The sequence below is a fragment of the Chaetodon auriga genome, chromosome 23 (genome assembly GCF_051107435.1).
Source record: "Chaetodon auriga isolate fChaAug3 chromosome 23, fChaAug3.hap1, whole genome shotgun sequence".
NCBI lineage: Eukaryota > Metazoa > Chordata > Actinopteri > Chaetodontiformes > Chaetodontidae > Chaetodon > Chaetodon auriga.
In genome coordinates, this window is record NC_135096.1 from 7,185,577 (window position 1) to 7,257,665 (window position 72,089).

A 72,089-nucleotide genomic window follows, 5' to 3' on the forward strand; every position below is an offset into this window, starting at 1 on the left:
TACTAAATAAACAGGCCAGAACAGAGAGCAAATGAGCTCCAGCTGTGACAACTCACTAGAAGATAGTGATGAATACCGATGAATAACAGTGTTAATATATGCAAGCAGTGATGATTTCTATGTCAACAACTGGAAATCCAGTGACGCTGGCCAAAATCAAACCAACCACAAACTCCAAGTTCCTACAACTGCTTTTCTTTGGATATGTCAAACCTTCATATCACTTCTTTTTTCTTTTTTTTTTTTTTGTGGAGGACAAAAATGCGATTTCAGTGATATTACCCACACTTGATGATTGCTAAAATATTACACTGACTATAATCATGACTGCTGGACAAGCTAATTGCAGAGCAGGCGCTGACATGGAGTTCTTAAATTAGGCTTTGAGTGGCACGGCAAAAAAAAGCAGAGGCGGTGAAACAGACAGAAGGTTTAAAGTAAATCAGAGAAATTAAATATATAAAGCGCATTTAGATCTTGCTAGTACTTCCTCCCACTACCTTCTACTCCTGATCCTCCTGTATTCTTAACTCATTTGGCAGCTCGTGTTGCCCCTCGACTGGCATCTAAAGGCTTTGATGTAGTCGGCAGACGCTGGGCGAGCACCGTAGTAACCTGTGTTTGAGAAGTCTGTGGGCTGCCCTCTCTACATCCCCTCTCTCTTTTCTTATCCTTTTGTGTCTGTCCGTCTCTCTCTCTGCCAGTTAATGAGCCATGCAGGGCTGCCATCATTCTGTGTAGTCATGTAGAGAGTCAGAGAGAGGCGAGAAAGGGGGGGGAAAGAGCTGGAAAGACAGAAAATGGGTGAGACAGTGAAAGAAGAGAGTGGGGACATGATGTTTTCCCTCACCTCCTCCCTAATCAGGCCCGTCTCCCTACCAAACACCACACGGCAATTAGACCTGACAGTACTCCGACTCCCACAATCCCGCCAGGACCGCACGTTCAAACACTCAAAAAGAAAAAAAAAAAAAAAAAACACACACACACACAAGGGGGAGAAATGCCTGAAAACCGGCACAACTTCAAGAAAACAGAGCTCCTGGTAGCAGAGAAGCAAACGCTGAGGTAGAAAAAAAAAAAAACCTCAAAACTATAAAGACAGACGGAGTAAAAAGCAATAAAATCTTGGTGTCCCATCGTGCGCGGCCAGATGTTTTGCGGGAAAGTGGTCATGACTGTGTGGGGTGTGCGCAAGCAGGCTGCAATCCCCGGAGGACGCCTTTGGAATAGTAGGATGATAACAAATACAGTTGAGCCTGCTTGCATGAACAGTGAGCTAATTGGGATAATTAGTTTGTTACCTCGCTCATTATTGCATTTTAATGTGGATTCCAAATAATCAGGAGGGGAGGAGTGGGATGCTGTATGTATGTTTATGTGTCTATCCACATGGGTTGCATACATTTAGACATTTAGAGTTTCGGCAATTAGCTGACACTCGCAGCGGCTTGCGCTGAGCGAGCAGATAAGGTTACAGGAACTTATTCAAACCACATATAGTAATTGTTATGGAAAAAAAGAAGCCGCTACACGGAACACTCACAGTATTAAATATCATTAATCTGTGGGTGTGTTGAATGCATTCCAAGAGTTATTTTGTAAAGCAATTTGCATTTTCTGTGCCGAATTTTCCCCGTCCTGGTGAAATATCTACTTCTATGTCAGTTAATGATTTTCTACATTTTTCCAGCGTGCCTTTCAACAACTTCCAGAGAAGGGACATAAACTTGTTGCATTCTGCTGGGGGGTTAAATGCGTAGGCGGGGGAAGCGCGAGCGATGGTAAAAGCAAGAGAGAACATTTTTCCAGCCCGTTGTACTTCTGTAAAAATGCAACGCGTCGGAGCTGAATTGAATCATGGACGGCCGACGGAGGAGACTGGTAACTCTTCCTCCACTCTGACGGATTAATGCCTTGGCGATTGTTAAACCATCAGTGGGAAATAGTGGGTATTGAAAGACGTCCTTGCTCTTTAATTCAAAGGGGAATCGGATCTAAACCTGATTTTGATATACTATAGATAGTTTTTCATAGCTCCGCTGGAGATGTCCGGGAAATATCTCAATGTGACACCCTGCATTATGCAATGCCATTGGCTACATTTGAGTAGTTCAGTACAGAAACATGAAAAGTATATCACCCAGCAGAGAAATGGACCCAGAAATGCACATAGTCACCACCGTTAACTATAGTAGATGCTTAATAGGATGAATATTACCAGAATATTGGCTCTATAAAGCACTTACTACGCCTTATTCTGCAAATTAGGGTTATTAAAGGCACAAGGAATTCCTTATCTTCCAAAAATAAGCAGTAATTGAGGTTACTGAGGGAAAACTCTTTGTTAATGGCTTCGTAGTTGTAGAACATGGTCACGCAGACAATATGCTACTAATCCATCCATTTTCTCGAACGTATGACGCTGCCTTGCCTCCCATATGTGTTGCACCACAAGCCGCACGTGTGCCACATGTATGAAACAGATGACGGGCTGAGTCAAACGAAGCGCAGAGAGAGAGAGGAGCATGTGTCCGGCTGATGATAGCGAAGCCTTGTGCCACCACTGAAGCTCCCCCTATCTCGCCTCTTGAAGAAGCCATTTCAACCTCGCACATCAATCGCCAACTCTCCAGAGCAAAGCACAGCAATAATTCCAGATAAATCATTCCCTCACGGAGCCACTTGCTGCGTTCAAACACACCCGTGACCTTCAGCTCTGCCTCTTTCTACATCATATAGCCTGGGAATATAAAAGCTTATTAGCTCAGAACATTGTTGATACGTTTGTTCGAAGGCAATGCACTAATGAGGCGTTGCAGGATGCGGGCAGCCGCCGACTATCCTTTTGGAGATATTTTTTCCCCGCCAGAGGAGCATAATACACTGCTAATGGCATCTCCTTCACAAATGGCCAAATAAAAAGAGAGATGAAGTACAATATTGCTTTACCATATCAAAGGGAGAGGCATCCACGGATTGTGCGACTGTCTGTCGGCACGTTGATGGGCGAGCAGGAGGGTGGACTTCTGTGTTCACGTGATGGACATCAAGACAGTTGGAGAGGCAGCCAGACGGAGAGACAAACAGTGATCTGGATGGTGAGTCCACACAGACAGGAAGACAAACAGAACAAAATATTAACCACAAACAGGCAAACTGACAGTGCATTGTTATGGATGTAAGCGCGTTAGTTAGGGAAAGAATCAAAAATGACTTGCGTGCATTATAGGAACAGTCTTTTAGTCATATTTGCTTTACTGTGTCATCGTGAAAGCATCAGACACCTACTCACACACACTGAATGTTGATGCGCTCAGCAGCAGCAGCAGCAGCTCCATCGTAGCAGGTCACGTTGAAGCACCTGGCTCATCAGCAGCTGGAGAAAAAAAAAAAAAAAAAAGTTTCCTTTTCTGGCCTCCGAAGCCGTTTTAGGTGCCACCTCTCTGATAGCTCCCCGACAATCCCACTTAAGGTTGCTGCAGATGTGAAAGAAATTTCAATAATCGCACCATTTTTTCTCATTTCAAAGTTCTCGTTTTCAACGCGGACACACAACTTCTGTCATGCTGACTTTAATTATCAGCAGCGATGAGTTTCCTGCTGCCTGGTCTCGTTTTGTTACCTGTATTCTGACACGGCCAGATAAAACTAGCCAGCACATTGGCTTCCCTGTGTGCTGCAGGTGCTGGTCCAAAATGACTATGATTTGGCCATGAGTGCGTATCTTGAAGGACGGATTCTTGACTCACGTAACCTTGTGTGATCTTGTGAATCCATCTACCTGCGAAAACTAAAACAGGAAGTCTCTTTTTTTTTTTTTTTTTTAAATCTTATTTCAACTCATCCCCAACAAGAAGTGTTACCGCAGGATCCAAGCTACCTGCTGCTGTTTGATTATCAGCTGACACAGATTCAACATCATACCCGCCACCTCATGTGCCCACACTGCCAAGCAGCCGTTTCCCCTTTAGTTTGTTTGTCAGTCAGCTCAGTGTGCTCGGCGTTCGCGCCTGTCACTCAGTCTGCTGCCGGCCGAAAAATGAACAGATTCTTTTCGACTGATGCTTTCGAGAGCGTACCTCGCTTCGCGCTGGAGCGTACTGCCTCCAGGAAATAGCCATGTGCTCGCAGTGTGAGAGAAAAACACTGACAAAGGCTGCCACCTTCTCCACTTTCCAGTTGCGTTGATAGACAAGTTTTTAGTGCATGTTAGTGTTGATAACTGTTTTGCATTTTCATTTATATACTTTCAATGTCTCCGGGTCAAAATGCAACATCTGAATTGAAGTATGGGCAGCTGATGGAGAGAGCGCAAGGTCTTCGTCCTCTATGATGGATTAATGCCTTTAAGATTAGTGGAAAATGGTGTTTTTTTTCCCAATATGTCCTTGCTTTTTGAAATTCTACGGGATCTAAAACTGAATAAAAAGCAGTTCTTCCTCTTGTGCCTCACTTGCGCGGTCCCTGAAAGATTTAAAATCACATGAAGTCTTCATCTCAAGGTTGTGCCTCAGATTCATGTTGGGTATTGAACAGATAACACCCTGCACACCGCCTGCACGCCCTCGATTTTCAAACAGGTTGCACCTAAACCGCAGAACAACCAGACTTAAACTGGTACAGAGTATAAATCCATCCCCTAAAAGTGTTATAGAGTATGATTTTTCTTTTTTTTTTAAGTGTAATCAATGCTTTACATACTTGTCCGCAAACAGGGGGGGGGAGGCTCACATTCTGGGACCGAAATGCCTGTGACACCAGAGGGAATTCACTCCCAGTGTTTCAGCCTCTTCTGATCAGCAGCCTCCATTTTTAATTTGACTCCCACATCATACGTGAAAAGACATGTGGAGTGAAGGTGCCCCCAGGAAAGGCAGGGGAAAAAAGCAAATCGCTCCACATCCATTCTGACTGTCCCTCTCTTTTTTTATGCTTTTTTTTTTGGAAATTCACTTCACATCAGAGCCTCCTGTTTGTGTGACTTATTTTTGCTGAAAGCCCCCCAGTTGACCGGAGTCTTCATTTCTCTGCTCGCAGAGACGTCGGGAGACTCTCACTCAAGGGTCGCCTCCGAGGGGGGGAAACGATTTCGACTTTGTTCAGGCAGCGAGCGCCCTGTGGGGAAAAGCGTCTCAAAAAGGCCCACATAATTAGAGGAGGGAGCGAGAGGTAAAGACAAACCCCGGTTTAGATGTGAACTCAAAATAGTAATTCAACACGGGCTCGGACGCAGCGTCGCTTTCTGGCGGCAGCAGCCTGGAAACATGCGACTCTTCCAATGCAGTTTATTTGGTGTGAGGTGAGGACACGGGTGGAGAAATGGTCTTGAAGAAAGGAAAATGCTCTTCTTAATTGTCTCCCAAATGGCTTGCAATTGAGCTTGCGCTCCCCCGCGATATTTGTCAAGGCGTGCAAAAACAGGCAGCATCCACAAACAAATTCTTTAAAAGAACTGCTGACATCCTGCTGGAGGTAAGGCATTATGGGAATATGGCCACTCCAGAGAGTTTACACATGATCAGCTCACTCATCCTCAGCAGGGAGCTCCTACTCAAAAAATATTCTGAGAAAACAACTACAATAATCTCAGAATAATTTCATCAAGTGCAACCATAAATCACTGGAATACACCTTAATGAAAGTGTAAAAACATGACTTAACATTAGATTTTCATCTGAAGTGAACTAGTCACGGTGCTGAGCCCTGCACCACTGTCCACCCCATAAAGCAAAATCAGCTGACTTAATTGTTTATGTTATAGCATTTGGCCTGTGTGTGTGTGTGTGTGTGTGTGTGTTATAGCATTATAGCAGCTGGAGGCGGACATTAAGTCGCATTGGTCAAAATGTTTATCAACAATGGTTCAAGTGACATAATACGCTTTGGCTAACACACGGATAATAAAAACACAGCTCCCGAGCCTCTTTTAGCTAACTGTTGTGGATTCACGGGATTGTTTTTGCTTTACACTCAACCTCGTTTGCTGACACAAAGGGGAGCTGTAGCTAAGCTAGCGCCGGACGGTTGTCACGGCCCGCAGGTGGAGCACTTCTCCGCCTGTCTGCACACATCCATGCTACATTCACATTTGTACTCCTATTAAACACCGCTGGGAAGCTAAAATGCTCAATAAACGCTAACAGCGCGCAAACAACCGGTTTTAAGCGGAGGCAACGCACCTCTAGTGTCTCTCAGTGATCCACAGGTTGAGCTCCGTGTGAGCCAATCATAACCAAGTTTGCTTATGACTGACGCTTTGAATGGCCAATGGAATTCTGAACAATGCGACGAGCCGCTTCAGTGGCTTATTTACATCTCCAGACACAAAAACATAGATATTTATGTTGGTAAGCATGTAGTAAAATGCCTCTTTTTAATTTTAATTTTTATTTTTGGACAATGCCTAAATATCCCATGAGAGGAAAAATGAAAATATTCAGTTTCTGTGTTATTGTTATCGGTTTTTATTGAACTTGGATGAGGGTGTGGCTTCATGCTGTGGTCCCATCTACAAGCACCTACTTGCAAATAAATAATCAGTCAGAAAACGTTCAGCGTGTTCAAACCTCTATTACTCAATGCCAGTGGCACTTGCAGTGATTCTGACTGCTGGGAATACCAGTTCAGAACAGCTATTAATTTACTTTATGTGTGCCGAGATGCTATAGCCTAATTTAAACTGGACAGGTAAGGGGCTAGCTGGAAAAACAGTGGTGTGTTTAGCAGCTAAAGAGCCAGGTATTTCCTTCAGCAGACCAAAAAAGAGCAAGAAAGAGTGAATGTTGGACTTTTCATGGGACCAACACATGCTTCCAAACTAATGCTGATGTTGCTCTGTAAACTGCACGGCAACTGCTCGCTAACACATTACCTGAATACATTTATCTGTGCAGGAATCAGGTGCAGGGGATTCTGATTTAAAAATCTTACCTTTACTCTGGCAGCAACACAATAACAGCAAAACCACCATGCATACTCGATCCCTCTGTGTTATGGACAAACTTCAGAGGCAAAACCTGCAGTTTAACCCAAACTGTGATGCAAGGCGTAAATTCTCCCAGTGACACCCTTCATCCAACCCTCAGCTGAACAAACCCACTTGCAAATACGCACACTCTCACAAGCACACACACCTTGTATTGTCTTCAGCTCTGCTCAATTATTAATGGATAAACAAAGAGCCGTGAACTGTGATGGACTGTCGGCAGATATTTTCCCCTCTCATATCTTGGCGGCCCAGGAAACGTACACGAGAGCTGGCACTGTAAAGAGGGAGGAGAAGCTTAAGGTCAAACACACTCACTGCACAGGATGCTCGCGCGCGCACACACACACACTTTCCTCTGCACACACGACCAGATGTGCATGGATGTATTCACAAACAGATACAAACAAACAGAAGATCTGCAAGGAGTACAGATAGTCTAAAAATGTCAGGGGGAGCTGCATGTGCGTGTGTGTGCAGAGGAAAGTGTGTGTGTCTCAGAGAGAAGTGGAGCAGATAGCTCATTTCCTCTACTGAGACGGTTAGCTGCCTCCTCTCTCAGGAGGTTGGCTAGCCATGTGAAGAGTGTGTGAATGTGTTTGTGCGTGCGTGTGCATCTAACAGGCAACGCACTCTCCTGGGTAAGCGAGGATGATGTAAGGGCAGCTCATCGACTTCACTCCGTGCAGCGGCAACACAGAACAATTCTTAAAAAGGCTGAGCAGCTCTTACAGACTTCCAGGTAAATAACACAGCAACCACAGCTGCAATGACTACATTTCATTTTTCAATGGGATACGTGCAAAATACAATCTTGCACCAGGAGATGTGATGAAGATAAACTCCTGCAGCGTCTCTCCATCCTGGTTTCCTGTTTATCGCTGTTTTGGTAATTTCAGACAAAATTCTGCTTTGTTGATATCTACATTAACTGGGAAGTGACTCAAATGAGCCATGATGTCATCCTAGCCTCTCTGTTAGCAATGCGCTCTCTGATTCAGCCGTCTGTCTCCCAGTGTGTTTGTCTGTCTGTCTTTCCTTCTGTTTCTTCTCCCTCAAATCCAATTTGCGATGGAAGACGGGGACGTTTTCAAGTGACCAGATCAGACCTGTGTGTTCAGACTGTCGCGTGATTTGTTGTAATTATGCGGTTGAGATGCATGAATCCATGAATGGAGGCTTCTATATTTTGTGTGGAGGCGGGTTTTCTGTTTCTGGGTTTCTTCTTTGGTTTTCTTTATTGCAGTATGTGACACTTAAGGTGTGTCTCACATGGTGTGTAACATTTCAGCCCACACAGATTTTAAACTTATCCATACAGAGTTAGTGGGACCTTAAGCTGCATCCACATACTGTACATGAGAAGGAAGAGGAATACTAGCATGGCCGACGGGTGTACACCTGTTCATTTCCAGGTAGGAGGTCCTAACCAGCAATGGCTGACTCTGGTTACCCAGATGCAGATTATATAATGATGACAACCAGGAATAAAGACAAACATTTAACAGATTTGGCGAAAAAACAAGAGGAATAAAAATAAAATCGACTTAAAGAATCCAGAAAGCGATGAAAATGCATTCATATTAAAGTAATATACAGTATTTCAGCAATAGCCAATTAACTTGCAAGGATGAAAAAGCTCCACCGCCTTGAAAATGGTCACTGTGGGAATAAGATCCTCTTTTAAAATCTCTGTTTTCTTTCATAAAATCTGGTGCTGCAGGAGACAATTATTTTCACTGGCGTAAATAAATAATTTTGCCAATTTATTGATGCATCTTCTCTGTAAAATAGAAGGAAATGCTGAAAAATGCTGATCACACTTTGCTAGAGACCACTGATATATAAAATTTACAGTGATATAAAACAGAAAAACAGCAAATTCTCACATATTAGAAGCTGGAACAGCATGTTTGGCATGTTTTCTTGATAAAATACTTGCGGATTTAGCAAATTATTGTTGAGTAATATTACATCCACTGAACTGACCAGCAGGTCCAGTTGATGTGATAAACCCTGATCAAACTGGATCGCATTTTAGCTGCAAACTGGATGCAGGACGTGTCTGAAGCTGCACTAACCAACACAAGCTGAAGCTGATCAGCATGTTTCCACCACTGCACGCGCACACACACACACGCAGAAAGAAAAACACTCCCCCTCAGCTGTACACACACAAATCCATCAAGCTGTGGCGTACATCTCCGACTTGTTAAGGTACCATTTGTCAGCTGCTCCTGGAGTGGCTGTGTGACTCCGCCACTAATTGCCACTGGTGCTAAATTTAGTAGGGGAGATATGAGTCCTTTTGATCAGAAGCACTGAATCTTTTAAAAAAAAAAAAAAAAAAAATGGTGCTCAGCCTCACAGGCAAGTTTACCCGCCTCTCCCTGCGCTCTCCCCCATCTCTCTGTCACTGGGGAATAGGTGAACTATTCCATATGTCAGCCTTGTCAATCAGCAGCAGAAATATGGGAAGTACTCCCTCTCTCTCTCGCTTTCTCTCCCCCTCTTCCTCCCTCTCGCCAAAGATCCTGGGCGGATGTTGTTCGTCTCTCTGAGAATTCTGCCAGTGCTCCGGTGTGTGTTTATTTATTTCCATGTCATCATGGGTGGTTTGGAACCTCAAGACAAGACGGGAATATTAATCAAAACAATCTCAGGCAGGAATTTTAATTGTAACGTTAATCAATCATTGTAAATGAGACTGGGGCTCCAAGTAAACTTGTTCGACTCGGAGGACGCCGCCTATGTGCTATACAGTGAAACGTGTGCTGATCCTGAAAAGGATTCATCCTTTTGTGTATCGGGATCCATACGTTGAAGGTGAAACTGTCTTAAGTTGCTAATCAAACAGAACGGGAAGTTGAAAGTTGGGCATGATGATGTTCCCACAGCAGTCTGAAGCTTCCAACAGCTTCTTTCTGCAGACGCTGAGCGCTGGCTGATGCAGGGTCAGTGCCGACAGCTCACCTCCATGCATCATCTCATCAACTGGCTGTTTTTCTCCGACAGCGAGTTAGCTGTCCAGCCGGTGTCAGAAAGCAGAGCCGTCTGTTTACTGATTGATGGCGCGAGTGCGATCAAGACTTCGACCATAACTCACAAACTTTGGCTGCTTGAGTTGTCGCCTGCGATCAAGGTTACGGCAGATCAACTTTATCTTCGGCGAAAAAGCTCCTCAGCGCGAGCGTCGTCAATAAATATTCTATTTTGATCCGTTTCAGTGACGTGATGCCACCCAGAAGGCTCTTATATTAATTAGTACATTTTTCATAATCCAGCCAAACGGTTAATAAAAGGGCTTTGTGGTGAGATTGATCTCCACGAGGAGAGCATCCATAAAGGACGCAAATCATACTAAAAGCACTGTCTAAACAGATACATAAAGGCCAAGGTTGCAAAGTGAATGTGCGGCAGCTTTTTGAAGCGCTCGTTGCATCGGGGCTGTTTATTTTCTCATCCACTTGTTGTTAATCCCATTTTTAATACTTTCAACCAGGCCTCGCTTTAGGAAAAACTTGGGTGAAAGTTTTCCTTCGCCCTCAACAAAGAGCCATGTTTAAGCGCCCTTCATAGGTGGTAGATCGTGTTTTCTGTTTGCCTGCAGGCCTCAAGTCTCTATTCTGAGGCGAAGTGTTGTTTTTTCTTTGCCGGCACGGAGCAAATAACATATGGGAGCATTAAAAACACGCGTAACACGAGACAACATGTTTGCAGCAAACAGGCTAAAAATAATTGCAGCTGTGCGACACACCGAAGACATGAATGTGCAGAACGATATCGGTGCAAAATCTGCATCCAGCACAGAAAAATAAGTTCCTGGCCGTGGTTTAGATATCATCATTAGGTGGAAGAGCTGACAGAGTGCTTGACCGGTGTCGTTCCGGAGAGCTGCTAACTGTCAGCAGCTGCCGTCTCCCCTCGGTGATTCTCGTTAGCGCCCCGTCTAATTCTCGAGCATGAACGCGGGCCAAGGCTATCAGGCTCGCATGTAGGGAGGCACGAAAATTCTGCTTGTCAACAGGAAGCGAGCTCAGGAGGATCATGTGTTCACAGCCGTCCTTAAGAAAGACTTGGAAGACGTTGCTGGAGCGTTACGAGCTGATGTTCGTCTGTCTGGTGTGATCCAGGAGCGTTTTTGGACGTGACGTATTTTAGATTTTCTACTTCCTTGAGCTGAGGTTGTCCCCTGTTTTTTCATGAAGGTTTTTTTTTAAAGATGCTCATTTAAAAATGCTCATTCTTGTCTTCATCCATTCACAACCTCGCATACAAACCTTTAGCCAATCACCTGTGAGCTCTCAATGTTTAAAAACACTGACTTCACACATTCTGATGCATTATGTCCATGTTTCCACCACCTTAAAGTTCCACAAGCTGGTTCTTGTCTTCATCCATTCACAACCTCACACTTTGACCTTTAGCCAATCACCTGTGAGCTCTCAAGTTGTAAAAATGCTCATTTCACACATTCTGATGCGTTTTGTGTATGTTTCCACTACTACTACTAAGTACCAACAGCTTCAACACCAAACCATGATATGGCATCAAATGCTGTATCTCTTTAGCCTCTTCCACACTAAACAAGAAATGCAACATCTGGCTTTGTCTTCAATTGGAAAGGGTTTAATCAGCATCAAGTCCAGGTATTTATTGGCTCCAGCTCCGATCATGGACAGGCTAATTTTGGCCCTGCTTCTGGTACGATTCTAAGACACTTTTGACCGTTCCAGCTGTGCTTGAACGCTGTTCAGTCGGCGCTGAGTTTGAAAGACAGACTGAGGTGAAACATATAAAACTGAAACTGTCACTGCTGCTTTCGCCTGTTCCTTGTTTTCTGGCATGCAGAAAAGAAAAAAAAAACACACATAAGCACTACTTTTAGTGTAAAAGTGGTATTTGTGGAGCGGTTTATACTCTGGCGGAGCAGCGCTGCTAAGAGAAGTGGATGTTGTATCACAGTGATGATAGCGTCCACCATTTTTTGCCTCAAAGGTCGGCAAGGTCAAGAGGCTTTGAGGTTGGGTCTGAGGTTTGAGGACTGAACTCTGCACATAAAGACCCCACCTCCCTGAGCAAATCCATTAACTGTCACACTGAAACCTGATAATCTACACGACATGACGGTACGCCGACAAACAACTAATTGCATCCAGACATGCGAGGCACCAACACAGCTCTCGGAGCCCAGACACACCCATGCAGCAGCAACACACACCTACAAACGGAGAGGGAAGAAAGAGAGGAAGAGCGCACAAATCACAGGGACAATCAAGGCTGTGTCATCTCCGAGCCGGCGTGCGGACTTCACCGCGATCAGGCTGTTAACGACAACAAGAAGGGATGATGTACGCCATTAGACAATCCCGCCGCACACTGGAAACATCTACCCCGCCTGTAACTTCACGGCCAACGTTGGATGTTGATGAGATGTTACAATACGTGTACTGTTGTTTTGTCACGTACTGGAGCTCGCGGTGCCATGAAACGCTTAAAGAAAGGCTGTTTTTTGATCAGCTTCTGCTGAGTCGCATGGTAATGCAAAACGAGATCAGGACATTGACAACAAGATATCATCCATTTATCAATTTGTCTCGCATGAAAGCGCTGCCATGTTGGGAGAGTCTTTTACTTTGCCAGTATGTGACAAAATGCACGCTATAGCCGATCAGTTAGCATGAAGTTTTGAAGTGACAGGGGCTGCATGCGACTGTGGAAACTGAATGTCCAGCTTAATGAAGTCTAGAATATGGCCTTCACTTCAAATACGAGATTCAGCTTTGAACCTATGGTGTGCGTGCGTGTGTCTGTATGTCTTTACATCTACCTCTTTGAGGCAGAAAGACAAAGAAAAAGCAGGGCGACTGTGTGTGAAAGGATCTCTGCATTAACCTTGCTGCTGGCTACGACCCCAGCCCACCCACCCACCCCCCCGTGCACACACACAACACACTCAAAAACACACTCATTTACTCAGGCGTCGGTTCATCCCAGGCACCAGGCCGCCACCGCTGCCCTCTTCGCTGTGTGTGTGTGTGTAAAAGCTACACTTAACCTCGTCCCCACCACCACCGCTGCCTCCCTACCCGGGACCCACTGACAGCTCACAGGCAGGCCGCCTTCAAAGGTGCAGCGCTTCAAACAGACAAGTGCGCACACATGCACACACAAGCACACACGTTGCAGCGCTTCTTCTTTTTAACCTTTATTTATCCAGGGAAAGTCAAACTGAACTTTTCCCAGCAAAGCCCGGCTTTGAGTTCACACCTGCAGGCCTCCCGGTCCGAGCGCAATCCTCTTCAGCTGGAGATGCCTCGCTCAGAGACATCTCCAAAGGTTTGAACCAGCAACCTCGTGTTCACAGCTCACAGCCCCCCCCCCCCCCGCCATGTGCCCATTTTACTGCACCGAAGCAGCAGCGTCTCACATAACAACACGAGGAAGGAAAACCAACGAGCTATGAAACATGCACAGCCAGGCACGCTCGCTGCAATGTATACAAACATGAGTCTGATTATTCTCTGCGGACGGAGCTCGGATGATTTCGCTCCTCGCTGAGAGAGACGAGGGGCAGCGGGAGAGCAAATAAACTTGTTCGAAAGGAAAATGCAGAAGTCAGTTTTTGGAGGCAAGCGGAACAAAGTACCACTGGGAGCGTTACCTATAGAGGAACTTATTTTAGAAGTAACTCGTTGCAGTTACAGTTCAGAAAGACCAGACTTGAATAAATGTTCAGGCACAGAGCAATTCATCTTTTTTTTTTTTTTTTTTTTTTGCTGTTTTTAGCAAACACAACAGGTAAAAAAAACAGCTTCCTCTTCAGCACTGGCTACCAAAACAGAGCAAAAATGAAAATGAACATTTTTAAAGAACGTTTTAAAGATTTCGAGTTTAAACCAACCAACCCGGTGTCCTGAAGCAGCACATGAACTGCACACTGAAATGGTACAGTGTTCATGTTTTCAGGGGTCACACCTCTACACAGGCGCACGATTCATTACTGTACACCGCTGCGGCGGGACTGATGTAACTCTTCGAGGGACCCAGAAATCCTCCACTGACGAAACCCTTCGAGAAGCCCAGAAATACTCCACTATCGCGCCCGTGGATCTACCTGGCTGTCTGCTCTCATCGGCTGAGGCCTCGGCAGACTCGGCTGCAGGGAGGGTTCAGCGTGAACACGTGTTGGCCTAACTCTGCCTGTCACCGTGAAATAACTGACACCGGCGAAGGCCGACGCCGGCTGCGGAGGGGCCGTTTGAGAAAATAGCCCGAGTTGCAGAGGCGGGGGGGGGGGGCAGAAATACCTCTCTGACTTGTCACAGAAGATGTTTAACTGTGAGTGAAGGAAACATTGTTTGCCAGCGGTGTGTGTATGTGCGTGTTATCTATGCATCTCACACTCATGACTACCGGTGGAGGCCTCTGCGGGCTCACATAGCAGAGGGATGGCGGTATGTTAACGCCACCCGGGGCCTGAAAAGCCTTGACTGGAATCGAACTGGGAGCAAGTGTACAATGGCCCCCCCATCCCCATCAACACAACATACGTCCGCCAGACAGAACAAATTACACTGCCACCACCCCCTACCCAAAAACAAGCTCACATTACCTCCAAACCAGACTGCAGCCTCTGCACTCACTCTCAGCGCAGTGCTACTTCTGTTGTGAGAGACGAATAGCGGGAAGCAAGGGCCTGATTACTCATTTGGCCCTATTTGTTTTCATCTGCCTGCCACACTTTATCATACAATCTGAGGCCCGGCTCTCGCCACCTCCTACCCCTGAAACCCTTGAACAGAATCAGGCCGATTCATCTGCTCCGCACTGATGGATGGATGTCCGCTGTTTATATTCCGCCTCTGGTTTCAGAGGAGGAAACTCCCATGCCCAACACAGAGCGGGCTTTGAGCGTCATTGCGCAGGGTTTTTTACAGTTTGCAGGGAAAGAAGAAAATTTCACCTGCAGCTGTAATGTAAAAATGAACAGTGCAGAAATGTTTCCTTAACTGGAGCAAGACAAGTGTCTGCAGCCATTCCTGTGGCTCGATAAGTTCAAGGCCAAAGTTTGCTTGACTTATTATTTTTGGAAATGCTTGAATTTTGACCTGAGGATGCCGCGAGATGAAAATTCAAGGGCCCCACCGAGGTTCTCATCCTTTTGAGAAGAGGTCAAGCTGCTGGTGGGACGACATGAAAAGTCAGGGATCACCGAGGTCAGGATTCATCATCCACGAATCACGACTGTCAAGACATCAAGACATCAGATTTATACGGAATTCAAGCTTTTGGTGCCGCTGGATGGACAGCGAGGGCATCAGCACAGGATTAGGATTCAAAATATTTCACTATGTGAAAACTGTAACGTGCTGGTGGTGCTTCATGAAAAGGTCTTTAGGATTAAATAACGATACATGCCACTAAAATTCAGGGGGTCGACATTGAGTTATATGGCAATCCATCCGATACTTGCTAGATATTTCGTTCTGGAACAAATTCATCCTCAATTGGGAAAAATGAGCCATAAAGTAGGACAACCGAGGTCTGTTTTGTTGTTGACATGTTTTTCTGGGGCTTCAATCAGATGTTGATATCAGTTAAAAATATGTGTATTGAAAGGAAAATGTTTTGTCTTTTTAAAGATGACTTGAATAAATAGTTTTTTAAATGGATAATCAGCGCAAAAGATGGCTATTTTTTGAAAGAGCAGATAACAAAGCACGAATTTCAAAGTGCTGCGTTGGTTGCATTTTGAAGTATCAGGCGCCAGTTCATTTGCAGTTAATTACATTTCCACCCAATGAATCTGATACAGTAACTGTTTTCTTCCAACCACTCCTCTTACATCTTCGGCTTTTTGATGGTCTGTTAGTGTTAAAAATATATCCTCCTCGAACAAAATAACACCTTTTTGAATCTTCGGTCCAAACAGAAGCTGCAGCGGCGCTGAAATAACGTACATCTGCACGGCAGATTGTCCCGGTGCCAGGTGTGAAGTAATGTTCATTAGAAGTGACAAATACCTGATTCGTAAAGCAGTCATTGAAAGCAACATGTGTTAGAAGGACACGTGTGATGTGGATGGTGAGAGAGAAACTTGTGAAAATTCGAAGGCTTTGTTTTGAAACCCAAGAAATCAAGCGAGAGATGGATACAACACAGATTTTTTTTCCCCCACATCTGTGTTCGGATGCACACGCGCTGCGAGAGAAATGAAGCCATCCTCCCCTCACAGCTAAACAAAATATAAGTCATTGCTTCGCTGTGTAGTCGCTTCTCTCTATCTTGGGCTCTTCATAGTCCTGCAGAGCTAATGACCCACTCTGGTGATGCATCCTAGAAGCCAAAAACATGCCGAGTTTGTCAAGTTTATGCAGGCGATAGTGAGGAGTGCAACTTTGAGCTAACTCTGGTGGGGCTGTTGTAATGTTGCACGTGCATTAGCTTGAGGATACATGTTGTGCACGAGCAGAAGATGCAGCTCATGGGCGCAAAAATGTCACGCCGGTGCTCCATAAGCCAACATTGTGACTTGCTTTTTGGTTAGCCGGTGGTTTTCTGAATTGAGGCTTACTCAGCCTGCAAACTAGCAAGTTCTTGCTATTAGGTGGCATCTTTGTCTAGTGAAATGAAGCGTTCAGCAGCACCTTTCTAATCAGTCAGTGGATCAGTCAAATTTCTCATAAAACTGCTCATGACTTTCGAGAATCATCCCCACAAACGGGCCTTCAGTAGCTGAAAATGGCTCCAGGTTGTTCCAAGCTAAAACCAGCCTGTTCGGGCTGACAGGTGAAATTAAGGATTTGATGCATTCTGCATTAATCTAATAAATTTGAATGCGAGTCCAGCGTCTTTTTTCAAAGTGTGCTCCACATCCAATTTGCATCACATGTGAGTATTCATTCATCTTTTAATTACATATCATTACAAAGTCATTCTGATACCAATGGATTACCCACTGCAGAGTGTAACTAATTGCGAGACACACTTTGGTACAAGTTAATCAAGAGTTTCCCTCTAAGGAATCCCTTTACTGTAATCTAATATACAGGAATGTTCTATTCTGGAGTTGGCCACTTCCTCCTGCCTCTTCTCCTCCGCATGTAATATTCATGACGGTGAGTTCTTCCCTAAAAAACCCCCTCCTTTCCAGGTGGGGAAGCAAGCGCGCGTCTCCCCACAAAACCCCAGCCACTGAGTGCTTTTTATAGACTCTCCCTCTCACTCTCTCTGAACGGTTAAGCTGTCCCTGGGTTCCTCTTAGCTATTGTAATCCATACACAATACCCACACATTTAATGGGAGAGACGCCTGCAATAAAGCAGAGGGTGCATTTCGCGGGGAGCAATTTAGCCTTCAAACAATACGCCGAGGTTTGCTTCCTTGGGACAATACTGCTGCTGTTTTTCGCCCCATGTTACAATGCAGAATCTGGGATATAGTCATTACGGTTTGGGCTCGATGATGGCAAAATGGAAAGAGTGGCGGGCTTGAGTCGCACGCTGTCACCCGGAGAAACTTTGCATTCAGTGAATGTAAGCATACGGGCCTTCAGCGGAATAAATGTCGTGGATTGCATGGCGGCGACATCCCAGCGGTGTGTCCTTTTAGGAGGCGCAGCGTCCGGCCGCTATCTCTCATCTCAGCTGGTTTTCAGGCTAAATGCGAAACCCACCTGGGCGAAAGGAGAGGCCCTCACCGCTGCATGCTTTGCCGCCCCCCCCCCTCCCTCCCTGGCATGAGGACACACAATACCTTCCTCACACTAACCTGTGGGGACAATGGACAATAAAAAGCAATCATTCTCACTTCACCAGCACAATTACTGAACAACTTAGCTCCCCTGCCTTCCCCCACTGCCGGCAAAAAGTGAGAGCAGAAGAGCGATAAAGAAAAAGAGTTTTTTTTTTTTTTTTTCTTGATGCGAACACGGCTTCTCTGCCGCTTGCTCCTCTTCCCTCCATTTCCCTTGGTGATAAGATACACAAGACTGAGCGCACTGACACAGAGCATGCTGGGATAATGTGGCAGCGTGCTGCTAAGCACTTCCTGTCCACAGCAAGTGCAGGGGTTGCACTTGCAGCATTTTTCTGGGTTTCTTCGCTCCTTTCGGATGAACTTCAGAGCGCAACGGAATTAGAATCGAACGCGTCTCAACTTTCTCACGAGTCTTTCAAACATGCATGTGCGTCGCATGCGGCTGGCATGGCATGGCTGGCTGTGCTTCATTAAGATTGCGCAGATATCAGTATCTCAGCCTGTCATTAATAATGACAAGGCCCACCGCTAAATACATGTCCACTGTTAATTATCAGAGGCCGTGTCTGTTAAATATCAGATTCCTCCCTCTAAATAGTGGGCAGTTCTCCCTTGCAGTCTCATCTGTCACTGTAAATGTCATCACTTTATTCTCTCGTTGGCGACCGTGACAGGCCCCACTTTGAGCCCCACTTTATCTCCTTTGCCTTCCATTCTCCCGGCTACAAAGATGCCCCTTTCTCTCTCCCTTTCTTTCTCTTTTTTTTTTTTTTTTCTCTTTCCACCACTCACTGCTGTATCCGCTTTCCACACGTGGCAAATGATTGCCCGGGTAAAGGTATTTTCTGTTTCAATCTTACACTTTCCCAAGGGAGAACAAAAAAGGGGGACAAGCTTTCTGCAGCTGGTTTCACTGAGAAAATTGTTCAGAATTGCCTCATTCCAGGGCAGATTAGCGAATGCATACAATCCCAGGCTAAGTGCTATTGTGCACCACAATTTGGCCATTATACTTTGTCTTTTCCATTTAGAGAACCCCTACCCAATTAAAGTAATACAGCCCTTCCAATACCTGCTCCCAATTAAATCTGGGCGGCATTACCTGCCTTGATAGAGCTGGCCATGGCTCCTCAACACTCACTTGCATTCATTAGGCCTATTCAACGTGACGGAGCTGATGACAACGATTCAAGTTGCTCTCCCTCCATCCCTCCCCCTTGCCACTCTCTTCTCTCTTGTTCTCCCCCTCTTTCGGACGGGCTCTCACTTTCTTTCTCTTTTTTTATTTTTTTGTCCATGCCTTTCTCTCTGTCACTCCTCTCAAGACTAGAAATGCCTGCCGCTTACTCTGAGGACTCAGAATTGGCTGGGGAATAGAGGGGAGTGAGGAGAGCCCCCCCCCCCACCAGCGCCACCGCCACCCCCTCCAACCCCTTTTCTCTTTCTTCGACATTTTCTCGCCTGCCCCTGGTTTTGTTTCCCAGGTAGCTAGGATTTTTTTTTTTCCAGCTCATTGTGCCTTTTTCAAATCCTTCGTCCATGCTGCTTGGTTGGCACCATTTTAAAGCCCCGGCGTCACAAAGAAAGAGCTTGTCCAGGCCACTGACTCGATTGACAATTTCAGAGTGTTAAAAAAATCCACAAAAGCCGGAGCTTGGGGTGTCGCTGAAGTGGGGGGAAGCCGTCAATATGACATGTCTGCTGTCCAAACCCATAACCACCAGGTGTTTGTAGCCTTTCAGGAAAAAGCCGTCATATCCCACTGTTCCAACTGAACTCATGGCTCATGCAAAACCAAAAAAAAAACTTTTCTTTCACTGTGTCACATTTCATAAAGCGGTGGTTCTAATGAGCCAGGCCGACAGAGAAATATGCTGACAGTAGTTGTACTTAAAGCTGGGGCCATCAAATGTGCGTGTATCCTGTATTTAACATGCTAAATAGCCTTGAGAATACGACTGAATTTCCCCAGAGAGATGCAATTTGAGACTAGCAGGAATATGGCTTCATTTCTGGTAATGAATATCAATATTGAATGAGTACAGAAATGCAGGTACGTCTCCTTCGTGTGCAGTAGGTCAAATGGGTGAATGCACAGGGTTTTTCTCAATGCTTGTTGGTAAAGAGTTGATATTGATGGATAATAAAAGAAAAGCCTGGCAATATTTTGTATTTTCATATGCAGAATACACATATATATATATTAATTTCCCATTCTGTGGCATTTAACCTCATGTACATCTAAAAAAGGGTCACAAATGCATGCTTTCATAGTATAGAAAAAAAAAAAGGCTTGTAGTTTAAAACAGCTGAGCGCTGCAGCTTTTAGCAAACGCCACTTAAACTGCAGGAAACGATGCATTTGGTGCGCCAGCAAGTACAATATGACTCAAAGTGGACTGCAGTGCCTACTGTATGTTCATCGGGGTGAGGGAACATGTCACACAGCGCAACCGTGTGGCCCATTAATGTGCTTTTAATAGTTTTTGTCTGAAATATGTAGGAGCCATATCGGGCTCTGACTGCACAAATAATAATTCATTCAACTGATTGTTGGCTTTGGCAATATTGATTACAGGGGGACAAATTGCTTGCAATGAGTTCTGAACCTTGTGGAGTTGTGAGCATATACATTTATGAAACATTAACACATTGAATGCTCAGTGTGCAGCAGTTCTGTATATGATAAATGCGTCCCACACTACATGGAGCTAAAACCACTTTTGCAGGTTTACATGCTTCCATCAAACACCTTGTACCCCAAAGAGCAGAGTGCCTCCTTGATAAATTCTCCCTCTGCTATTGGTTTTACTCTCAGTGACATTTGGAGATAAAGTAGGTGACTATCATGGCAGGAGGAAGACGGAGGAGGAGGTGGTGGAGGAGGGAACGGGAGTGAGAGTGACATTCTCAGGACCCCCCATGAGGGGAAACCTCTGGGCCCTGCTCAGCCGACAGTGGGAATGATATCAACTTTCCCTTGTCAATGTGCCGGAGAATCAGCGTCTCGCGCCGTGCGCTTATGGACGCGAGGGGTTTATTTCAGCCTGACAGACTCTTAGAAAAACTGCGACACTGTATGCATGTAATATTTGCCATTTAGTGAATTTGTATGTGTTTTCTCGATTTGAAAAGCTGAGCTCGAGCCTCAAACATCTTCTCGCAGCGAACGCGCTGCAACAGAACGTGCCTCCGTTGCGTGCACGTTGGTGTACTTTGCATTTTCATGATTTCGTGAGGGTCCTTGATGGAAATTCAATTTACAACAATGTGATAAACAAATAAAAGCTAGTTAAGGGATTGCGTGCTGTTTCATCATAATTTACAGTCACAAACACCTCTGAAGCATATTAATTTAAGCACTTTGATTATTTGTTTAAGGGGAAGTACATTTTCTACCTATACTCTAATGGAGCCCTTTTTCACTTAGGCAAATGCGCAGCAGCACTGAGCAGCCAGCCAATCAGATTCAGCCGAAGTAGGTCTGTGTGTTCCGACCTTGGGAGCCACGGCAACCCAGGGATCGCGCTCCCCTTTGATATGCCAAATCAAAGATCCCGCTTCTGCAACTGAAGGCTGTTTTGTTGCTCTAGTACTTGTTGTTTTTCCCGTGTCCATGTTAAAAGGGAAATTGGCCGTGACTTTCACTCAGGCTGCTTGCATAAAAAAGAAAAATGATCAACCTTTCTCACCTTGGGGGAGATTTTAAAGGGAAGGCTGCAAGGATGCTTGACACGCTGCACTGTGTAGCTTAAGAAATAATGAGGCGCTGGGAAGAAAAAGTATTTTTTACTAATAAGTAAATAAAATATCCGAGATGCCCCCTCCTTCCTCCTTTGCAATATCGCTGCAGTGGACTCGAAAGACACATGTATGCATGCAACCACTTAGCAAAGACTGAGAGTAAGGAGAGGAAGCCGGATGGGAGAAGAAGATAAAGGAGGGCTAAATTCAGACCACATGGCTGTACAAGAGGCGTCACCAGGGGCTACTTCTTGTCACGGTAGCTTTCTGAAACTGGGATAAGAGAGGCACGGGGACCTGGGGATGAAGATGCTGTTATTCATACTTAGACCATCATTACTGAGAGTGTCGTCAAATTTTGGCTGGAGAGTTTGGTTTGGTTGTTGCCCTAATTTAATATGTCCCTGCTCTCCTCGCTCCGTGATTCAATCGTGACTTTATTTTTCCAACATGGTCTTGATTTTCTTTTCATTTTCTTGCTCAAATGTCATTTCAGCCGACTCTCCTCAGATGAATACTACCCAGAAATGCACAAATTAAGGAAGCTTTCCGTGCAGCTGATCAATATTGTAAATTTCAAGGTTTCTCATTCGCCTTGTGTCTGCGCTCCCTCGTTCTTCCTCCTCAGCAGATGTTGGTTGACTAGCTGGAATTAGCGCGAACACTAACCCCAGCCAGCTTTTAATTAATTTTACACAGACAGTAGCGCACTGACCCCGTGAAAAAGGACGAGGCACACCCGACTAATCAGCCTGAACCCTGTGACATCACTCCTGGACCTGCCAAGCCAGCCAAAACAGGGGGAGCCTAGGTAGTTTACTCTGGATACAAAGCACCAATTTATCACTATAAGCAAATGCTAACCTAGGAGCGTTGCCCCCGGCAGAATTAATTGGCCCTCTCCCTGTCTGTGAAGTGTCTGGCCTTGTTTAAAAAGACAGGCTGCCCCAGAGACCCCCGCTCTCAACACGCTGCTCAGAGGAGCTGCGCCGCTATTGGCTGATTGATAGCCATGGAAACCCCTGCTCTGCATAACCAGGAAGTGCTCGTTCATGAAAATGATTGGATGCTCAGACCTGAGGCGAGGTTGTCAAGAAGTGGCAGAGCCGGGGCAGGTCTGTAAGTAGCCTACGTCATTGAAATGAGCGTTTTTTTGTGCGCCATGTCTCGAATTAAAAGTTGAATCAGCTGACCGTAGGTGCAACGAACACTCCACTCAAAGCTGACTCTCTCACGGGGACGCTGCCTGGTGGTCAGAGCGATCACGGCGTGCAGCGAGTGCCACATTTAATGGAGTTCCTGGTCACTGCGTCAGTGCTTTCCCTGCCAAAAACGCCATCGGTGCTCCAGGGTGCGCCACCCCAACGCTGGAAACAACACAACTTCTTTTTCAGAAGGGATGAGGGGTCTTTCACGTGTCCTGCACGCTGCCGCTTCAGCAGATAGAAAAAAAAAAAAGAAGTGTGATTATCTACGCTATTGGCTCTTTCAACCCACTCTACTGTGACTAAGAAAGTGTGGGTACATTGTAAGAGCAACTTTCTAATACATTAGCTAGAGAGCTTGAGATTGAAGGCTCCTACTGTAGGCTGAGAGGAGGAGAAAAAAAAAAAAAGACAACAGAGCTCTCCCCCCTCCTCTTCCTCTCCTTCACCCCACCACCCACTCTTTCTTTATCTGGCCTCTCTCGTTCAGTTGAGAGAGTGCAGCCCTATCTCGCTGGCCCATCCGCGGTGTCTCCTTTCCCTGGCTCCTGTACTTGGGGGAATAATTAATCGGGCTAACAGGTAAGAGATACCGGGACGTGGCATAAGAGCAGCTTTCAGAGCTTTGTGTGTGTGGGGTTTCCACGCTGAAATGGATCCGCTCGCCACTCAGGGCCCTTTTCACCGGAGGAGCCGTTGAGGAGGGCAGGCAGCTGTGAGCGGATCTCACCGGACAGCAGCGCCCGCCCCCTCAACCCCCGGCCCCCCCCTTCACCTCTCCAACCTCTCCTCTCCTTCCTCCATCCCCCCTCGAACCCCACATCCTTTATTTTTTTTTTATTTTTTTGGCTTTTTTTCCCCTTCTTGTCTCAGAGAAATGAGGCTCATGCACGCATAGAGGCAGCTCAGGGCGCTGGAGCAAACTGGAGGGCCCTTGGACACTTTCCCTGATCTGTCCTCCACTATTGCCGCTAACACCTTTCACTCAAGCAACCAAGCATGACCTCCACTTGTATTTCTATTTGCTGCAAACATTCAGCGCTAACTTTCTCCTGTTTTCATTTTTGTTTTTTTTCAATACGCAGTCAGAATCGTAGCCTAAAAGTAACTGCTGTCCCGTCTAACAAAGACTTTCTAAATAAAAAGACCTGGATGTGACAGTACAGTTTGTAAAGCAGCGTGTTTCTGAAGACTTATTTCCTGGAGGAGGCTTCAGTTTCTTCCTGTGGGTGTCAGGTGATTGACAGCAAGCGGAATGTAAAGTAATACTTGCGCTGATGTGAAAACATCCAAGTGGGTACACTGAAATTGTGATAAAACAGAAAGTTCCACAAAGCCAAAGCGAAGCCTCGTGTTTGCAGCCATTAACGATGCTGCGAAATAATAGCGAGTTGTTTTAATGTGGAAGAAAGAAGTCCTAATGCCCAATGTCACAAATTTGCCTCACAATCAGCATCCTCCAGCCTTGGACCCTCAATTCAGAGCAGCAAAAACTCCCCAAAAACGCTCCTTTTGTATGGACAATTACAATGACATATTGTAAACAGATACTACTAATGAGAATTTGCTAAAGCATAATCGTTAAAAAGTTCCGTTTTGTGTCAGACATGGCATTTGTTTTGTAATTAGAGAGGTAAAATATACAGCTTTCGCAGCTCCACAGTGTACAGTAGCTGCAGCGCATGTACAGTAACAGCAGGATGATGTGCACGCATCCTCTTTTCCCTTTTCTCCTCTTCTTTCCGTGAGCAGCGTGTCACTTCAACGGCAGCTGAGTGAGACTCCTGCAAAGGGAAAACTTCACAGCCCTTCCTGGTGTCACACCCTGAAAATAGACTGTTAAACTCTCAGATACTGAAAATGAACTAAGTGATATATTATTTATAACAGCCAACACGCCGCTTAGAGGTGAACGCTGCTCGACTTAGTGGAGCTTTGTCCCTAAGTGCTGTCGCTCTGCTTCGAAAGGATCTGGAAGTTTGAAGATGATTTGTCAGAGGAGTCAAATGACAGTTATTTATTTATTTTTTTTGGTCTTGATTGCTCCGTTTGCACCTCCAGTGTCCAATGAGAAAAGACATACCCACCCTCCCCCGGAAAACAACAACCCCAGGGGCCTCCAACAAGGTTCAATTGGCTCTAAGCACATTCATCAGTTTGATATTACAGATTTTGAGGCAGAGCAAACACTTCTTGCTCATTTCTGGCTGCTGAATGCTCACTAACGCAAACTGAAACATACTGTAGGCGCCATTTGAAAAATATGATACTCATGAAAGTATCTCACTGTGTCATATTATTGAAGTCAATCAGCCGTCCTCGGGCGACGAAAATGATGTCAGTTTAGCAGATGAAATTGCCCGTGTTTTGAAATATTGAGTGTAGTTCCCAAAATATGAGGCACTCTTGAATGTATGTTTTATGCAAGTGAGCGCTAATCTTCTTCGATGGAACGGTCCTAAACAAATCTGATCGTTTCCCCCTCCCCGCTTCGAAAGGTCAGTGGTGTAAAAAGTACAGTGGGATGCTTTTTCCCTGTCAGCTCCAAAATACAGTATTAAACTCCCCGCAGAGCTCACAGCTGGACGCAGGGGAGGCCAGAGCGCCGCCGTCCACGCTGCCCTTCTCTCCCCAGGCCACCAAAGGGGGAGGTCCGGCCAGGCTGCCACTCAGCCGGGGGGGGCGCTTGATGTACGACCAAAAACCAATGGGATCGATAGGAGCCCCATGCAGACAGTCTCTCTCCCTCCCTCTTTTCGTCCCCCAGTCTCCCCTCCCCTGTCCTCTCTTACTTTCCCCTCTCCCTCTCCTGCTCTCCTTCACTTTTCCTTTTGTCTTACCTCCCCCTGCTGGCTGCCTCTCTTTTTTCCTCCTCCCTCTGAACACTCTCATGGGCTTGGCTTTAGCATTACGGCTCCAGAAGAGCTTAACATAAGGAAAAAGCGGGCGATGCTGTAATGCAGATTTGCATTTTGCCAAGTGCTGTGTCATGAGTTTGGGAAATGCAGAAATTCCCTCGGCGCTGCTGCAATTACCATTATTTTTACATTTTACATGGCGAAGAAGCATCAAATGCTACTTAACAGCTTGCATATCTGAATGTTGAAAGTGTGGCACGAACACTGCCACGGGGCCACCCAGGCTGCAGGAACGCAGCCTCTCACTCTACTGTAATTACTTCAGATTAAAGCATCCACCAAATGGCACGTGCAAACAATTAATCAATGATATTGATAACGCTTCATCAGAGATAAATCAGTCTTGTAATGTCAGCGCTGATGCTTAATCATCTGACTCAGGTTCATCAACAACAGTGATTGACAGGCCGCAGAAGAAGGAAGGGAATAATTAAGGGATACAGATATTCCTGTAACTCGTGGCGGTGATCGCCTTCATCATCTCAATATGACGGTGGCTTTCGTGGTTGAAAAGGATACTGCTGACAAATTCAATTACTGAAAGAAGACAGGCTAATGGTCCGTGGTAATGATTCATTTCATAAGTATTTCTGCCGTATGCTTTAATGAAAGCTTACATTGTCACTGGTGGCAAAGGGAACGGATGCCTTACACCAATTACTATACTGTCACCGAGGGCGCATGTTGCAGCCATAATCCTCCCCCTCCCTCCACAGCCCAGACCAGACATACACACAGTATAGTTAAAACACACGGCCCGGACATGTGTATGTGCACAATAACCACAAACACACATTTTTTTCTCTCTTTTGTTGCCCCAGCCTCCTTCCCCTTTGTGCAAACACAAAGAAAAGGGATCTTCTCTGTTATTCTTTATTCCTTTGGTCCATTCTTCGATGGGGCTGGATGCAGGGGTCCGGGCGCAGCCTCTGCCCCACCACGCTTCACCATCCCTGGGCGTGAGAGGTAGAGGTAGGGGCCTTGAGAGTGTGGAGGTCTCCGCAGGTCTCGGGGGGGGGGAGGAGCGGGTGTGGGGGTGGGTTTGTCGGGTAGGCGGGGGTGGTCGGAGGCTGACATACATCTGCAGCCCGGAGAGAGAGACTGGCTCAAAGGCTTGGGGAGAATGAGAAGGGGGTTGCAAGGGTCAGTGACAAGTGGCACACACAGGGTGGGTGTGCGGGTGAAGTGGGGTGGAACAAGTGCTATAGAGGGGCCAGGGATTGTGTTTTTCCCATGGTCCGCTACCCCCTTTTCCCCCCTCCGAAGTTTCCCCTCATGGACCCCCACCCAAACCCCCAGAACCAGCCCTCCCACCCCCCATATCCCGTGGTACTCTCTCTCTCTCTCGTTGCCCTGTCAAGAAAGGACCGGGCAGGCTCAGTTTCACTCCACAGGGCCGGTGTGTTTTCAATGAATTGATACAGATGAAGAAGTTCAGCACAATGGATGGATTACCTCAGCCAAAATAGAGCGACCCCCCCCCCCCACCCCCACCCCTCTCCCGCACCCCTCCTTGCAAACCAACTCCCCGCAAACCACCTCCCCCTGCCTCCCCTCACAAGCCCACCCGCCTACCTCGCTTATTCACACAGCCACTGACACACTGGATGATATAGACTAAAACCACACACACACACACACACACATATAAACACGCCTGTATGTGCACACAGTTTCCAAGGCTATGAACTAAATATGGTCACAAATTCAACTTCTGCAATGCCGGCAATGCAACAAATGCTTTTTGAGGCGCATTAAACTCTAAAGGCTCTGAATTTTGAATCCTTTTATTGACATTCATGATCCTGCTCTCTTCTGAAAGGTATCTCTTTGGAGTGTCGTATCAAAATGAGCAAACTTCCAGAGGCAGAAATGTGGTAAAAATGTACCTTTAATCTTAATTTCAATTTTCATGTTCTGTCTTGTCTGAACTTCTGTGAGACTTTCAGTGTATAATCTTGGTTGAAAATAACAGTCAGGGGTTAAACAGAATGGTAAAAATGGGAGGCAGAGACCTTCCTTGCACAATATCCTACTGTGACCGAGTCTCCCCTCTCCTCTCTTTAATAACATATGCCATTTGGTGGATGCCCACCTTGCTGCACCATGAGAGCATGCATCTTTTAGCATGGGTACCCTTATTTTGGAGTCAGGCTTCTAATCTTGGCAGTGCTGGTATCAGAGCGCTCACACACCAGCCATAGAACCGTTACAGAGCCAAGGAAGCTCCGGCTTCCTGGAGGTGAGCATGACGTACAAGTACATTTGTGTTTCTCTTTAATCTCGGTCCACTTTCAACCTCGAGCCAGTTCACGCGCTGGAGGAGTTTTTAACACCTGCTGCCTGGTTTTGGTGGGAATATCTGCATGAAAAGGAAGGCGATTTGCATTGCTGGGGTTTCATATGAGTACTTTGGGCTGCAAAGAAAAGAGTGCCACTCATAGGACAAACTGTAATAGTCTTTGTGACTGACAGCTGACCTCTGGGCAGAATACTACTGCAATGACACGCCTAACAAGAATGCTGTCATCAACATCAAAATGTCAGGACTTCATCAATAGTCACTGGTAAACCGTTTGTAGCTCTTAATACATCCTGGACAAAATGTACCAAGCTTGGGAGGTGGGGTGGGGGGTGTAAACCACAGGGCCCGCCCACCATCTCTGTGGCTGTAGCTGGAGGTGGCGGCGTTCTTAGCTGTCCAGGCTAATGGCTACGAATGGGCCCTAATGCATGCTCCACCCTATAAATCACACACGCAGCACCCTGCTTAGACATTCAGCATCTTGGCCAACCACTCTGCTCCATCACACACTCTGAGATTAATGAGCACCCACCCATTTACCTTGCACCCCTGGACAGCGGGATACACAAAAGCACATGCACACGCGGGCAAAAAACACATGCTTAGATTTATATGACAACACTTATGAGGACTTCTCTATTGACTGCAATTACTCTTGAACACTATCCTTAAGCCAAGTTCAAAAATAATGCTTTTTTATCCACACGCCGGTCCACCCTTCCATGTAGGTGCAGGCACACACACACACACACACACACACACACACGCACCTTCTCAAACTGTCTAGGTTTTGGCAACACTTGCATTCTGTCTGGGGGACAAAACGTCTCATCACAAATATCCAGCGCGGTGTCGGCCGGGCAAAATAACACACTGACGGAGGGAGACAAGTGTGCGAGTAATAACAGTAGGCAAGCTGAATGATTAATAGGCTATATGCATGAGACACAACTCTTCTTTTCCCTAGTTTGGGTAAACTTTCTCCCTCAGGCGGCTGCTGTGTCCTTTGATCTTTCATTTAGAGTTATTACAATCAGACACCGCTGCTGCTAACATTACAGGGATCCAATGTGCCGAGCCGAATGCCTTCTCCAAATGTTTATTTTAGCAGGAAATAATGCACTCAACTAACCATATCTTTGGCGTTATCATCGTTGCCCAGGCTATTTACAAACTGTATCTATTAATCATTTTTGAGCATGTACAGCAATTAAATTAGGCCGGGTCACACTCGAGCAATAATAAGATTTTAATTGCGTGGGGCAAGGCTCTAATTCAACTATCTCTGGATCGCTTGACGGGGGCAAACGCTCATCGGGAGCACAAAGACGGAAAGAAAGGAAGGAGGGGGGGGAAAAAAGGAAAGGAGAGATATCAAATAGCAGGCAGTTTATGTGAAAATGAACTAAAGAGAGAACAAAAGGGAGTGATAGAAAGTGAAATCAAAATAGCAGACAGTCTGTCTTCTCGATTATGCACTTGGGTGTTGCAGCCTGAAAAGACAAGTGCAACTGCAATTACAACCAGGCCAGACATCTAGGTTTGTTTCATCCTCCCTTCCTGAACCTATGACATTAAAAAAAAAACAACAAAAAAACAAGTTCCAAGACAACTCATCTTCAATCACCTTCAAATACAGCTCAGCGATCCCAGGTCAAACCCCTCTGTCTCCACCTGACAAGCAAAACAAACACGCCACAGTTTAGGAGCATGCAAACACTAGAATATGAGAGTGTAAAGGGGGGGCGGTCGATGGTGGTGGAGGGAGAAATGCATGAAAACAGCCAGAAAATGGAACAGAGCAAAACCCCGAACTAAACACAAGCTGCTCCAGAGCAATATGAATGTTTACTTGTTGAATCTTTTATCAGTTTTGTTTTTATCTCTCTCCTTCCTCTCCCTCTCTCCGTGTTATCTATGCAGCAGGTACTGAGCTATGCATTGGGGCTGCGTGGAGCTGATTAGAACAGTGATAGATGGGAGGGTGGATGACCTTAGCTTCCGACTAAACACAAGGTTGGACATTTGTCTCCTCGCTGCATTTGCATGCTTTCCGCCCGTTTATGGCAATTTGTCACCATACTCGCTTTGCCATTGAGAAGACACAAAAAAGGGGGAGGTAAAAGGAGGCAGTGCAAGGCTGGATTCCCAAGAGTGAAAATTCAAAGCAGGTTATGATGAAGCACTTTGCTTCAGATAATTCCGAAAAAGTGCAAAAACTCACATCCTGTGAGTTCTCCTCATGCTTACCCTTCCCTGTTGGTAATATGTGAAGTCATTGAAGTATAATTAAGGTACACTGGTGCAGAAATTCATCTTAGTAGCAAAAACAGGGACAATGCAGAACTCTGTGTGCATGCAAAAAACATGTTATGTGCTTGTTTGGAGGCCAGTGTCCTCTTCAGAACCGGAACCAACCTGCAACCTCCCACTCTCCTCCACCCACAAAACACACACGCGCCATAAGCATGTATGCCCGCGCACACGATGCCACACGTGCTGATGAATGGCCTGTCATGCTGTTTGGGGATCAGTGAATTATTTACACTCATATGCCTTTAATAATTCAGAGGCCCAGTCTTAACAAATTACCGCACCGCTCCCCAAACCAACAGAGTTCACTCAGCCAGAGCGCCACACGCAGCCCGTTCATCCACTTCACAGCGTGCCCTTGGAATATGATGGTGACATTTCTGCAAGGCGCCAAATCTCAAGCGTAATTCAATCATTTTTGAAAGCGAGACGTGTCTCAGCAAATCAGCGTTAGAGAGCGTCTCCACTGATATGTCGCTATTGAGAGATAAGCTGGTTCCACTGGTCGGTTTGAGAGGTTCATCATGGTGGTGTAAACTCTGCTTCTACAGGTGGAGAAGCCCCTGAAACAAAGCGTTCACAGTGGATGTTTACTTTATGAACTGCAGTCTTGCGTCAGGTTTATTATTGATAAACCTGACAGCGAAGGTCAGTAAGGTTCTAAGTAAGTAAGTTTTCTCTTCTCTTCATGCAGGTTGCGACTTCCACCGCCTATGCATGGAGGTTTCATGCAAGAAACACTACTGTACATGCCTGTCTGCATACTTTGTATAAACACGAGTGCAGCCAAGAGACGCACCACGACCAGCTTCTGCGCAACATACCCATAACTAAACATGACGACCCTGGAAGAGGTTATCGTACTGTTAACGCTGAGATCATGATGCCACTGGAGATTTCTCTTCAAAACATTCAGCCTGAAAGGGTGCAGGATATGTGCGCCATCATGCACATGCAGACACATAGGTGAACATCAGTTTCTAAATTGAATGAAGCAACAAAACAAACATGGCACGCGAAGCTTATGACCTTGATCGTCAGCTCGCGAGCTCCGACACACTCACCGCAAACACTGGAAATCAATGCTTTTCCCATTGAGCCTTGGTGAGATTTCCGCAAATTTTACATTTTTATCAATCAAAAATACATGGTCTTCATAAAAATCTCACTTAATTTAGGTGCAGCAGTCTAGAGCCATAGCCAGCACTCACAGTGCATCGGCACATGCACAACCAATTGGCTCATCCTGTCAGTCACACGGGGTAAGCCGGTCATGTATACATACAATGAGAGATTAGGCCCTGACGACGCGCCTTCTCGGTTTCCCTGGTCGTCAGCTGACACGCACATACGCAGACAGACAGACAAAGACGACACGGACGCGCACAAACACACACGAAGGCCCCACCAGACACTTCCAGGTCCCTAACGAGGTCGCTAATTAACTCTCCCACTTGCGCTCGCTCGTTTTCATCCGAGGTGCACATTGCTTTTTTGACAGGAGAAAATTGCCGGGCAATTAAATCATCTGAAGACGAACACTCCAGCAGCTGGTATTAACAGCTAAATGTTACATCCATTTTCAAAAAATGCGATTGTGGAGAAACTGTACAGTAAGTGACTGACTGCTATAGTGCTCCCTAATAACCCACAGCTGAGGCTTTATGGCACTGTACTGTAGCAATGCAGCATCGCGTGTTGACGTTACGAATATCCAGCGCAGTGCAGCCATTCATGCAAACCACGCCGCTGCGTTTTTCACTCCTGCTTTGGAGAATCAATTGTGCCAGAGTGAATACAAATGATTTCATCTTACTCCTGTTCCATCTTCATGCTGTTGCACAGAGGCGGAATCTAATGTTTGATTTTATTATTCATAAGAGAATAATAATAATAATACTGAGAGAAAAAACACAAATCCTCCCTTTTGAGACACTGAAATGAGCCAATATTTGACATTTTTGCTCGATTGATGACTTAAAGCTGCACCACACCATATTTTTATAGCAAGAATGCATCAAATGACTGTGTGCTATGTGTAAGGCAATGCTCATAGTGACAAACCCACAGAGAATTATCACCCAACTCTAAAGTTCCCTTCATTTTTAATCAGCGTTTTAGCGTCTTTAAGCATCAGTTTGCTTTCATGACCCAAAACTTCACTGTTTTTTTTCTTCACTCTCATCAGCTTTATTCTCAGAGGCTTTGTTTCAGCCAGGTGTGTATGTGTTACCTGTCCAGCAGACAGAATTTAGCAGCTAAAGAGTCAGATATTTGCCTCTTTGCCTGACTGTAACTGACCTACTGTTACTTAAATTAAGTGTGTAAGCAATTTTGTGTTTACAGCTTATGCTGCTGCCCCCATGTGGCCAAAAAAAAAAAGCTCTCCATATATTTCTGTTGCTTTAAAGGCGAATGACTTGTTTTAACATTTCTTTCTCTCAAAATCCCATCTGCACTGTCCCCATCCTGTAATCCACAACCTTCTGTTAAGATGCACAATGATAAATGGCAAGATTTGCACATAAAACTTGACCCAGGTCTGCACGCACACACACACACACACACACACACACACGCACAGAGTTTTTTGGGCTCCACTTCATCTCAGTGCAGCCTCCTGGGTCCTCAGCCTCTTCTGAAACTGATTTTTGTCTCCTATTTTGTTAACCTTGCTCGCAATTAACCCCACGCTGCGAGCCAGCCACACATGGGCCAATGGAGGCAGCCTACAGTATGTGAGCGCCCAGCCCGTGTGAATCACCGCATTGTGTCATCTGTCCTGTAAAGAAAGGACCGGGGAGAAAGGAGAATGAGACACAGAGGGAGAAAGAGTGCTGTTTTTTGGGGGTCCACTATTCGTAGCAGGGTACCCCCAGGGGCAATGACAGCAGTGGAGGGTGGAGGGTCTGCTTGTGTGTGGGTGCAGGAAGAGGGTGGGGGGGGGTCCCATCCTGACAGGTTCTTTTGTAAAGGGGGGTTTGGGTTAGAGAGGAGGGGTGCTACGCGTAGGTGAGGGCTGGTTTTGTGGTGCCGTCAGGAGCGTCGGAGATGGCGTGAGTCGCCGCCGACGGGGGGTCATTGTACCCACTCCATTCGGCCTCCACCCTCTGCTCCTGCTCAATGGGCGGATTAAAGAATATACGCCTGAGTCTTAATCTTTGAACTGCGCAGACGCAGATGCACAAACACACGCAGCTGAATCGAGCCTGAGCGGGCCCGGTCCCACGCAGCTTGTGTGTGCGTGTGTGTGTGCTTAGCTAAACGTTCACATTGGCGGTTACACTCGAATCTATAGGTCTCATTTGCATTGCAGAATGCGTTGTAATGATGTTACCCGTGCTACGGCACATGCTGTAACGCTTCTTTTTATAGATCCCTCCGTGCTCCCCCCCCCACCCCTCGTAATGAGAGAAAAAGGTCAGTGTCTGGCGAGAGGGAGGAAGGGAAAAGGGAGATGATATTAAGGCGGCTCCTTGGTTTCTTTACAGTTCTCCAAGTTCACCAACTCCAGCAAATGAGCATGTACAACAAGCCGAGGGGCCTTTTACTGCAAATCTAATTCATTTCTCTAGACAACTGTGAAATTTGCCATTGACATTAGTCATTACCCCAAGGCTAACGAAAAGATGATCTCAGTTAATAAATGATCCCTAACAAGGAGCTCTCCCTCTCTCTCTCCCATTGTGTTAATGGCAGGGGCAGCTGTTAACGGCACGCAGTTACAGAACAACACTGCTAACACCGACTCTGGCTCCACTTCCCTCTCAGTCCTTCTGCTTTCATTTGGCTGCTGGGTAACCCCACTCCCCCCACCTCCTCTTTCCTCATCACCCCCTTCCTCCCCCCCCCGTCTCCTTTACTCCCTCCCTGCATCATCATCACCCTGCAGATCCTGCATTATGCAGTGGCATCATTAGAGCCTTGATTTCAGACGCTTCCGGCACGGCTCCTGGATTGCGGCCGCGGCGCTTCCGGATTGCTGGCCGGCTCGGATTCCAAGATGAGCCGAGGACGCCATTGGGAACAGATGTGAATGACAGCAGCTCTGAGAAATGGAGAGAAAGGGAGGACAGAAAGAGAGACCGGGGAGGGGGGGAAAAATGGCTAATCATCTGGAAGAGAGTCTGACCCTCCAGCTGGCCCTGGCCATCATTGATACTAAACAATGAGGAAGCTGTTCTAAGCACCATGGGTAAGGGTCAAGACAGAGGACGGATCACACAGCAGCAGAGCGTACACACCCTCAGCACTGAATATATGCAACGCAGTGAAGCAGGTCACTTCTAAGAGACAAAGAAGAAGGTTGCCAACTGTAATCAAGCACTTTTGTTCTTGTCAATTTACATAATTTGAAAATAAAACCTATCAGAGCTGCTCTGTTTTATTTCTAGGCTGTAATAATTGTTTCCTGAAAAGTGAAATCCATTATTAGGGCGCCGAGGCATCAACGTTTGTCTATCTCTGAAACGACAAGTCGCATTTTCTCTTCGGAGGAAATTGTGTTTGCAAGAGGGGTCCCCACGTCTAGTGTGGGGAGCACATAATACAATATTCACGTTTTCCCCTACTCGGAGTTCCAATTTATTGAAGTAACCGAGCAGAAAATGCACTGACAGCTGTAGCACTTTATTGCGAATTAGTATATACATTCTACACCCCGCAAGAAAAAGCCAAGCCGCATTGTATTTCTGTAATTGCCGCAGGCTGGGAAAACGCAGGGGCAACGGCAAGTCGAGCAATTACAAGCTAAAGATGACAGGGTATACTTTTAGTTTCAGCTCCCGTTTGACGATGAACGTTGGGAGGAGGAAGCATCGGCGAGGTCTGGCGGCGGCGGCGGGAGCGGGAGAGAGAGCAGGTGTGGGATGAAATGCAAACACTGATTGGTCATCGTCGCTGGTCATCGGCGGCGGCGTCATTGTTGTCATTGCTGAGCGCTTTTAGAGGTTGTGTTTAACAGAATGAAAACACACACTGGCTGCTGTGCAATTTAAGTTTCGGGCTCTTTGTTGACAGCCAGTCAGACTGAGAGGAAATATGTGTGTGTGTGTGTCTGGGGAGAAAAAGAAGCTGCCTGATACCACGACAGAAAGAATGAGAGACGGCTAAAAGCCAATTTAAAGCAAAGCTGTAGATGCACAATAACTGCAGGAAAGTAGACATATCTCTACCTGTAGGAAGGATTTCATGCTTGCGGCCAATGAAACTCATTTCATTGGTTTTGTAGCCATTAAACAGGCTGCATAATTTGAGTTTGTCACCCTTTAAGGTCTAATTACAGCAACTCGGTTAAGGTAAGGTCATGGTCATGGTTAGAGCTGGTCGATGGTGTTGAGACCCAGACAGCTTTTTGTCGGGAAAATGTTGCATGGAAGCAAAAGTGGGCACATTTAGGATGATAAAATCTGAATTATGGCACTTAGAACTACTACATCATATCTCTAAAACGAAGAAGAAGAAGAAAATTCAGATCTGCTCACTGTGCTGTTTGGATGATACAGAAAATGTGTTTCACTTTGTTTTCTTTCTCTTTTTTGTTCTCTTTTTTTTTTTTTTTTTTACTGGAGCCGCTGCAATACATTGTTTAGTAATATGAAAACAGATATTGATTTTGTAAATATGGACGATGCACAGAGATTGAGTTGGCTGTTCACATATGAAACATTTAGATTAGCTGGTTGGGTCCCAGGAGGACGCCGGGGAGATGAGAAAAAAAGCTATTTATCAAGATAAAATAAGTTTGTAGCAGTTCTTATCAGTGTACAGTTCATCTGAAACTTATTATTTCAAATATATATATATATATATATATTTTTAAGAACAGTACTTGTGTGTGTATGCGCTTATTTATTTTCGCTTCTGTATGTATTACCAGAAGATACATGTTCTGTTGATATGGTGGTGTCTTGTAATCCCATGTGGGATGAGTCAGATGTTTGGCATGAGACAGAAATAACTATTAAAAGCTCCAAATCAATCTTCAGTCTTTTCTCAACTCTGAAGCAACTTTTGTCAGTTTTAAATTGGCGCCCACAACCGGATGGATGAAAGCAGCATAGTTCACTTTACTTCAGGATACCTTAAAAAGCCACAGAAATCCACACATGACCACATGTATACAGTTACCACAGGATGACTATAACACGCTCTCCTTTGATTGTTTCCATCAGTCTGCTTTTTTTCTTTCCAAACACACACAGGAAAGTGGAGGAGAGAGGTGCCCGGCCTGATTTGATTCTCGACCTGCAGGTGTAAGGAGGGGGGGGGGGGGATTTCAGCCGGCTATAAGCTCCCCTGGCGGCTCCTTTCATGACGCCAGGTGACTCCTCCACGCGGTCTTGCGGGCCTGTTGCTCTCTCGCAGCGTGTGAAGCAACACGGCAGAGAACACGGTGTTTTCTCGCTCTTGTGTATTTGTCGACTTGATGTGCTGTTTGGTGTGCAGAGCTGCTGAACTGTGAAGCGCCCGGGGCATTGAGAATAAAGAAGGACTGACGGTATGTGAACCGGCCAGCCTGTCCTGCGTGCAGGTGAACTGCCCAAGGCCTTTGTGGGCTGCACAGAGAATTGATGTCAAATGAGAGTGACTTCAGAGGTTGGTCAGGTGCATGAAATATGTATCGAGATGTATTCCAGCTTGAGTCTTTGAAAGCCTTTTCTCTGGTGATTGATGGATTGATTTAGACTCTAACTGGAACCAACTGAACTGCCCCATGTGAAAAAAAAAACCCTACACCCAACAGGCTGCGCAAAAATCAACCAAATACAACCAAAATGATAACAATCAAGCTTTTCAATTTGCGGCGTTGTTTCATCAGATCAGGCGACGCGTGTTTTATTTGCTGCATCCACGGCGCTCCTTCTCCTTACGGAGAGCCGGAGCTGCGACTGTATTTCAATTCGGTTGCATATGTTTTTTGCCAACAGTGGAAGCAGCCCTGGGGATGCTAAGAAAGAGATGGAGAGTACTTAGGATGTAAAATGCACAAAGCTGCAATGTAAACACTTGTCTTCCTTCATATTAGATTTTCCATCATCTTCATTGCTCCTTCTTTTGGCGAGAAGCACATCTCACACTCCGGCGTTTCAATTTGCAACGCCGCCGTTCCAAAGTACATGTTCATTTATTGCTGTTATTACTTTGTCATGTTGGATAAATTGATAACATGACATAACTTGTTTGCTGCCTTGTTGCACCGGCAGTCTGATTATGAGGTCAAGAGCGTTAACAAATGACAAATGCGGGAGATGAGAGCGTTGCCATCCATTCGTTTCCAGCCAGTCCTTTTCCTGTTCTAAATTAACACTATTGCTCTGCCAGGGTGAGGCAGAGCACGCAAGAAAGTAGTTGGACAAAGTCTATATAGACGAGTTTTATGAGCATAAACTATTTGGCTTCCAGATTCGGCCTGATGACAGTGGGAATTTGTGGTGATTAAGAAGTGGGGGTAGAAGGAAAGGCCCTGTCAAGGTCACAGAGGGCTCATTATAAAGGCTGCTAAGCTACAATCTGTGACGGGCAGAGAAACCAGGAAAGGATGAGAGAAAATGTGTGTGCGACCCCGGAAAACCGCAACACACCTCCTGGTCCTAATTTAACACTTCGCTTACAGGCGTGCTGCGGTTTTTGCATTTTTCTCCCACACTGGCGAAGTTAAGCCCCAAAATCCAGCTCTCACACAGCACCCAAAAGGATTGATGAGAAAGGTTGCTTGGCTAAGACCAAAGAGTGCAGACCGGGTAGAACCAACATCTGGTTGAAGATGTGAATCCCGACCCCCGAAAACCTCTTTGGCGACACATTTTTATAAAAAGGCCCTGATCTATTTTATTTGTGTTCCATTAAATGCTGAGAGGTGCACGATTTGAAGTGACCTCTTTAATGCAGTGGCAATGAACGGTGTGAAGAATCTGCCTCCAAATGGCTGTGGAAACACTTAATGAAAAGGGAAGAGCCTCGCTCAATAGAGCACTTAAATGACTGTGAACGATGCACAGGCAACGCAGACCATACCTTCGGGGTGCAAACATATCTCCTGTCCCCAGGGGACGACTATACTGTCAAAGAATCCCCATTATGTATTATCACAAAGTCAGACAGCAAAATCTTCAAAACCAATGTCTGTGATGGGCTAAGAAAGAGCTGACAAGCGAGTGCTAGCCACCCTTCTCCTTCCCCCATTTGAGTCACTTTGAAAACTTGGCGGATCCACCTTTTAACAATCCTGTGGGGATGAATCAACCTTGCACTCCTATCTAAGACGGTACAACCTGCACACCTAGAATTACAATGGAAGCACATCAAGGGACGGCCAAGCCTGACTGACAAGCGCTTCTCCCTTCATAAAGGCGCCGGGTTGCCTTCATTTGCATGGTGGGGTTTGGACTGGCGGGGGGGAGTTAATCAGGGCTTTCCATGGTGCCATAGCAGGAGCTCCCATTCGTACCCCCCTTTCCCCCTAACCGGAGCACCCTTCCCCATGAGGGCCCGGCGGTGAAATCCTCTTAGTGGCAACGGGCTAAAAGAGGAGCTTGTGCCCACCTCGCCCCCCGGGACGAGGAGGGGCACGGGGCCGGTCGTTCTGGGGCTGGTCTCCGTCGGGACTGACCTCCCCTCCACTGCCTGGCACCTCCCATTAAAACAGCTTTAATTACACCGAGATGACTCCTCCAGTCCCCCCCTCCCCTTCTCCTCTGACTCACACTCCCCCTCCGCCCTCCCCACGCCTATCTCTCCCTCTCCACAGGGGAGCACTCCTCGTCTCCTCTCCATTAAGATTGAAAGAGTGAGGGGAGAGGAGCCTGCAGAGACTCCCCCTTCCACACGTGCAGCAGGGAGCAAATACCATTTTCAGCTTCAAATGTCTTTTCACAGATTGGTTTTATTTATTTCTTTTTTTTCCCCCCACAGATGACAAATTTTTGATCCGTGAAGCAAATTAAAAATGATTCATGTGTTTGAGCATGTTTGCGTATATGTGACTGATTTCATAAGAATCCAACAAAGTGTTTTTTGGGGGGTTTTGCTTTGAGCAAATCTGGACGAACTTTGGGGACATCTGCAGCATTTGGCCGCGACGTTTCAGACGTCAGAAGAAAACGGCGGCGCTCCCAAGAAAGATTATAGAGGAGAGATTGTAATGTTATCTCTTCCTCTCTGTCCTTTGGCCCATACAGCAGCACAAGACTCAATTTTCTTTGTATTTCCAGGGAGAAATGAGGCGATAACGTCTCCGCTGTCGTCCACTTTCCCACCATGCGGTTCATGACAAACCTCGATTACACTGTGGTGATACCTGAGTGCAGGAGACCCCAGCAGCCGCTTCCTTTTCTCCCACTAACAACCAACCGTTATCAGTTAATTCCAGTGAGGGACGCGTGATTTATGTTTCCTTGGATAATAAAGTACAGTATCGCTAACATGTGTAAAGTGTTCCCCAAGCGCCACCTCTGTCTCCTTGATTAATGCCGATTTAATTAAGCGGCACGCTAATTAAGCAATAAATAATGACAAGGTGTGCATTTATGCAAAGATAATAGCAAACCTTGGGTGCAGTGATACCCTGGAGAAGTTGCCCAATCAGATCACTTCTCTGGCCAACAATGGACTGAGATTAAATGCAACCAGCGGACATGTTTGACCATTGTTATGCAGCGCATTAAACACGTGTGATAATCATCACAATGTGTATTTGCCCTGAATGTATTTAGAATGATAATTAATAGAGCAATCATCACCAGGCTCATCTTCAAACACACACAGACACACACAGAAAAAGGAGGATTTTGTTGCATTTTCTTTCAGGGCTGATCGAAAGTTGATTTTTGGGAGCAAACTCATCTGCAACTTTCCACGACCCAAAAGGCAGCGCAGCTATTTCAGCTGCAATCCTACATCATGGCCGGAATTATAAATCAATCGATATTTCAGAAAGTGAGACGCCGTCCTCAACGGGGGGACATCCGATGGGGCCATTAATCAAATCACACCCTACTGTCCCAAACTCCACAACCTGAGCCTCCGCAGCAAAAAAATACCAATTTCCTCTGGCGTCAGCAGCAAAGGCAGCAACTCCTCCAGCAGCGAGTCAGCTCCTCGCCAAACATCCCAATGCCACTTTTCTGATCATGCGGTCATGCGCCTATTTGCTGCAAATATGCCCCCCCCCCCCATGTCAAATGCCTCCGCGTACGGACTCCTGATATGTGTATAAGAAGAGCGTTATTTACACTGATTAATGGTCCCCGGCTTTGGCAGGCTGTAAGCTGCTCGCGTCCAGACAGCGGTGACAAATAAATCTATCAATCATAAAGGGGATTTTCTAATCCCCGAGCCATCAGACAGAGTTGCAACCTAAACACTTTGTCACGGAGCGAGCGGCCCCCATTTGCTGTAAATACACACTTAGCGTATAGTTAACACAGCACTTTGAGCAGCCTCCGGGTTGCTGCACATAGAAGCACAATCATGGTTCCAGACTCTGTTAACACCCTGAGCTGAGCAGGAAGTGGTGGTGTGAGAGCTGGGAGAGATGACTGACCACCGCTTGAGCCTGGCTCCTTTTTAAATGAAGACCGGGACATTTCCAGCCATGTTTGTGGTGAAAAAAAAACAAGGATTCTTTATCAGAGGTTGGGACGTTTGTGACAAGGAAACTGGGTATGTTTAATAAGACGCTAGGACATTTTCCAGCCTTGTTCGTGGTGACTAAACCAGGTATTTTTAATAAGATGCTCAGACATTTTCCTGCCATGTTTGGTGTGACTAAACAGGGCATTTTAAAGCAAATCATGAACCAAAGGTTTTCTGTGCCTAAACCTACCCCGACCACAACCTCGACATTGGAGAAAACTGGAAAAAAAGAGAGTAAAGTTTCAACATATTGGTGGTTTGCAGAAACGTTCATTGCAAACATTTATTGTGGTGATTAGGCTGACAGCCTGTCATGACAGTAACAAACCACTTTAAACCCTGGCTGTGGGACCACGGCATTAGAAAATGGGTATTTGATGTCACACTCTCCAACCATAAATCCAGCCAAAAAGAACGTCTGTCCTGATGTTTTTTAAACTGAAATGATATGAGAATAATTTGAGCGCAGGCCTATAAGAGCAAAAACATGTTTCATTGATTCTGGAGCTGCAGGAGGCTCTGACAAGATAAATGTCTTCCCCAGTACATTTCAGCAGTATATAGCTCTATTTAACCCAAAAGAGAGGAGTTTAGGTACGTCGCACAATACTAAGTAGAGACATCAATCGGCATCCTGAGTCCTCATGGGTCCATCAGCTCCAGTGTAACAGCATGGCAGTCTATTGCAGAACAAGCCCCTGGTTGCTCTCAACCATCTGTGACTGAAAACAAAGACTGTGATCACATTAAAACGCCATAGAGGGAAGAGAAAATGTATCAAACCGCAGCACTTCCCGTAATCTGCTCACAGGTCTCGGCCATTATACAAATACAGGGCGAATTCAATAAACCCACAACTGCCATTTAATTAAACATTTGGCAGCCAAAATTCAATTAGGCAATAATAGTTAATTCGCAGAGATGGCTAATATGTTAGACACAGATAGGAAACTGGGGGCTGATATCCTGTGTCAGTTCCAATTATTTAGAGCTCTCCTTTAAAACTGCTTTGGCAGATTATGCAACAACTACTTTCAAAACAGTGTGACCGCGTGCGTCCCTCAGGTGGCACAAGGCAATGTTATTATTTTTTTCCTCCTTCCAAGAATGCAAATTAATGGCGGTCTTCTTGTCGCGGCGGTTGTGGAGATGGCCGCGCCGCCGTTCAGTCCCACACGGAAGTCAAGGTAAGTAATGCTAAGGGAAACCTAATAAGATCTTGCAGGAGGGGGGAAAAAATGATGATTATCTTTAATCACTAACCTGCCTCTAGTGGCGCCACCACATTATCCAGCACCTTCATTCCTTATAAAAATATCTATCACACACAATACTGGGGCGATGAAAAGAAGCAGCGGCGACGATAGGAGCGGAATGCCAATGGCCTCATTACTTGTCATAGCACATTGTAACTGGAAATTGCTTCTTTCAGGTTTTGTTTGCTCAGGCAATTACAATAAACTCTCGGCTTGACACGTTGTTTGCACAGATGTAGGACATTAATAAACATGAGCTCTAATCTGAATTATTGAACTGCTCGCCATAATTCTGACAATGGATTTGGAGCCCCTGACGGATGGAGGGACAGGAGGAGAGGGGACGGCCGGGATCCCCAGGATATTACCCCGCTGGCTGGCCTTATCACCTGAGAAATCCTCTAATTGAATGTAGGAGCGCGGAGCGCAGCTCTGCAGGTATTCCAAAACTTGGTTCAGCCTGCCAGACACCTCCTACTGCCACAACACGCGAGATGCATGAGCCTGACATTTGCTTAGAAAACTGATTATACTGGAAACAAACAAGAGAAGGAGGTGACGCCTCTGAACAAAGAGAGGAATTGAGATCGTGGCCAATTCTTACAGAAAACTCTTCTTGTGTAGAAGTTGGTAGATATTTGAAACAGGAAGTCATACTAGAGTTTCTTCGCAGGTTTAAAATGCACCAGAACTGAGCATTTACAAATTCTGGCCAAAAAAAAAAAACCCCTCCAGTCTAAGTAAATGCTGGCCTTCTCACTGCTGCTGTACATATTGCACTTGAACAGATGTAGAGACAAAGTCTGGGTTTCATTCTGCCAAAAGCTGCTTGTCCTTTACTTTCCTTCAAAGTTTCCCCCCAAAACGCTGGGGAGCCAGCTTCCCAGTGCAGTGGGAATATCTACAAGAAGAATGCAGGAATAGCATTTTTTTTTTTGTCCTTTTTTTTTTTCAGAGGAATCTTAAGATGTTCAAAAGGCATAGCAGAGGGAGGGCCTGGCTATTCTAGAGAATCAAAAAGACTATGCGGACTTTGATCACCTGCATCTCATTCAATGCAAAATTACTGCGCTGGGGTCCTTGGCTTCTCGACATGTGAGCAAGATGGAAGCTTATTATACTGTACACAGAGGCAGACAGTGAAATGAAAGAGGTCTTTTGTCAGTTCTTTGATTACAGTAAGGCATTGTGACTGTTAAGCAGACTACCAGCAATTATGAGAGCCTGAGCGAGCGCCGGCAGAGAGTTTAGGAGGGAGAAGGATCTGGACAGACAAAGAGATGGCGGAGAAAGAGAAAGGTGGGGAATAAAAAGGAACTGACAGAATGAACTGACAAAGCTGCGCCTGATCCTGAACATCCCAGCCGCTCTCGCAAACACAAGTGCAATCAACGGTAAATGATGATACGAGCATGTACGGGTCACGAGAAGTGATGAAAACGTCAATGAAAATAGCTTCAGAAACTCCACGCTGCTGCATTGTTTCGCCCGTGTGGGTAATATCTGAAAGCGCAGCTCGGATGTTTGCTGTGGGTAAACTTGGCTGTTTTGTACCCTTTGATTCCATACAACAAGCCGTATTAGATGAGAAGTATGAGGCCTTGCATTTCCATGTTGAGCCCTCCCATCCTCCCTCTTTGCAATAAATATTGACAAAGAACGTGAGCCATCGCCCCGTCACAGGTTGTTAAAAGCAAAGTTTATTGTGTGTTGGATGTCTGCGAGCGTACAGTGCGTGTGTGCGGGCATGTGTGTATTTGCATGTGCATTAGCATATCACTGTTTACTCCAGAAGTTACTGTGAAGCGCCCGTTTCTCCTTGGGGAGAGCTGCTTGGCAAACACCTCGGAGTAAACAAGACAACCAGTGACAATATGCTAATGGAGCGATTCATTATTTCCCCCCCAACAAGCTCCGCCTCGCCAAAGACACCTCAGATCTCCAACATCTCCATCACATCTCGCATTTAGGATCCGCGTGCAACGGCGCTGCTCCACCCCTCCCGCCGCTGCCTGATTAATATCTCATCAAGCGCTCCACTTTTCCTCTGAGCGGCCCATCAGTCATGTGGCTCAACAATGTTTCACTTCTGACAGTATCAATCTTCGGAGACTGCACAGAGGTGATGTTCTTTAAAGTGGCGCAAGATAAAGTTGTTCACCTTTAAATCTTGCAGGGATGGAGCTTGTCAGAGGTGCCCTCAGAAAGAATGGAAAGCCGCATGCTCGCACTGTTCAAATGCACAATCTGCTGCGCGCTGATGAAGATGTTTCAAGCTGCAGCCACAAGCCACACTGTACCAGTCAATAAACAGCAGATGAACCAATGGGAGGGGCTGGATTCCAATAAGGTTCCCTCTTAATTCAATCACACAATGGATTGGATTTATTAACTCCACAAATATTTACTTGTTGCCAGTGGCCTAAACTCATTACTCTCCTATGGATTTCTCCTCCTCCACATTTACTGTTGTAAGTTAATAACAGCATTGCTTTGCATTGTTCAGAATCATTTCCACAAACAGAAATATAGACCGTGGATGTGTAAACATGGATGTGTGACTATAAGCTCACTGCGAAGCATTTTCTTAGTCCAAATTACTCCCAAAATGTCAATATATTACCCATAAAATGCTATAAAAAGCAGGATTCTGGTGGATGCTGCATGGTCGACCACGTGCACTTTCTAGCTATGACTGAGCAAAAGTTAAAAGTACCATTCGCCAAAATATTGAGTGCTTTTTAAAAGAGTGAGAGGAGAAAAGAAACTCTCATTTAGGACTCATTTAAACCTGCAGCCTCGTTGCTCAGCTCTCCTTTTTGCTCCTGCGGGAGTAGAGGCGGGCTCAGCAGTGCTTCGTGAAATGCATCGTTTCGTAAATGAAGTTTTGCAAATTGCATTATTTAGGCGCATGGCGCTAAAAAAACAATCCGCGTTTGATCCGTGTGAAGTTTGGCAGCAAGTGTGGGGTTCTTAAAGGAACTATAGCAGGAAGCGACATAGTGCAGAATGTGTGTTTTGCTTATCTGTGACGCAAAGACGGATAAAGCGGTAAAAAAATTATTGAAATTTCAGGAAATAGAGAGAAAAATAAATTATTTTGTCATGAGCTCTCTCAACTTTGAGCATTCAGGTAGAATTTTGTCATTTCAAGTCTTAAGCAGCAGAAGTTGCATTGTGTTGAGAAACTGTGCTGTTTAACAAGTAATTAACCAGGATTTGAAGATTCTGGAGGGAAGGAAAATCAGGTGACGCTCACCACAAACCAAAGAAGATTTCCAAGCGTCTCCAGCTCCTGAGACACAACTCATAATTCATCAGAGCATCAGGGTAATTTATTTCCCTTGGTTTTAATATGTTACAGACGAGTGGTCGTGTGTCTTTCTGCCGTCGGAGCTTTACAACACACCGGCCAGGCATGTAGCAGGGATGCCGCCGCGCGCCGCACAGCCAATACCTGTGGTGCCTTTCATGGTTCAGGGCCCTCTAATTTCAACGGGAAGTTGCACATATTTCATGGATACATCCCTGCTAGAGAGGGGAGGATGAGGAGGGAGGGAGGGATGAGAGAAGGAGGGTGGTCTCACACAGGAGGAGGCTGATGATGGACTGCACTCGTCCTCCTGTGCATTGCAGGCCGTCCACTTTACAACAGAAGGTTCTGGATCATTTGGTCCAGCCGTGGTTTGATGTCACCTGGACAGGAACGCTTGATTGGTCGGACACAGAGCGGAGTTCACGCTGTTCAGAATGTGGACGACGCGGGGTCGCAGTGCCTCACTGGGAAATTCACAGCTTATATCTTTCTGCAGGAGGTGTTAAGGCCAAGTGTTGAGTCCTAAATTCATGTTTTCGCAATATATCTGCCACCTCGCTTTCACTTCAAGTCCACCCATTGTTTTAAGCAATGACTGATCACCAAAGAGGCCTTTATCCTGCTCAACTAGCAGTCCAGCTGTGAGCACAACCACCAGCAGAGAGCTCAGGGGCCACAAGAGGCGTTTTCCTTGATGCCACTCTGCACAAAGTCATACAGCAATGAAAGCAACACATCTAATGAAGCAGGAGAGTGACTGAAAATAAAAAAAAAAACGCACTGACTCTGCAGCCCTGTCTAAAATGGGCCTAATCCAAGGTCTCATTTTGCATTGACAACTCTAAAACCTGCTCCAAAACAGAGCAACCACACAGCTCAGGCCAAACCCGTCAAAATAACAAGTGCGACGTGACCGAAATCACATGAGCTTACCGTGACGAAGACTTCACAAACGAGGGGCCGCGCGGCTGTTATCCCCCCTCAAAAAAACAAAAGTTACTCCCAACAGCACAGTTTCAAGCCTTCACTCTCACTCTAAAACCTGCACCAGTTGGTGGAGATGTCACAATCAGCAGCTAATACACAGCAGGTGTGCCAGCTGATTGCTCACTCACATCAATTAGGATAATGATGTCACCGGCGCAGACGCTGGTGATTTGTAGGAAAGAACAACATATAAATAACATTCAGAAAAATTAGGTAAACAACCCGAGTTCTTTTTGTGCTTTAATGCTTCTTCAAGCAGCGGCAGCATCCCTCTCACACTTTTTTCTTTGCTCCACAGTAATAAAACTTGTTTAAGATTTTTTTTTTTTTTTTTTTTTTTGCAGCACAGAATCAGGCCACCTGACGGAAAAATGGATGCACTCTGCGAGGCGCATCCATTAAACGGCATATTTTACACATGTGATGTTATCAGTTTCACTGTATCATTCCCCAGGTGTGTTGGAGGAGGGACCTCGAGTGTTATCCCAGCTGTTCGGATTGCCTCTCCTCAGGGCTACAATAATGTGGTAGATTCTAATCAATACTCAGCGCCTGAAGAAGAATAGATCATGGAGCTACAGCTGGACTCCACCTCACTGTCCGTCCCCCTGCTAGTTATGAATCAGCATCCTCTTCCTCTGGAGGACAGAAAAAAACAATGCATACATACACATATACACACAGAGTGAGAGAGAGACTGAACTTTGACCCCTGACATTTGGCCCCTGACCCGTCTGTCTGATGGCCTATCGATTACGTCTGGCCTCGGCTGGGTAATTGTTGCCTCGTAATTACTTCACATGTTGTGTTTGGATCCACAAAATGGCAATTTGGCCCGTACGAATATTGCACAAGAGCACTTGAGACCAGAGGACACAAGTCTCGCCTCATTTCGGGAAATTACACCACGCGCTGGACAGACAATTGCACTGAGTTGTTGTGGCTCGAATGAAAAATAATTGCGTTTCCGCAAAAGTGGTGAAATTTCATATTGGAGGGAGGCGCTGAAACAAAGATGGCAAAAGTAATCGGGCATATTTGTGGCTCCTCTAAAGGACTCCTTTAGAGGGATTTGAGGCATGTCACTGGGAGGCTGTCTCCTACTGTCCAATTTCCTGGCCTCATTGGCTGCGTAACCATGAGGAAATGAGAAGCCGACCTCTCTCCGGTTTGGTGGGAGTCACGGGTGGCAGTGCAGTGGCGTGGTCTCTGCTTTGGTATGAAATGAAGTGTCTTTTGGATAAATGTGCAATAAGGTCTTGCCCTCATTTCATAGATGACAGGACATGAGGAGGATTTTCAATATTCATGGGATACGTGCAAGGGAATGAGGGCGCACGTGGAAAACAAAAGCCGGACAGTTCGCCTCAGCACCTCAGAAACACCACTGGATGTCACCCGACCTGTTGCCGTTCAAAACGAAAAGAAAGGATCTTTGTTGTCTGTCATTGACACATCCATGAAAGATCTCAAAATCGCCGCAGCAAATTGAGTTTGTTGTGTATACAAGTACCTGCCAGATTTAATATTGAATGGATGATCCAAAATGGATTTTTGATCCCCGGGAAAATGAGGGGAGATGTCTGTAACAACAACAACAAAAAAAAAAAAAAAAAACATGGGAAGGAGGAAAAAAAAAAAAAAAAAATCCATAACCCTCTCAAGCTAAAATCCTGCTCCCGGGTGCAGAATATATTATTCTCTCCCCTCGCTCTGTCTTTTTCCCTTTTACGAGTTGTTTTCATGTAAAGAAAAACCTATAGGCTTGACCTCTGCGTCAGTTTGCCTTTGGCGATCCACAGATTGCAAGTTTTCAATGCTTGATCCTCAGGGAGGGATCCAAGTCAAACCCTATAAATATTTCAAGACTATTTCTTGCTCCCTAGACCCCTGACTAACACACTTGCCTCTGCTGGCAAGCAAATCCAGCCTGTTTACACTCGCCACTTACTTGTCATTGCTTTAGATTCAGCCTGGTGCAGTGGCTTAATGAGAGAGGCAGATACTACAAAATTGCACGTTTAAATGTTTTGCCAACAATCAGACCCTCTCACTCAAAGGATTCGTGGATGCCGATCAATATTTTTCGAGTCTAAAGGGTTTTCGCTGAGGAGGAAGAAAAAAAAAAAGCACACATAAGCTTGAGCTTAAAACTGATTCCGTGCTTCTCTCCCCTCATGTGTGAATGACAGATTCAAATGTCGAGAGAAGAATCCCGTAAAAATGAAATGTTGAAGTGTTGGGAGTCTTTGGAGATACATCTCGACATCTGGTCGCCATCTGAGGGAACCTGGAGCAAGGCCAAGGATACTCCAAAAAAAAAAAAAAAGGGAAAAAAAAGAAAGAAAATGACTTCATTATGAGGGAATTATCACTGGATACTGACTGGAGAGTTGGAACAATCTCACACGCCGAGGGAGCCGTTAGAATCACCGCTGCAGGAAACTTTATGCAATAAATGAATACTTTTACCTGCAAACAAACGCGTGCAACAAACAACTGCGGCCACTTAAGTTGCGATTGTCATCTCCTCTTACTGTCTATGGAGCGAGAAATCAGCGTACACAGTCCAAATCAGGCTAAAATAAAGGCAAAAACACGCAGCTATCTACCTCCAGTGCCCCTCATCCCCTGCTTATAATATAAAGTGACATTATTTGTTCATGTGAAAACGAGTGCCTTTCAAAATATGGTATTTTTATCAAGGCTCTTAAACTCTTTGATGCGATAAAAAAAATTGCTCTTAGGGGGGGGGGGGGGGGATACAACAGTCTGTGGCTTAACTGTTTTAATTGTTGCTTTAAACAAAGGGATAGAGGCGGTGTAAGAGGATCAGCGTGACAAACAGTCCCAGCGGTACCTCTATCATACACAATACTCGAACTGTGACAAAGGCGAGAACAAAACAGCGCTGGAAAACTTCCAGGAAGCCATTTTTAACATCAGCTGCGGGTAAAAATCGAACACTTTAGGAGCAGGTCCTCGTGAAACCCGTCCACAGCACCGAGGGCTGCGTCCGCACAGCACGACCTCTGCTGTGATTAAAACAGCTGGGATTTTATTATTTATTTTTTCAATAATACTCGTCTCAAGCTGCCACAAATCCAAGTTTAAAAGGATGATGGATAACAAGCTACCCCTCAAAGCGGCTTGCTAATTGTCGGGCTCATTATTTTGTTGTTGCCGGGTGAAAAGTCCAGTTCTGTTGATTTGTTGACGTCGCTGAAAACCTCAGCAAAGTATTCCTCTGCCGCATCAAATATTCATGACTAAGTATGAATCAAGCAAAGTGAGTTTAACGCTCAGAAGCTCGGCTCCATCAGATCTGCGTGGGTGTGGTTTGATCAGGTATGTGAGCAAACAGCCGCCATCACGGTCTGATTTAAACGCTGATTGGTGCGCGGTCGTGTCTGACATCATTTCTTTCCGGTTAAACCCCACCCACATGAAACCAGTGAGAAAAGTGAGGACAAAAAGAGGAAATCTCTTATGTTAAATCACCATAACTGCCAGAAAGTTGCGTTCATAGGACTCCATTACATTTTTAAGGTTTTAGTCCTTGGAAACATGAGGCTTTAATTCAGCTGCACTGATTTGTTTGTTAACAGCGAGCAACCGATTGGATAAGTGGTACAAATGGCTTACATGATTCTGTGCGACGACGCTGGCGTAAATTTGGGAGACGTGTTAAGCCTATTGACAGGTGGAAAGGCTGTTTGGGATGGATGGCCCACTAAGTTGTGTTTTAGTGCTACTGTAAACAGGATTAGCATTGGCAGGTATCAAGCTACAAGGGATACAAACAGCTCGCCGCTCCGCAGGGAACGGACTGATGCAAATACCAGCTAATGAACTGGGCTGTTGTTCGTAACAAGGGAAGGAGATGAGGGGAGGAAAAAATAAAAGTTGAGGCACGAGCGAATGAGCACAAGATTGATTAGTTTGGAAAATGTCCAGCGGGTCAGTTTTTAACGGCTTATGGAGGATTTCCAAGCGTGCACGAGCGCAGAACTTCATTCCAGGCTTTACCTTTGTGTTTGCACATCCCAAGTTAACAGCAAGGCAGCTGATCTACTGTATTCCCATTGAGATCAGAGGGTGCTGCATCAAGCTGTCTCGTCTAAAGACGGGACTTTATTGGGCCGTCTAAATCTGTCCTGTACACACAGCCGAACAATGAGGCCGGGAGAAAAATGGACGCCACCTGGCAGTTTGAAAGAAGGACAGCCGTTTCCCGCTGTAATCCATTCAGTGTAATCACCTGGGGGCCGCTAGAGAAGCATCGCCCACCCCTCCCTCCGCTCCCTAAACACCATTCAGCAGCGACACAGTGATGAAGTGCAGGGTGAGGAGAAAGCCAAGTGTCCCTTTTAGAGATGATCAACTATCACGTTTTTACAACCGCTGTTCTTTTATCCTTCCACCTGATGTCGATGAACTCTTCTTTTTCTTTCTTTCTGGTACAGTCGCTCAACTACCTGAGCGTGAGAACAAACTGTGATACATTTTTCCTCCCTCGCCCACACACACTAAATATTTGGTGTCACCCGTTCAGGAGAAGAGGCGCTGTAAATCGCATGTCTTTGGGGAGAGATCGAAAGCAATTACCATTAGATGGTGGCTATCGTGAGCCAAGTGTGCATCGCCCTAGCGACTGACTCTTGAGGCTCCCTCTCTCCGCTAGCTCTGTGTGCATGCAATTTAACCGGTGGATCAATAGCTAAAGGCAGTTAGCGTCCCTGCAACTCCCTTCAATCGCCTGGCAAGACACGCCGTGGTATCCTCACAGCGAGCAAATGTCAAAGCGATACGCCGGCTGCAAAAGCGGCCGGAGAAATTGTTCTTGTGAAACATTATTGACACACTTTAACCCGCATTTCCACCTTGCGCGCCGCAGCAAAGTCAATTCTCATTTGGAAAGGTGGCGTGGCGACTGTGGGGACCAGCAGGGGAGTGAGACGGGAGGTCAGCAAAGGCAAGAGGGGGTCGCGGGGTCGGAGGTCAGGGATTGGCCCAAGGTCAAGGTGACAGCAGGGTATCTGTGCAGGGAGGCCTTCATCTCCACCATGGCCTTGGACAGGATCAATACCATTAGAGGATGTGTCTGATCCATCACTCCCCTCCCTACTGCTGCCTCCTTCCTCCCCCTCCTCCTCCTCCTCCTCCTCCTCCTCCTTTCCCCCTTCAGCACAGTTCTCAGTGGCTATAATATTTCCTATTCTCACTTCCTTTTTTCTTAGCTCAGCCCTATTCACTCTTTAGTGGATTCATTTAATCAGTTGTCGCCTCGCTCCCCTTCGTTTTTTCGCCGGCACTTATGAAGGAGCAAGTCTCATCTTGATACTGACCCCGTCTCCCGTGCAGAACCCCTCGACTCCCGGGCCCCGCTGAAAACGGACAGGCGGAGATAACTTGGGCCCCATATTGTTTGAACAGCATTTTATTAAGCTGAGCGCTCTCTTTAATATTTACATTGGTGCATCGGAGGCTTCAGAAACGCTTTAGGCAATTACACACATGACCAAGTCGATAGCCACAGAAACAGCAAAAAAGCCTTTATCACGCCGCCTGGAGAGTATTGCCAATTCCGCGGCCTGGCCGTTGATGTAGTTTGCATTTCAATTAAAAAAGAGCTGCAATACTGGTCTTTTATTCAAAGTCAGTGTCGTAAGAAGGATCCACAAAATGCAGGCAGAATAGAGTATTTTGTGTATAGTGTAATAATGCAGGGGCATCACACAGGCTGGTGTTCGGACTCATAATGCAGGGTTGCAGTATTTCAGCGTCACGGGATGTTCACGGCTGAATGGTGAAACTTTTTAACCGCACCGTAGAAGGAAACGATAGAGGGATGCCTTGTTGTAGACTTAGACGGGGAGTTCATGACGTTACTTCGGTTTGCAGGCGTTTTGTTTTGGACCATCTTTAGAAGCAGGTCGATGCGAAAGTATTGCAAAAATCAACAGACATTTCTTGATTTTTCTCGTTTTGCTTGATTATAAAGCAGACGTCCACCTCATTCTGTTTCCTTTCTGCTCAAAGAATCTGATTTCCTGCTCAGATTTGCAGGGAAAGCTTAAAAATTAAAATCAGACCAGGCAACATGTTTCACTTATTTTACAAAAACACGATTTAAGAGCTTGACAAGAGGGAGGATTTTTTTTTTTTTTTTGCTAGGAACCAATTTGCAGCACCTGAGCTATAAGTTGAAGTTATATCGAAGGCAAAATACAGACCATTCCTTTCTTTTGATTGCGGCAGAGGACCATCTTAAAAGCAAAACACTTCACCCTAAACACACATTTTCCCTTCAGCCTCTTCACATTCAAATCAAAGCTGCTTCTGCGGTGTAGGTGTGTGCTATTTCCACTGCTCAATCTCTCCTTGTATTTCGCATTGTTAGTGGCAGCTGTGCTGAAAATGACCCCCCGGATTGCAAAAGCCTCTGTGGCTTGGCTGCCCAAGAAACAAACAGATAAACAAAAGCAACAGAGGGGTTCGGCAATCAGGGGATTCTAATAAGGTATATGAGGTTGAGCAAGGAAGCGAGGTTCGCTTTGAAGTGCTCCCAGCCCTATCTGTGCACCCCCCCCACCCCCCGCCTGCACGAGCGCCCATCAGCAGACAGGCCAGGCAGCGAGTGTGTATGCTTGGAGGATCATAGGTGGCTTTGATAATCACTCCCATACTCCTAAAACAAATGCAATTACTAAGTTAATTGTGTTCAAAGTGGAGGCCGGCAGTGGAAGGAGAAGTCAGCAATCATGACTGTGCTGACGGTGCAGCGAGCGTGGAGAATAATGGATGCATGTGGGGCAAATGCTGGGGGGGGGGGGTGGTGGTGGTGATGGCGGTGGTGGCGTGGAGGGGCGGCGGGGGAGGGATGGTGATTGGAGAAGAGGTTTAAGGGGTGGAGGGGACTGAGAGGGGGTTTGAGGAAAGGGAGCGAGGGGGTTTGATGAGCGGTCGGGAGAGCGGGTGACACGGCACTGAGGGATGTGGCGGTGAGCGCCACCCGGCTTGACCTGCCATTTATCAGAGGATAAACAGCGGGTCACCTGACCAGGATCGCCGCGGCGTGATTGGCCGGCGGGCCTGTTTAGTATGCAGGAGCGATTGCGCGGCCGGTGCTCGCCGTGCACACACCACGTCTGCTCCATCACAATGAATTATTGGTCAGAGGAATGATCAATTTGAATCAGCTGCATCCTAAGCCACGGTCAGAGGAAGAGGAAGGGTGTGCGTGTGTGTGTGTGTGTGAATATTTGTGTGTACGAGGAAGAAGGGGGTCAGAAAGTTGTGTATTTTGTAACTCCGGGGTGCTCTTCCTTTGCTTTTCTCCCTCCTCTTACTCTAAATTTTTTTTCTCACTCCAGAGATAGGAAAAGGGAGACGGAGGGAGGGGGTTGGAGGGGTGACAACAGATGTGCTCCCTCCTTCAGAGAGCTGCTTGTTTGATGGTGACAGTGGAGCGTATCATGTAGCCTGAGGTGCTAACAGTAAATATTACAATACCACAAGATGCTCACTGCAAACACCATTTCTTGCTCTCTGCCAGTCAATTTCTCCTTTTCTACCCCTGTGGTGCTGCGATGTTGATGGAACCAAGATGGAGAGAAAATCTGTGCGTGTGTGTGTACTATATATATATATTTATATGTATGTATATATGACGTACAAGAGCAAAATATGCTCAAACATGATATTCCACCACGAGCCTCTGTCAAACACATTACGGTCAACTTAAGTCATGATGGAAAAGAAAGTAAATCAACAAGGCACCATCAGCGAGAAAAAATGGCACTTTAAAAGGGCTTTCTGCAGAATAATAGGCGAGCCCGGGATTCATGGGATTGCATTTGGCTTCCTGTGGTGCTGGGGTGTCTTTGGCTCGCTCAGTCATTTCAGACAGAGCAGTGGTGCCGTCCCACCCTGGGCGCTGTACAGATGGGCTCATGTGTGGAGAAATGAGCCGCGAGCAATCATTCTCTCCTTCTCTTTCTTCCCCCCCTCCGTCTCTCTCTCTCTCTCTCTCCCTCTGTGTGTCGACTTCTTCTTGCTTTCTGTTTACCTCTTTCTGCTTCCCCCTCCCCTCGCTCCCTTCTTTCTCATCTCAGTCCCTTCATCTCCTCTCCCTCTCATTACCTTCCCCTACCCTTCATGCATCTTTTTCCTCTCTCTCTTTCCCTCCTTCCCTCCCTCTGTTTCTAACCCCTCTCCCCCGTTATATCCCCTCTTCCCCCGTGGTGACTGTGTCCTGGGGCTGCAGAGTCTCGTGTCTGTGCAGCGGCAGTAGGGGGACTCGGCGGGAGGCCTGGCGAAACGAGCTCACCGAGACGCAGGAGCCCATCTCAGGCTTGTGCTACCGGAAAATCTGCCCGTTCACGCTCTGACGCCCAGCCAGACGCGCTGATGGAGGGTGCGTGATGGGGAGATGTTGCAGAAGGAACACGCACCCTCTGCTTTTGTTTTGGTGGAGTCTTTCATCACAGTAGCTACAGTACAGTCAGGGTGCTTGAATACCGACACAGTGAGTCTTTTTTCTTCACCCAGATTGGCCTGCAAAGAAGCAGATGATTATGCTTACTTAAACTTTATTTGTAGCTGCATATTTGATGCCAACGAACATCCATGTTAGGCTAACGCTGCAAAACTATGAACAAAAATCGCCTTTCCCAACCTTCTTGGCTTGTGACACCTTCAAACAAAGCTACTTGGGACCCATTTATGCAGAATATATATGTCCTCCTGTGGTGACTAGTTCAAAAAAGGCAATACTTTTTTATACACCTGAAGAGATAAAATGATCCAGAAGAATGCAAAGCCTAGTCTGCGGGCAGGTGTTAGCCGCTAGCTCCATGGCACACCAAAGTGAATAGAGAAAACTGACAATTTACTGCAGCGCTAATCATTGATGGAAGGCTGTGATGACCTCTGGGATCCGCTCCTTACGGTTCCTTAAAGTCTATATTCAAATATAGAATAGATGCCAAATTCGAGAACAGCTCCTAATATGAGCCACTTTATGATTAAATGTCTTAATTTACCATTCACAAACTCTTAGGAGCCTCCTGGTGAAATTAAAGTCAAATTTTCAGTTCATCTTTGGGCCCAAACGCTGATGATGAAAAACCCCTCCAGCTGTTATACGTCTGTGCAATAGAGATGTCACCTGTAGGTGCGTTTGCCTTTCTGCACATCCTAAACATGCAAGAAAGCAAAATTTCCTGTCAGATTTTTTGATTTATTCATTATTTTTGCATTTATTGGAGAGACAGGGAACACAAGGTGAGAGAAGAGGGGGGAAAACAAGAAGAAAGTTGTGCTTCCTCCTTGATCTAAAAAGGTTTAATTGGCTTCTAGTCAACAGCTTAATCACCCACCTTGTGTTAATATTCTGTCAGTGACTTTTTGATTTTTAGAGAAATGCTGGATGCCCAATTCTGAGGCCCAGCTCTTCATTTCCGTCGTCACAGCTCACTCGATCATAAGTTCAGCGTCCGGATCAATCGCACCCGGCAGTGCGGTTCAGCGAGGTGCCAGAGGCCGCCGTGGGTCAGCCAGTTAAAGTTTCACTCGAGGACATCGGAGCGCCGTCAGCATTCCTCTTTGCCGTCCTCCAGCGGGCTGCGACGCCGCTCCTATCAGGTTCGCATGCATCCTGGTTTCAATTACAGCTTTTTGAGGAAGCGAGCAATAAACAGCCAGCAATAAAAGAACTGCGAGAGGGGGGAAAAAAAAGGCCTCGTTTGATTCTCTCAGAGAGCTTTGTGTTACTGAGAAGAAGATTAAATAATGTATTGATTGGCGATGGGTAATTAGTATGGTCAGCAAATGTGTATGGAAGGGGGATTGTTTCAACATAATGATGTGATTCTTGCTTTCCCTACAGGTCATTATGGACAGATCAAAGATTCTCCTCCACCTTTTGTTCGCTCCATGTATGGCTGCATCTCTGCATGTTTGTGCCTATTTCTGCTGACTCCACCAAAGCATACACACACGTCTGTACTTCCACTCTTGTGAGGACCTTGGTTTGGTATACATAATGCACTCCCTCGGCCTAAACCTAATCACAGTCATCAAAAAGCAAGGTTAACCTGAAAGGTCGGTGTATGCATCGGAACTAGTTCGTATGAAGTGCTGGATTAATGTATGCTGTATATCTAAATGCAGAAGTGTTGACGCCTGCTCCTAATGACAAAAAGCCTTTTTGTAGAGCCTGGTCAAAGGCATTCATGGCGCTGCACTCGGTTGTACAGACTAAAAGCGACAGAAGCAGTTCTGTCAAGAGGGTTCGTGTAACCACCGACGTCATTAAACTCCGGACTCAGAGCATCAACTGTTTTACAGAAAGCAAGTTAAAGCAAACAGGTCAGAGGAGAAAGAAAGAAGGTGATATTTGGGGAAAACAGGAAAACAGACAGCAGCAGACAAGACCTGGAGACGTGACGTCCTCGCCAAAAATGTCCTCGCTTTCCAAAAATGTCCTCGCTCTTCAAGGTCTGGTTTTCACGAAGACAGAACGACACACACACACACACATACTGTAGCGCTGCTCCGACATGGTCTCACTTCACCACCTCACTTCATTAAATCACACCCTCTTACCCTTCAGCTTACAAGACCGTCACCCTGTTCACTTTTATTCCACTGCTTTTACACTTGAGAATTCACCTCTCCCGTTCCGTCGTCCTGCTCTGTCTTGTTGTATTATGCTTTATTGTGTTCTACTGGCTTCTCCCGCCCTGCTCTATCATACACTGTTAGCCTCTCCTTTCCTATTACATCGCATTGTCTCCTCTTTTAGTCTTTTCCGGCTTTGTCCCAGCTGATTCCATTAAATCTACCACAATTTGTGCTCAAGTCTGTCTGTCTTAGTTAGAGTCTACCAAAGCCACATAGAGCACACACACACACACACACACACATATATATATATATATGAAAAGGGGGTCAGGATAAAAGAAAAGGAGGTGAAGGTTTGGGCTACAGTTTGTCCTTCCCCCTGAACTCCCCCCACCCCCATCCTCCACTATCTGGAAAATTCAATAGACTAACCTTAAGAATTTAATTGATGCTGCCAACGGGATTACAAAAGGGCCGGCCAGCGCAGACCGGGGACAGCTGATTAGCAGCAGGGGTAATTGTTAATTGATTGATGTATCTCCTTACCTCTCTCCCTCTATGGGTCTTTTAGAGAGCGTTTTGTTTGCCACAGCGGCAGCGCCAGTGCAGCCGGACAGTGCATTACCATACATCTACTTTGTTTTGCTCCCCCCGCTGTCCTTCTTTTTTAAAATTACATTGGTTATCTTTGTGAGTTAAGACAAAAGGGGGGGGGGCAAAGTGTGGTGGGTTTAAGGTCACTGATGTGCGCATTAAGTGCAGCGTGGGCGACTGGCAGCCTGCAGTCACCGTAGGTAGGTCGATTCCATTTCTGCACTCGGACACAAAATTTCTTTTCTTTCTGTGTTTTGTTTGGTTATCCTGATTCTGCTAACCTGCGTTTTCTATTTTCAGAAATTAGTGCAGAAAAGATAAAAGCCGGGTGATTAAGAGGAACAATAATAATGATTTTTACATGGGGGAGAAAAAAAAAAGGAACACTGTAATAGCAAGTAAAAGGGAGGAAGAAGGCGAGAGGAACACAGTGCGATTTGGATTTGTGTGTGTGTATGTAAAGCGATGCTTTTGGGGTAACACAATCCTTATCGGGTTCAGCAAACAGAAACAGTCTCTCCATTATACCCTCTTTTCTCTGACTACAAGGCGCTGTTTCATTCCGGTCCCTCTCAGTGTGAAAACCCTGGGCTGTAACTGTCCAAACGGCGACTCCGAAAGCTTCCGCTGCAGCTATTTCTGCTCACCCTTGTCCAAGCCAACACCAAAACGACTGCCAAGCGCTCCCCCTGGCTCTGGCACGACACCGGGCTGACCATCAAGCAATTACACGGGAACTTGGCAATCGGGAGGAAATCCAGTCATTAAAAGGGCTTAACACTGGCAGAGGGTCTCCGTTGGTGGCGAGCCGAGGCGCCCGCTGCACCCCGTGTTGAATGGGACCACTGGGGGGACTTGTATGAGGGGTTTCATATACCAAAGATTTGGCAGGGATTGAGTGGGTTTGTGTCATTGTGTACATGAACACGCAGCTGCTAGCAAGCGCACACACTCTCCCTCTCGGACCAGATGTTCTCATTCACACACCACGCTTCCACAGCAGGATACTATATCATCGCTGTAGGGTAAAAACCTTGTACTTCTGAAATGTCAACTTTTCAGCAACTCCGAGAAACAGCCCCGGCTCCAGCGTGATGACAGTGCGTTTTCCCCGTTCGCCGATCGGCTTTGAAAGGGCTCCGCGAAGCCGAGACGCCAAGACGTTTTTCCCAACCCACAGCAAAGGCTGCACTCTTTCAGCAGAGGTGAAAACATGAAAACCAGGCGAACTCACACTTATGAGGTTTTTGCACGATGACAGCGGTGATGTGAAGGCAAAAGCTGCACCCATGTCCAAGGTTACGGGTTATCGACTGCAGCAGACATAAACAGTATTGGATTAGAAGTAGCACTGGTTGAGGTTTCAACACATTGATTGGGCTTCTCATCAAGGCTCCTGGAGCAAAGGCAAGGCCAGCACACTTTGGTCCAACACCAAACAAGAGCACTTGGTATGCATAGTATGGCTAATGTACTGCAGAGGATTCAGTGAAATATTAAATAGTTAAAGCAATTTTGTGGTCTTTATATATATATATTTTTTTTTTACACAGCTGATTTGCATACTGTTTGCACCTGGACAGCTGTTTCTGCATATTGAGAGTAAACCCGACACATTATCTTTTCACCAATCGCTCAGAGAGTTGCAATATCGCAGCAAGAGGTTTGTGAGTCGAAACCCTCACGATGGCAAAGCATCTTCCCAGCTGACCTTGACCTCCGACCTCAACCATGCCTCCTCTAAATGTTGCTCGTGCAAGTAAATATGTTTCATGATGACGGCTGTATGACAGTTGTGGCGCGAAAGACACATTTACATTGATGACAAGGACAATTATTTCTGTAGACCCACATCTGAGGGATGGACACAGCAATCATGAATCTGAATTCCGCATTTTCCACTATTAAACTTGTTTGTAGATGTGAAAAATGTCAACATGACATCGCTTTGTACATGTTTGGCCAGATATCTATGGGCATCAAATAAAAATACACCAAGTAACATCAAAAGCAAACAAGAAATACAAGATATATTGCTTATTCCTTATCTGTTCACGTGTCTTAGGGTGGAGAATTCTTGTATTTTTGATGCGTTGTGGGATCTTTAAAATTGATCCTCAACTTATTATGAAGAAACTGACAAGGTTGTGTTGACTCCAACATCTTCGCTGGAGTCTCTGCACGTACGCCGCAATAAATATAACTGCATGAGGAGAAGGAGCTTCGAAACAGAGTGTTTTCTGTCAATGTCAGTATCAAGAGGGAAAAAGTTTGATAACCATTGTCAATAGCTCATCATCAATGGTTACAGGCCTCTAAAATAGCCATAAATGAGAGCGATGCACACATGATCGGCCATCCTCCACCGCTCTCTGCCGAGGCCTTGGAAAGTGCACTCCATGTTGAACTGCCATTGAACTCCTCACAATTAGTTTAATTTTTTTTTTTTTTCCCTTTCTTTCCAGCAGAGGCTCTGAGCAGAGAACTGAGCAGTTTTCAGATGAAGGTATCCCTTAGAGATATTTAAACTCCCTACGTGCTGGCGCTGCCTCCGGGAGTGAGGATGGGATGGTTATTAATGCATTATTTACACGCGCTTCCTGCTGTCTCCTATTGTGGCTTGGCTTGATTAAGGGATATTGCTAAGCAGGCACTTTTTGCACACTGTGATATGAGATAGAGAAGTTACTTTCTTGTGAAGGACTTTTCCTTGTTCTTTTTTGAAGTATTGCAAGTTTCGTGGGCTCCCGGATCCACCGAAAGATACTATCGGAAATGGGGTCCTGTATTAAAAACAAGCTCACTAGATGTAGTCCATCTTCTAGTAGGACATGGAAGCAGTGTTGATCCAGAGGCTGCACCCAGATTCAATGATTAGGTCTTTATAGAGGTGTCAGCAAGTTATATATGTTCAGGAATGTGCTGGAACAGACTGGACTAAGCTCGGTTCAAGTGGCTTTTTAATTTCCATGTTGTAAATTTGGCAAAGATCATATTGAGGATGTTACAGGAGCAGGGAGAGATATGTGTACATAAGGTGGTGAGCATCAATTCGTGGGTCATCCACCAGGGCGCAAGAGGAGATACATGAACAATTAAATGCAATAAAATCCTGAAAATGTGTCTTATTTTTAGATTCCTAATAGAACTTCAATGCATTAGGCCTCCACTCTGCGTTTAATTAGAACATTGTCTTCCAGTGTGGCGACAAAGGATGAAACAGGGCCTTCTCGTCCCCTGCAATAATTCCCCAGCTAAATAAATAAAGTCCTCCTTATATTGGACGGTCATTGAGGGCCATGTTTTAGTGGTATTCTAATTGAAATACATGATTCCGACAGCTTGTTTCTGCACTTAGTCGCAATGAACCATATCTGATTCGTCATTAAGTAATTATGAATGCTAATGCAAATAAAGCACCTTTCAAACAGAGCTCTCCCTCTTGCTCTCCCTCTCTGTATCTCTCCTCGCAGGGAAATTAATCACTCGCTCCTCCACGGAGGGGAAGACGACGAAGGAAGACAGCCAGCTGCGGGACGGTCACTTCACTCTCTTTCTGTCGAGATATGAAAGAGAGAAGAGACATTAATGATGTCTTGGGGATTCCACCGGGGAAAGTGGAAGGACTCAAAGGGAAAATGAGAGCGCTACTCGTTTTTTTTTTTTCTTCCCCTGTTCCTTGTTGCTTTAATAAAGCAAGGAAAGGAACCAGAAAGGGGGGGGGAGAAGGAGAGAGTCGCTTAGAAGTCTCCCATAAAGCACAAGCCGGAGCATTTTGCAGCAATTACAGACAGATTGGGGATTTAGATATTAGTGCCCGGTGGTCCATTAGCTGGTAATTTGCCTGTCTTTTTTCCTCCACTCTCAGTAGAGGAGTGTTCGTGCTAAGATCTCTACCACTCTAATCCTGTAAATAATAGCTGCATGGAAAAGAGGAGAGAGAGCCGGGCTCTGATCGCTGAGTGACAGTGAAGATAGCTGAGTGGAAGGGAAGAGAGAAGGATGGATGGATGCATGGCTTCATGGGAAAAGTACACAGTTAAACATAGTTTCTAGACATGGGCATAATGCCAAATTAATTGCGATACCATGGGATAATTGCTCATTATAGTAAAGTAACTGCTTTACAAATTTAGCCCATTTCAAAGGTGCAATTGAGCCTCATTGCCAGACAAGAATCTTGATTTTGGACGTTTCTGCAAAACAGATTACTGATTACAGAAAATAAGCTAAAGGCGTTGGTGGGGACACCTAAACACTTAAAAAGGTTGATTTGTAACAGGGTGCAAACTCCAGTCTTCTGCATGAAAATGACCTCCGCCACCCTGACCTCCACACTCTTGCTACATCTTGCCACATATATAAGGCGCTGGACATGGATTGCAAAGTGTTGAAATATTCAGTATGAATGTAATTCCAAGGGACTATGTCAGTTAAACTGTTTTTAACTATGCAAAATGTTCCTAAAATTGAATCCACATTTTCAGAAACCCCCACTGCTTTGTGGTGCAGAGAAAAATGCTGTTCTCTTTTGCCTTACTGATGAGGAATAAGTGATTCATAAGAATCTCCATAGCTGCTTTTCGTGTGGTGCTGCAGAGCAATTTCACAGATTTCCATGTAAATTCAATTTGGAGATCTGGTTTTCTTTTTTTTTTTTTTTGCTCTTTTTAGCACCTGCCCATTTCAAGTTTAGCTTCTGAAGGAGTGGTTGAAAGTTTTGAGCTCTGTTTCTGCTGAAATTTAACAGATTTCCCCCCAAAATTCAATACAGCGGACACAATGAATAACGTAGCACAGAGGTCGTTTAAGAATGTAGTAATTAAACTCACAACTTTGCTGTGGTACAAAACAATGCGAAAGCTAGTCCAGAAGTATAAATTTAGAACGGAAAAAGCAGGAAAAGATGGAGAAACAGGGGAGAATTATTAAACAACAGTATGAAGATATCAAGGAGGAAGCTCAAAGTAAATCGTCCACCATAAAGCAACAGTACAGTAATTGGCTTGTCCATAAAGCCTGTTATGAGCCACCACTAGCAGTGTATTGAGAGGGGACAGTAGTAGTCCCTGTGGCCTAGCCCTGGGACATTCAAGCTTGGGGTGACATTAATCACGGTCCCCCCCTCATCGATCGCCTGGATAATGGTTCCGCTTATCACCTCACTGGTTTCTAAAGGGGCAAAAGCCAGAGCCGTTCAGGGACATCCTCGGTGTCTTTCATCTCTTTTCTTCTCTCCGTCCTCTTTTGTTTATGAACACTAGTAAGCTTAAATCATCTTCTCATAATAATGAGATGGTGTTGCTGTAAGAGTCCAATTCATATCCCGATCAAATCCAAAGAAATGACTAAAAATCCAAGAACGCGCTTATTGAAACAATGCCTCTTCTACATTGTTTACATAATGGTCTGTTGCATTGTAGGCTTACTATATCAGCGCTGGCATAAAGAGTACCCATCCATCTTTCCTTTCTCCTCCCCTTTTTCCACCTCTAATCTGCGCTCTCTCATCTCTCTTTGCGAGAGGAAGAAGGTTAGCCGAAATCTCCACAGATCAATTAGGAAGGGGACCTGCCCTTCAGAGGGAGGGAGGGGAAGGAGAGAGACGGAGTGATGAGAGAATAAGTGAGGCAGAGGAGCGGTAGAGGTGATGAACAGAGGGAGGAGGACGGAGCAAAGGCCGGGACAGGAGATAGGACCGGGAATGGATGGATGGAGGAGTGAATGGAGAAGAGGGCGACGGTACATTTGCATAACGGTGCAGCACAGCAGCACATAGGCTAACCAGTCTCGCTAATAAGTCAGCCGCTAGTTGGCTAGTTTCCTGGTCTCCCCTCGGCTCTCTGCCCTAGTAGGCCGTCTCCATGGGATGAGAGGCATCCATGCTATTAGTATCTGTCAATCTGGCTGAATTAGGTGAACTCTGGGGACCCTCTGGATCAGTGGCCCTTTGGGGGGGAGGACTCGGCGGCCCTGTTAAAGCCTCAGGAGGGATGGCCCCTGGAAGCTGTGAAAGCTACAACCCCGATCTTGGAGAATATGTGGTTCAAGACAGAGCGTATAGAAGAAGCAACGCCAGAAGGGATGGAGGCTGTGCAGGAAACTATAAGTAAAGACACCAGAAAATTGGCAAGAGAAAATCTTCTGAACCTATTGATCCTCCTTCTGAATCTGTTCCACGGAAAACGATACATTTTGTGGTTTATGAATGTGTACAGGATGTGCTTTTTTGAAGATTCAGCGGAGTTGAAACGTGGCCTCTTTTCCAATAAAATCCAGTGAGCAGATGTTAAACGTCAAATCTATTTCATTCATGAAAAACAAATTTGTGTTAAATGACGCCCACTGTAGCCCTGACCTTGATTTTGGTTGAGGAAAAGAAACCGCCCCTCTAAAAAGGACACCATCCGCACAGATAGAGAAGACACAAGGACAGTATTGACGAAGAATCACTGAAAAATGAAAGCTGCTGTGGGATCTTGCAGAACTTTCACCGCGCTAAAACACACACAAAGTCATTTTTTCAACTCCTGCAAGAGTGGAGAATATTTCCACCGAAGCATAAATATTCTGTGACAGCTTTTTTGTCGACGTAATGACGGGACGGATTTAGTCCGACACATTCTGTCCTCCTCGGAGCGCAGATGACACCAGACTGTTTTCATATATGAATCGAGTGGCATTAAGTTCGGGATAATCATGTTCTGCCACTAATTTAAGGTAATGACAGTGTGAGTGTGTGAGTGCATACTGCCTCCCCCCACAGCCCTCCCTCATGCATTGGTAATGAGGCGTAGGCTTATTGACTGAGGGTGGAGATATGATTATCTCTCCTCCCTTCCTCCATCTTCTCCCCCCCCTACATTCTCCTACACTCTCCCCACAACCAGCCATTCATCAGAAAGGCATAAGGCATGTTTATTGCATGTTTATTGATTTGTGCTGATTGTAAGAAAGCAGGCTGACTCATTACGCATCAAAGATGGAGGTAGAGCCCGCCGGGGGCCTGCTGGTGTCTCTGCAGGCCTGGATGGTCTCCAGCCTGGATGATCTGGTTGAAACACAGAGGATCAGCCCTCAGAAGAGTTGGAATAACACACCGTAGATGGATTTCAAATGGACTGTTTTTGCTCCAAGGTTGCTCACATTTGTCAGTTTCCGCACGTTGACGCTGCCAATGACAAAATGTCTGAATGAAAAGAGTCAAAAGAGGGGAAAATTCTGAATTTACTCCAATGCAAACACATCTCTTAAAATGGCTTCAAATCAAGCGTCACTTTTCTTAATTCAAGATATTTACAGGACACTCTGGTGGAGAAAAGTAATGGGGAAAATGGAGCCATGGAAATGTGCAATATATCTACTCTCACAACTGTTTTTGATTAATACTGCCTCTGTGCTCCACCTTTACTATTTAACGTGCGATTGAAAATGTTTTGCTCCTCATCCACAAGCAGGCTTTGTGCTCACACTGGAAAAAGTGACAAATAAATTCGACTCAAGACACACAGAACTAACACTAGAGTCAATTTTTGAGCTTGCTGGACACAAATCTCCCTTAATTCAGTGGACTAAGTAAACGCTCGCTGCTGGGAAATATAATAAAATATGGGTGGAGATGAGGTAGCTCTTGGAAAACCGAGAAAATACATACTGTATACTTTTGTATAGCAGTCCACGGCAATGTCAGTTAATTTTGAATGCTGCAGTTGAACATAAGCCAACACAAGTACAGATTAATAAAGTTTCTGCAGTGCAGGTTGTATATTTTCACATGTTTTTTTCTGAATAGCACACTTGGAATAATATGAGGCACACTATAGTCCTATAATGCATGCGCCATCTTATCATGTGACCCAATAACCCCCAAACTGGGAGGCATGGCAGCACTTGAAAACTATCAAAAGCGTTCAAAGCATCCTCTAGAAGTGCATTTGTTGCTCGGATTGTGCCTATACGAAGAGTTGGGTCACTTCCACTCGGGCTAATGAGTTTGCTGGCAGCATCGTTCTGTGTCTAATGACATCGTTGACACTGATGCTACATATTGTGTCACAGGCCTCTGGCAGTCGCTCCGCAGCTGATGTCCCCACTTTGCCACCGGGGGCACGCCGCCTGGCACGGTAGACTGACGGTTTTGGCAGGCCGCGGAGTAACCCGCTGCTACCGTGGCACAGTTTGCAGGACACATCAATTTGTTCCCCGCTATTGTGAGAGACGATCTCTCTGGCGCGCATCCAGAGCTCGCCGCCTCGGCCTCATCTGCATATCTTTGTTATCCGGTGCTGGTTCTGAGGGAGAGAAAAAGGTAGAGAGGGAAGATAGACAGAGGGATGACGAGTTGTGCCTCGCCATCTGGGCTCTGTTTCTTCAGCGGCCACAAATTAAAACTCAACCTGTATGAAGAGGAGGGAAGAGGAGGGGAGGGGGGGGTAGAATTGTCAAAAGGCAACAATACTTCTAATCTCTTTCTCCCTCTGTGCGCTTTCAAAAAAAAAAAAAAAAAAAAGGGGGGGGGGCGCTTTAATAATTAGAGGGGTAGAAAGCTCAAACAGATGAAACAATGTCTCCCTCCTTTTTTTCTCCCCCTATCGTCTGTAATGACTCGCGCGCTGATGGAGAGGCCTCTTTGAGGATGACATTCAAATGCTGACATTTGAATTATGTCTGTTTATCAGAGGGAGAATGGCCCGCCCGCTTTTGTTGCGTCTCCTTCTGCGCGCAGGCTCGCCGGTCGCAGGTACCCAAGCCGGCGAGCCTCATTTTAATCACATGCGCATGGCGGCGCGCACGCGTACACGTGACGCGTAATGGCTCATAGGAATTCTGAAGGGGGCAATTTTCGATGATTTTGTAAAAGTACGGGAGAGTGTAGAGACTGTGTACACTAAAAACTTTAATGGGTTTTATTTCAAGCGTTTACAGCCGAAGAGCCATCAAATTGTAACAACCAACATAAAATCACTCATCGTCACTAATCCCCGACTGTATTGCCAGTTTATCTGCATGGCTTATTTCCTCATGAGGACAAGCACGGACACCTTTTTTGTGGCTAAAATGCTGAATTCCATCACAATTCATGTTAACCTTCAGGAAGCATCATACACTTAAGGGAGATAAAAATTTGCATGGAGAAGATTTATTGTCTATCAGTAAATGGGCCGCAATGCAAAACAAAGGCCACTCCACAGTGGTGTGGTCCCTCCTCGGCTGCTTGTCAAAGTTGGGATCTAAAATCGGGACGATCCATCACGTTGGCACATGAAAAATTATGGAATTCACCCCGAGGAAATGTATTCACGGGACGCGGGTGTAAATGGCTGTTTAACAAAGGCATTCAGAAGTCAGCGGTAAACGCAGGTCTGCAAGGTGTGCAAAACAGGAGGGAGGGCAGGAGAGGAGGAGGAGGAGGAGGGAAGTGAAGAGAGAGCTGCACCCTCCGATAATCAAGCTCACCATCTGAGGGCTATTTCAGTGCTGTACTCCCCCTGCATATTACATATCACAAGTGAAATATTTAAACAAGCATACATATTGAAACAATCAGCGGGGCTGGTTTGATTGTCAAAAGGAGCCCTGCTGAAGCTGCTGGGAGAGAAGTGGAAGGCAATTATCTACATTTCTCCATTAATTATTGCAAGAGAGTTTTAACGTTTTGTGAATGTGGAATGTACCTGCCAGGGCATTAGTATGTAGTATGAACTATGAGTCGTGTGTGTTGGCTTGATTAGAAGATATGCATATTTATATGCGAGCAGGCTATATGTGCACGTGTGCATGTATGGAAATGTGCACTTTTGTCAGTTGTTGCAGGGTACCTGGACTTCTTCAAAGTGGCGGATGGTTTTGGTCAGATTTGCACTGATGAATGCATCCAAACATTGGAGAGTTTAAAGGAAAATGCACCACAAATGGCTCCAGTAACAGAATGAGAAAATAAAATGCAAAGTAATTAAAGGGGCGCATCATTTGCTCTTCAGTTTGGCTCACGCTCCAAAAATGCTGAATCCTTCACGCAATGCAGCTCGATCACAGCCCAAGTTTGGCACCCTGATGACATCACTGTGACATCATCAGGTACTTTTCTCCCACGAATCATAGCTGCCTATGATAAGTTTAGTGGAGTGTCCCATTAATGAAACAGCAAATAGTTAAATTTGGGAGTAATTACACTGCAAACACCAGTTTTTAAAACCTCAATCCAGATTTTAATAATTCCGATCTTTTCATTTTCACCGCATGTGTACAGTAGGTCTGACTTTCATGAGCATGTATGAAGACACATGTTTGCAGTTGCAGTTCTCTGTGTTACATCTGCTCCATGCAAGTTTAAGCATATAGACACCAGTGCAAGCATACGTTCACTGTATGTTTGCTGCACACACTATTTTGCATATTTGTGCAAATCTTCAAGTTACATGTTTAGGGTGCATGTATAAACATTATGCTTGTGCTGTCAGTGCGGGGAGAATGAAAAACACACATGCACGGTCTCGGCATTCGCCATGAGAACCTGCATGCAAATCCCTCTCCCCTCCGGTGGATGAGCTGTATGATCACCATATTGGCATGTGAAAATAATATAGATCGGGAACGTGAGAGGGAGACCAAGTGGAAAATGAGATGATTGCTAAAGTATGTTCTGCCCGATAAACTGAAATTGCATTTGTCTAAGTGCTTGCAGGAGCCAGTCAATATATATATGTCTTGATGTTGAGACTCCTTTAGGATGTTGATGGGAATTGCACAGAAAAATGTGGATATCCTGCAGGATATATATTTATAATTAGATCCTTTTCACCCATTTGGTGACTGTCACTTTGGCTGTGTGCAGTCCATGCCACCCTAAGGTGGGAAGGTCATGCTCAAATCCTCTCTGTGCCTGCCCTCTCGCGCAGGGAAAGCATTGTTCAAATTCACTGTTTCCCAGAAGGCCCGAAGGCCCAGCATGCACTGAGTGCAGCCTCGTGTTCGTCGTCTTTCAGGGCAGTGGGGGAGCCAGCGCAGAGTGGACAACAGCTAAAAACACCGGCAAAGTATTTACAGTTCGGCTGACTGGTCACTGTCAGCTCCAGCCGAGCCACCATATGATATCATTCACAGAGGTTAAACTTATAGTTTTTTTTTTATTGTTAACCAATCCCACTGAAAATCCAAATGAATTGATCCCGCTCATAAATGCTGTCTGTGTACCCAAAACCTAAAATACTGTATATTACTGTCCACCGTTTAAACAGATCGATGAGCCCCACTCTTGCACTGGGTGACATGTCCTTTCATTACCACGAACATGGGCACTGTAGTTAACTTTGATACACTGCCCTGCTGCTTCAAATACCCGCCACTAAAACGTTTCTGTCCTCTTTTTGCCCCACACAACTCCTGGAATACAATGAAATCACATAATGATAAAACATAACAGCCTCTGAGGATCCACAATGCTGTCAGGAGGTCAAACGTCCTGACACAGCGACAAAGTTGAAATTTACCTCTTAATGAGAATCAGCGGCCAGAATCAAAGATTTGACGTGACGCCGTGAGTGACAGCAGCTTTGTCGTCCAACACATGAGGTGTAATGTGTCATTTCCAAACAAACAACCCCTTCTCTTACAGGTTGGGGTCAAGCTCGGCGAAGGTCAAGGCCCCCGTACAACACCAGGGTTGTTGAAAACACACAACAGCCCCTTTGTTCTGGGAGTTCCTGCTTGAGTGAACACGCTTTGGGTTGAGACTGCTGTTTTCATTTAGTTGTTGCTCCTGGGGCAGTTTTTTTTCCCCTCTTCCTACTCCTCCCTAGATTTCATCGCCCATGCGCTGGGAGATGATTTTGTGAATGAAACCATGCATATCCTCACAGCCTTTATGATGGTAATGACTAGCAGTGGAGGAACAATGGAGGGAGAATGCTGGGATTCAGGGGGTATGGTTGTGGGAAATAGAGGAGGTGCGCGTGAGTGTTTGTGTGTGTGTGAAAACCTGTGTGTGTGTGTGTGTGTTTTAAGCTTGCTGGCAAAATATATTTGGCAGAAACTAATTGTTCTCATGAAGCACAAAAAGAAAAACGAAGGCCTGTTTTTCAGAGTAGAAAAGCATTTTATTATGATTTTTGATCAAAGAGACACTTGGTTCAGAGATGTCCTTAGGAGTTGATACACATTAGCTTACAAAAGGATGCGGTTTTGAACAAAAATGAATGTTTGTGCTTGACCTTGTGTGGGATGAACACATGCTGGCTTTGCAGCGATTATTGTCCTTGCAGCTTTGCAACACTGATGATTTGGATTTTATCTCAACAATTTGGACTTTTGACATCCTCAAAACTGATTAACCTGCCTTTTCCCAAATCACACGCTCAACTTCATTGCAACAAGTAAATTCTAATATCAGGCTTGTTTAACTATTTGCTTGTTTATCCAGCTTGACGGGGCATCTTTAATACTTGAAAGTTACTATATGTTCATGTTCGAGGCTGCAGTGTAGCGTCCAGGGCCAATAATGAGTATTCATCCTCCATTTTGATATCTTAAATAACAGAATAAATATGGGCCCTGATCCAAAAGTTAATATGAAAACATGATAATTACTACAGAACAGCTGTTTTCACTCAGCAGCAACATGCTGTATCTGTGTGAATGCAGCCATGCATGCATGCAAGTGCTTTTCTGTGCATCAGAGGTCAGAGGTCATCATCAGGTTTTCCCCTTCCTCCTCCAAGACAACCTCAGTAACGCCAACCTCCTTTTTCTTTGAGTTGTTTACGTCCCACGTTGCACAACAGAAGCTGTGTCAACACCCAACGCGTCTGGCAATGATCCCTTCGCCGTGGCAACGACAAACAAGGAAAAATTTCATCAGCGGCGGGTCGAGCTGGTGAGGATGATCGACGCTGAGAGAGCGAGTTGGCAGGAAATCAAGAATGCCAAACGTTCTGGCCGCCCCTGCGCTCTGACAAAGGGCTCTGACAATTAGGATGAAAAATAAGCCTGCTGCCGGATGCTGTTTGCCATCCTTCAGGTGCCCTCCACGAGGGCGTTCACTGGTCAGTCCACCTTAAAAACACGTCGTGAAATTAATACTTGTCCCTCCACTGCAGAGTAATGGAAGGTAGCTGGAGGCTGATGACACTTCAAATAAATAATGAACGTTTTACAAGCGATTTTGGTTGATTTAAGACTCAACGTTCAGCCGGTTGATGAAAGTTTCCACATTTGCAGATTGCTGCAGGTAGCAAAAAAATAGCATGAAGCAAAGAAAGCAATTGCCCCCAGCATTTGATTGACAGGTGGTCCATGTAAATCAAATTAAAACCAAAATCAAATAAAAAAAAAAAAAAAAAATATCCTGATTCCGCCTTCTCAAATATGAGAATCAGCTTTTATTGTAATTCAAGATTGAATTTAAAGTTTCACCTCGACTTGAAGGTGAAACTTCTTGAAAATACATTAAAATGACAATCATTATGCATAGTAATGCATCATTTTAGGACAACTTGCATTCAAGTTGAAACGCTGAATTTATTTATTTCTAAGTAAATGCTTTCTTCGGCTTTTTCTGTATGAAACAACTGTAACATCCAGACATCTGGCAGTGCTCCTTTCACCAGACGGCTTTCCCCGTGACACCGAGTGTGGCTGAAAATTGAGGGGCCGCCGCGGTTTAATCGTTATGTGATTGTTTGAGCATGTTACAGCTTGTAGGCTCATAGACGCAGACCACACCAGCAGACAGAAAGAGGCAGAAACACACTCATAGAGGGCAGACACACACACACACACACACACACACACACACACCCATGGTCACAGGTGTTCACAGACTCACGGAGGGCTTCTGCATGCGGGGGAAAGTTTTAACAGCTCTTGCAGACAGATTAGACTGATTTCACCACATCATTGATCTTGACATGCAAGATTAGACAATCACCAAGCTGTAAATCCATCAGCTGCAACCATATGCCAAAGTAAATACTGAGGTTTTATTACTAAAATATACATGTCTGAACAAAACATCGCCATGTTTTCAAACACATATCATTGCAGAATTGAGGGGGTATGCTAGCAGCTAATTGTGCCTGAATATGCATGTGTGTACAGCATCTGTATCACTGTAGGGCTGAGAGCAGGCCTTGCTAATCCCTCACAGTAGGTCAACCACTCAAGGAGCTGCAGCCATTATCGGCTTTAGCTTCATTTTATTAAATCGCTCGCCACATCCCTGTTGTGTGTTAATGGGCTAATTTGTACCGACACTGAGCAAAGGATGCAATCAATGATATGGTTTTATAAGGAGGCTTAATCAGATAACAACTTTGTTCAAGCCAGTAATTAGAAGCAGGACTCAAGCTGGAAAAGGAGACCAGACCTTTCTCAGCCTGTGCCCCGGTGCACTGTGGGAATGGAGGTCGGAGGTCAATTTCAAAATTAGTTAAGCTTGACGG